At 40.0% G+C, this 72,089-nt stretch overlaps 1 protein-coding gene across 2 annotated transcripts; it reads left to right on the top strand.

Moving 5' to 3' along the window:
• Positions 1-9,774: 9,774 nt before the first annotated feature.
• serbp1a (SERPINE1 mRNA binding protein 1a) lies at positions 9,775-47,688 on the top strand. Of its 2 annotated transcripts, none has more exons than XM_039735836.1 (8): positions 9,775-10,127; positions 22,221-22,431; positions 23,335-23,475; positions 23,598-23,669; positions 33,080-33,154; positions 37,909-38,080; positions 45,558-45,731; positions 46,068-47,688. In XM_039735836.1, the coding sequence occupies exons 1-8, from the start codon at positions 9,872-9,874 to the stop codon at positions 46,125-46,127; spliced, it is 1,161 nt and encodes a 386-aa protein (XP_039591770.1). In that variant the 5' UTR covers positions 9,775-9,871; the 3' UTR covers positions 46,128-47,688. The 2 variants fall into 2 exon arrangements, with proteins under 2 accessions (XP_039591770.1, XP_039591771.1); XM_039735837.1 differs by having other exon boundaries at positions 23,601-23,669.
• The last annotated feature ends 24,401 nt before the right edge of the window (positions 47,689-72,089 follow it).

Genomic DNA, 72,089 nt, shown 5'->3' on the forward strand with positions numbered 1-72,089 from the left:
ATTTATTTGATTTGTGAAGAAATCATTACCCAAAAACAAGTCACATGAATCTCAATTATTTGATTTATGAACTGATTCATTACCTGAGAACGAGTCACATGATTCTTGTTCATTTGACTCACAAACGAATCACTCAGTTTTTGTTAAGTTGATTCATGAATGAGTCTCACAATTCTCATTCATTTGATTTGTGAAGAAAGCATTACCTGAGAATGAGTCAAATGATTCTTTTTCATTGGATTTGTGAACTAAATATTACTTGAGAACAAGTGACATGATTCTCATAGATTTGATTTGTGAACTGAATCATTTTCAAGAATTAGTCGCATGATTCTTGTTCATTTGATTTGTGAAATGAATATTATTTGAGAAAGAGTCACATGATTCTCATTAATTTGATTCATGAACTGAATCATTGCCTGAGAAAAGTTATACGGTTCTCGATCACTTGATTTGTGAACTGAATCATTACCCGAGAATGAGTTGACATGGTTCTAATTTATTTGATTTGTGAACTGAATCATTACCTGACAACATGTTGCACAATTGTCATTCACTTGTGATTCTGTAATATAATGCCTTATTTTCATTACGTATCTTAAATGTGTTGTCATGCTTTGTGCACTGAAACAGGACAATGTCATATAAATTACCATCTTGTTGCCTGCTCCACCTCCACCTACTCAAAGCTTCATGATGCTCCAACAATGATGGATGGATTAAAAGGCAGCAGTCTACGTGACCATCATCATCAAGTCCTTCCGTGAGAACCCTAAATCCAAAGAAGACTGTTTCATTTATGTTAGGTAGAATGTCCAGAGGGGACTGGGCGGTCTCATGGCCTGTAACCCCTACAGATTTCATTTTTTTCTCCAGCCGTCTGGAGTTTTTTTTTTGTTTTTTCTGTCCCCCCTGGCCATTGGACCTTACTCTTATTCGATGTTAATTAATGTTGACTTATTTTGTTTTCTTACTGTGTCTTTTATTTTTCTATTCTTTATTATGTAAAGCACTTTGAGCTACTGTTTGTATGAAAATGTGCTATATAAATAAATGTTGTTGTTGTTAAATATATAATTAATTACATATATATAAGTATACATATATAAATGAATGCAACATGATCAGATGGGACTGAATACAAAACAGGACTTCACATATTAACCAACATCTAATCCTATAAATTACAATCCTACAAAAGAATTGTTTTACTTTAATACATCTCGCCTGAAGAAGGGGCGTGAGTTGCCTCAAAAGCTTGCATATTGTAATCTTTTTAGTTAGCCAATAAAAGGTGTCATTTTGCTTGACTTTTCTCAACACAGAGTTCCAAAGAATCATGTGATGTAATATGAATCAAATGTCCATTACAAATTTGTATACCTGAAAAACAAAAACTAATAAAACTTTCAGTATAATAGCAAAAGCCATTATCATAAAATAATCAGTTTTAAATTAAACCAGTATTTAACAAATTCACTTCATGTTGTCTGGTGGAGAAGGAAGGGTTGCTTTTGTGATGTTGCGTTTATCGAAAATAACACACCATAAATCAGCTTCCATAATCACAAAAAAAAACCTTCAGTACACATAGAAAAATGAGTCTGCTAACCATCTTTAACTTTTCTGTTTTAAACACTGCAAAGGTGTGGGGATCATCAGAAACAGTTTAATACATTTCTGTAAAGGAGACGTTCCTTATACAAACATATGAAATATATGCGAATTTTGAATTCTGTCACATTGTAGCTTTACTGCAATAGAACAATTATTCATAACATAGGGACTGTGCTTCGCAAAATGGATAGATGAATGGATAGTCTTGCACATTGAAAAAGTTAATCAATACTGACAGCTAAAACACTGCTTAATTGTAATTTTTCGTGCATTTATCTGTTTAAACGTAATGGTTTACCTTAAATTATGTTCGTTTTGTTTACTATGAAAATATATAGTTTGTGTAATGTATTTAAGAGATTTTTTAACAGTATACGCCGACGATGATGCTGTATTATAACTCTGATGCGCATACCTGAAGGACACAATTTTTAACAAAACGTTTATAGTTTAAAGATACATAGCTTACCTCAAATAATCCTTATTCTAGTCATGCAGCATAAGTAACCGATTAAGTACTTTTTCTGTTAATTTCAACTATTGCTAGTGTTAACAATTAAGACCAATCTAATGTTAAAAATGGCAGAATTTAAACTGCTTGCTCAAGTATTTGTACGAATATTAACAGTTACAAAGGGTCTACACTTCTGAACTTAATTTGACGCTTAAATGATTGATAGCTCGTCCACTAGTGATTTCATCTTGACATGACAGTAAAGTTATTTACGGTGCAAGGCTGGTTCGTGTTTTGTGCCCAACACTGCCCGCTAACTAAGAAGCAAATCGATTATTATTAATATTATCATTTAATATCCTAATAGAAGTAGCTCGATGAATAACCATTTGTTATTTTATGCAATGCATACATTTTCTTCGTTACAATGATTCGATATAGCGCCTTACCGACGTCTACAGAAGCGCAAAAATTTTCTCTCGTTTCACCCCTCCGCCATTTGCTTTGCATTTGCTAGTAAAGCGCACTTTCACAATCCCAGGCGGACTCCACATGGTAACAGACCCGGTTGGCGACTTCGCGCTTGTCACAGTCGACCGCTAGCTTAGCTTCAGCATCCGGACAGTCCGGCTCATGATGACAGATGTGAATGATCTCCAAAGGAATCTCCCCATAATTAGAATTCCCGTACATCCTGCTCAAGAGTTCTGCTGCTGATGCGTTGCCTTCGTCTGTTTTCGGTGTTCGGTCACAGAAAGCCCAAATTATACCGCAAAAATAAATGAAAAACGAAGCCATGACGATACACATTAAAGAATAGGACTCGATCATCGCCTCGGTCACAGAGGACACCATTCTTAACTGTTTCAAAGGCGCTGTTACTATTCCACTTAGTGATGCTGCATCAGAGCAGGGTGCTCCAGCTGTCCCTGCTCCAGTACGCACCCACGAGTGAGTCGGCACGAGCCCGTCAACTTCTGCGCAGTAAGAAAGTTGACTTTCACGCTTTTTTTCAGTTATTTATTTATTTGTTTACCTTATGCAGACGGCAATAAAAAAATGCCACAGCCAATCCTCTTTTTTTTCTTTCACCTATAAATTTAATCAGGGCAGCAGTTGGTATTGCAAACTAAGCTGAGGTGAATCTATACTTCACAAGAATTCAGTCATTATTCTCCATGTTTAGACACAAGTATCTTTAAGTTCAAATTTGTCTTACATGCATAGTTTAGAGTGACTAGCATACAACACATCACCACTCTCAAGGACACAATGGCCGACAAGTGTGAAACTATACTGCTCCAAAAATGATGGCAACACTTAATTATCACAGTCTAACACCAAGTCAATTAAGCTTCAGGGATATCAATCTGTCTAGTTATTATGCATAAGGGATTGTCAATCAACTTCACCTGCTTTAGTGCAAATGAAAGTGACCTGGAGAGGCAACAGTACAGAAGGAGTCCAGTCTTCGTCTCAGGTCACTGGATAGCGTCCATGTCTCGCAACCACATAGCAAAAAAGGAAGCACCAGGACTCTAAAGACTTGGATCTTTGTCCGTTTGCAAAAATATCAGAAGCTCCACACACCCCTTTCTAGCAACCTCAAGACCCCCCATGCTCTCCCAATCCATTTACTGACTTCATAGGAAGAGTCACCAGAGACAAGAATGTTGATGCCAAGGTAAGTAAACCTCTCGATGAGGTTGACATTCTCTCTGCAGACAGACCCACTGCTGATGGCCGTGCCCAAGAGGTCATTAAAGGCCTGGATCTTGAGTTTTAATCCAAGATAATCGCAAGGCCTGACACTCAGACTCCTCGCTCAGTCTCTCGAGAGCCCCAATCAGAGCCTCCATTGACTACATGAAGATCACAGCATCATCAACAAAGTCAAGATCAGTGAATCCCTCTTCATCAACAGATGCCCCAGATGGGTTAAAAATGGCAAATATTTCAATTTAAAATGAAATCTTCAACAAAACAAAATGTGCAGAAAATGAAGTCTGAACACTTTCTAAATCCATTTTAGGTTATACATCGCATACTTTAAATATTTTTATCATACTCAGGCTAGGGATCTACACTGGCAACACATCCCGTAAACACCACAAGTGACTCTACTCTGTTAGGCCCTTGCGCAAGGCTCTTAACCTGCAATCGCTCCATCCCGTGTATGAGGTTAACTTGCATCCTGACTTGCAAGCAGGTCCTCCAATTTTCAGGGAAGACTTGGAGGTTGGTGGCAGGACTGGCACTCCAGCCACTGTGAAGAACCTCACACTGCTCCACTCCATTTGAACTAGAGTGGAGGTGAGGTGTCATCTATTGCACAGCTGCACTCGGGTCCTAATCTGGGACACTGAGGTGGTCCGTCATGTGCTAGATGCGGCAATGTGCTGTATCAGCACATGCTCCAGACCTCTCGTTCTTTCTTTTACAAATTGACATTGGGCCAGTGTAAGCCCAATGTGGGCAGCAAACAATGGCCCAATTGTGATTTGCAAATTGGGGCAACGTTAGCGCTAAAACACTGGCCCAAGTGTGTACAAACAGACAGGGAGCCCAAATTTATCATGAACCTGAACAAACTTCATACCTTAGAAATCCAGCCATCCATTTTCTATACCCACTTATCCGAGGTAGGGTTGTTGGGCACCTGGAGCCTATCCCAGCAAGCTGTGGGCCCAGACAGGAACAACCCCAGGACAGGGCATCAGCATACTCTCCCTCTCTCTCACTCACTCACACACACACACACCACCAGTGCATTTAACCGGCATGATTTTGGACTGCGGGATGGAACCAAAGCATACAGAGAAAACCAACGCAGACACTGGGAAAACATGAAAACTCCACACAGGGGAGGTAAACCCTGGTCTCCTTATTGTGAGGCAGCAGTGCTAAAACTGCACCACAACTTACTGGTCCTTTCCTTGAAACTTTTGTTTTAGTGTTTGGTCTTTTTAATCAATTAAATTTTGTGCAATTATTAAGATTTACAATTTGTTAATTAGTAAGAAAAGTTAAAAAAAAAAAAACACAACACTAATGTGACTTTTATTTATTTACCCTGCACTCTGAAAACCCTCAAAGGTCAAACAAAAAAAAGCTTTCCCCCTCCAGGATTAATAAAGTATATCAATATTATATATATACCTGTATATATAGTGCATCCAGAAAGTATTCACAGCACATCACTTTTTCCACATTTTGTTATGTTACAGCCTTATTCCATAATGGATTCAATTCATTTTTTTCCTCAGAATTCTACTCACAACACCCCATAATGACAACGTGAAAAAAGTTTACTTGAGATTTTTGCAAATTTATTAAAAATAAAAAAACTGAGAAATCCCATGTACATAAGTATTCACAGCCTTTGCTCAGTACTTTGTCGATGTACCTTTTGCAGCAATTCCAGCCTCAAGTCTTTTTGAATATGATGCCACAAGCTTGGCACACCTATCCTTGGCCAGTTTCACCCATTCCTCTTTGCAGCACCTCTCAAGCTCCATCAGGTTGGATGGGAAGCGTCGGTGCACAGCCATTTTAAGATCTCTCCAGAGATGTTCAATCGGATTCAAGTCTGGGCTCTGGCTGGGCCACTCAAGGACATTCACAGAGTTGTCCTGAAGCCACTCCTTTGATATCTTGGTTGTGTGCTTAGGGTCGTTGTCCTGCTGAAAGATGAACCGTCGCCCCAGTCTGAGGTCAAGAGCTCTGGAGCAGGTTTTCATCCAGGATGTCTCTGTACATTGCTGCAGTCATCTTTCCCTTTATCCAGACTAGTCTCCCAGTTCCTGCCGCTGAAAAACATCCCCACAGCATGATGCTGCCACCACCATGCTTCACTGTAGGGATGGTATTGGCCTGGTGATGAGTGGTGCCTGGTTTCCTCCAAACGTGGCGCCTGGCATTCACACCAAAGAGTTCAATCTTTGTCTCATCAGACCAGAGAATTTTGTTTCTCATGGTCTGAGAGTCCTTCAGGTGCCTTTTGGCAAACTCCAGGTGGGCTGCCATGTGCCTTTTACTAAGGAGTGGCTTCCGTCTGGCCACTCTACCATACAGGCCTGATTGGTGGATTGCTGCAGAGATGATTGTCCTTCTGGAAGGTTCTCCTCTTTTCACAGAGGACGTCTGGAGCTCTGACAGAGCGACCATCAGGTTCTTGGTCACCTCCCTGACTAAGGCCCTTCTCCCCCGATCGCTCAGTTTAGATGGCCGGCCAGCTCTAGGAAGAGTCCTGGTGGTTTCAGACTTCTTCCACTTACGGATGATGAAGGCCACTGTGCTCATTGGGACCTTCAAAGCAGCAGAAATTTTTCTGTAACCTTCCCCAGATTTGTACCTCGAGACAATCCTGTCTCGGAGGTCTACAAACAATTCCTTTGACTTCATGCTTGGTTTGTGCATGAACTGTCAACTGTGGGACCTTCTATAGACAGGTGTGTGCCTTTCCAAATCATGTCAGATCAACTGAATTGACCACAGGTGGACTCCAATGAAGCTGCAGAAACATCTCAAGGATGATCAGGGGAAACAGGATGCACCTGAGCTCAATTTTGAGATTCATGACAAAGGCTGTCAATACTTAAGTACATGTGATTTCTCAGTTTTTTTTTATTTTTAATAAATTTGCAAAAATCTCAAGTAAACATTTTTCACGTTGTCATTATGGGGTGTTGTGTGTAGAATTCTGAGGAAAAAAATGAATTTAATCCATTTTGGAATGAAGCTATAACAACAAAATGTGGAAAAAGTGATGCGCTGTGAATACTTTCCGGATACACTGTATATATATATATATATATATTTTTATGTGTATATATATATATATATATATATATATATATATATACACACACTCACCTAAAGGATTATTAGGAACACCTGTTCAATTTCTCATTAATGCAATTATCTAATCAACCAATCACATGGCAGTTGCTTCAATGCATTTAGGGGTGTGGCCCTGGTCAAGACAATCTCCTGAACTCCAAACTGAATGTCAGAATGGCAAAGAAAGATGATTTAAGCAATTTTGAGCGTGGCATGGTTGTTGGTGCCAGATGGGCCGGTCCGAGTATTTCACAATCTGCTCAGTTACTGGGATTTTCATGCACAACCATTTCTAGGGTTTACAAAGAATGGTGTGAAAAGGGAAAAACATCCAGTATGCGGCAGTCCTGTGGGTGAAAATGCCTTGTTGATGCTAGAGGTCAGAGGAGAATGGGCCGACTGATTCAAGCTGATAGAAGAGCAACTTTGACTGAAATAACCACTCGTTACAACCGAGGTATGCAGCAAAGCATTTGTGAAGCCACAACATGCACAACCTTGAGGCCGATGGGCTACAACAGCAGAAGACCCCACTGGGTACCACTCATCTCCACTACAAATAGGAAAAAGAGGCTACAATTTGCACGAGCTCACCAAAATTGGACAGTTGAAGACTGGAAAAATGTCGCCTGGTCTGATGAGTCTCGATTTCTGTTGAGACATTCAAATGGTAGTCAGAATTTGGCGTAAACAGAATGAGAACATGGATCCATCATGCCTTGTTACCACTGTGCAGGCTGGTGGTGGTGGTGGTGTAATGGTGTGGGGGATGTTTTCTTGGCACACTTTAGGCCCCCTAGTGCCAATTGGGCATCATTTAAATGCCACGGGCTACCTGAGCATTGTTTCTGACCATGTCCATCCCTTCATGACCACCATGTACCCATCCTGTTGGCTACTTCCAGCAGGATAATGCACCATGTCACAAAGCTCAAATCATTTCAAATTGGTTTCTTGGACATGACAATGAGTTCACTGTACTAAAATAGCCCCCACAGTCACCAGATCTCAACCCAATAGAGCATCTTTGGGATGTGGTGGAACGGGAGCTTCGTGCCCTGGATGTGCATCCCACAAATCTCCATCAACTGCAAGATGCTATCCTATCAATAATCTCAATAATCAAGAATTAAGGCAGTTCTGAAGGCGAAAGGGGGTCAAACACCGTATTAGTATGGTGGTCCTAATAATCCTTTAGGTGAGTGTATACAGTATATATATATATATATATATATATATATATATATATATATCACTTAAGGTTTTTTGTCTCCCACCTGCTGACTTACCTGATATACTGTTCAAAAGGACTTATTGTCAAATTATGCAGGATGTTGAACTTTTTAAGGTCCCCCTTGTTTTTGTCCCTCTAGACCCTAAAAACCCAAATCTTTAGTTAATTTCTGGACAATATTTTTTATAGGAAATGATGTACTTAATAGGTTAAACCAATAGATGTCTACATCAGAAGGACTTAAAAGTTGTGCATGCCATGTTAAATGACCCAAGAGAGATATAAGAGGTCAAAGCTACTCCTTTTTACATAAATTTGAAAAATGGGGATCGGTAATAATAATTTTTGGTGTTAGACCAGCCTTTTTTTGTTTTGCTGGTGTTAAAACCCTGAACATGGAAACATTACCAATAAAATGTTAAAAATTATGCAATTATAGCCAATATAAAAAAACAATACTTTTTTGAAGTAATTGAAATTGTTATCTACTAATTCACTGCAGTACTTACTCTGCAACAAAATCAAAAAGTGGGAAACTATGGGGTAGTGACAACATCAGTCAGCCTTGCCAAACCATCATTGGATCAAGGACGGAATTCCTGAATTTGTAGTGCCAGCAGTTTTGGGCCACTAGGGGAACTAAGCCCAACACCCCCTTTGCACGGTGCGGTACTTAATTGGGTTTACCTTTGCCTGAACGGGGCGTTTGCACTGTGTGCATGTTTGCTGGGTTCAAATCACGACCAGTCCTTTGTGATATGCATGTCTTTCCCAGCATCGAATGGGTTTATTTTAGGGTATCCCGTTTTTCTCTTACATCGCAAAGACGAAGACGTTGTTAATTTTTCAGCTCCGTATGATTAACTGTTTGCGTTTTTGTACTGAATGCCGTCCCGCCCAGTGTTTGTTCGAACCGTCAGCCCATTGCTACAATGAATAAAATATATTAGCTGTTCATACTGTTATAGCACACGAATGTCAAACAGTTAGCAACTTTAATAACATCCCACCTTCCACTGTAATAGAAAAGCATATTACTGGTGTATTTGGCTTTTGAGTTCGTAATCTGTTGCTGTAAGTGGCATTAAACGTTTACCGGATGCTCAGATGGCTGATCATTATTAAGACATTTAAGTTAAAATAAGCAATGCTCACATTCACTTCTTAGAACTACACGCTATACACACGTCTGGAGCAATCCAAAAAGATGTAAATATACTACACTTTTCACACACTTTAAAAATGCTTGAAAATACAGGATTTATTTCAAAATATACCTCAACGACACTCTGCATGACCCACTACATTATACATAAATACGCATAAATGTCCCGTTTAGTCACCTCTGTAGTAACGCATCACTTCACGTGTACTAGCAGAAATATGTTGATGTCCGGCTGTTTATTTAGGCGCTTGATGAAGTACACTAATTTAACTCTTTATTAACTTGACTACAAATCACACTAGAATACAAACAGAACCTTCCATGCAAAGAACTATGGCTGTTGTAGTTCTTTTTTAAACTCTAGTAATTCCGATCCGTATACAGCATAACCCCAGCATACACTACATTCCCCAGAATACCAGGCGCTTGAAGTCCCGGATGTCTATCCCACCGGAAGAGAAGACAGTCTCTTTCCCGGCCATCTTGTGGCAGCAATCAGCGAGCTGTTCGCTTCAAGCCTCGTAGAATCGGAGGAAAATCCCGTTAAAGGGGCGTCATCATGCCCGGACATCTGCAAGAAGGCTTCGGTTGTGTCGTAACCAATCGGTTCGACCAGTTATTTGACGACGAATCTGATCCTTTTGAGGTTTTAAAGGCGGCAGAAAACAAGAAGAAAGACAGTGCCGCTACTGGTGTCTCCAAGACTGCCGCGCAAGCCGCGAAGCAGCCTAAAAAGGAATCTCAAAAGGATAGGAAGAATCCTCTACTGGACAAAAAGGAAGAAACGCAGCCCCCCGTACCCCTTAAAAAAGAAGGTAAACTTCGCGTGCGCTCATAGCACCGTGAACTCACGGATCGGTGACAGAGATGTGCTCAACCCCCCATGAGGTCAAAACATGGTTGCTAGTAATGAACCAGAAAGAGAGCACGCGTTTCAGGTGAACTCTCTGCGAAGAGGCCTGAATGTTTTGGTGAGAATATATATAACAGAAAATATGAAAATATTTTTCCCCAGCATGTACAAGGTATGCATTTTGTGAGAGAGTTAAGACGGTTGCATCGTCCCAACAGTTAACTGCGCAATTCTCTTACGATATGGAGTGCTTCGGAAGTAAAGCCCATGGAGAAAATTGTAAACCTGATATTTGTCGGTACAAAGTAGTGCAGAGACAGCGGATGTAGTCCGACTTGTATGTGGAACCGCGTGGTTAGTTTGGAGGAGCCGGGGGCGGGTAGAAGTGGTTAACGATCTGTCAGTGTGCTGTGTGTAGAAGAAGGCCGTCCCACATCTTTATCTTGCACGTTTGAGTCGATGTCGTTTTGTCTTTTGTATTTCTTTGATTGTCCTATCCATATGCAGAATGATACACGTGCAAAGCAAGAATGTTAATGAGAAGTGGAAGTGTCGTGTCCTCTCGGGCACTTGGCTGGGCTTGCGGCCTTCGCCCGCTACCCAGACTCTCTTTGGGATCTGACGGTGGCGGTTGGTGCGTAGAGATGTGATATCAATGTTGCGAAGTAAGTTGAAACGTAGGATGAATGTGCACAAGCAAAACTGGCGTACGGTCAGCTGCATAGCACTCGGGAACGTTGACGTCCTACCCGGACAGAGCAGGCCGCTCTTCTATTGTAACTTCTTTGCGTTTTGGGTGCAGCGCCCACGTGGTTGCTGCCTTCGCTTGCGAGGGGCTTGGCTATCAAATTCTAGCGAATAAGGGCGTGTTTGGGCGGTTTTGGAGTTGGCCAAAACAAGATCTGCCCTTGAAGGATTTACGCGCCTTTAATAGTTTACCAGATCGGACGCAATCGAAGTCGTTGGAGAAGGAAACTACATTGATTAAAGGATCTAGACATCATCTCTGCCAGTCAGCGGAGAAAATGCGAGCGGAAAAAGACAGCTAACTTAATGAAAATTACACAAACGCTTTTCTTCCGTAAGAAGCGGAGAGGGGGGATGCTTTCTTTTTTGACTTCTGCTGGGTGAGGGTTCGATGACACCGTAATCGGTGTACTGGAAATTAACTTGGTAGGTAGTTTTACTTTTATTGTCAACAAGTGGAAATTACCTTTGATGAATGGATTTCAGCAACATATAAAAACACTTTTCTATATGCAATACCTGCAATAAAGTACAAATTAGTATCATGTTCAAGAATATTGTTTTATTGTATACAAGCAGTTGTATTCACAAGATATACTTCTGAATGTTTTAAAATACGGTGGTGAATATAATTCTTTTTATATTTAATGTTTCAATTTCGTGTTGTGCATTTTGTTTGTGTTTTAATACATACAGTATAATTACCAAGGACGTACCAGTACTTTCATTTTGTATGTTGTTCTCAGTTTTCCAAGTAAAACTGGATAAGGCTACTTAAAGAAAATTGTTTTAACAGTTAAGAATGATTTGAAATAAGTTTTTTTTTTTTTTGTCTACCACCTGCTGACTTACATTTCAAGACCAAGATTATACTGTTCAAAAGGTCTTAATGTCAAATTACGCAACATTGAACTTTTTAAGGTTCCCCCTTGTTTTTATCCCTCTAGACCCTAAAAACCCAAATATTTAGTTCATCTCTGGACAATATTTTTATAGGAAATTATATACTTAATAGATTAAACCAATAAGTGTCTTCATCAGAAGACTTACAAGTTCTGCATGCCATGTTAAATGAACCCAGGGACTCTCCCCACTAATGAGATATGAGAGGTCAAAGTTACTACTTTTTACAGCATTAAAAAACAGGGATTGGTAATCTAGGCTTTTGGAAACTGTATTTTATGCTATTTTGAGGTTGCTGAATTTTTTTGGTGTTTAATTCCAGTTTGGTGGTGCTACCTCTCAAAGAGCCACTCCAAGAATGTTAAAAATGACAAATTTCAAGCATAATCACGTGGTGTATCATTTTAGACATGTTTACAAGGTCAGTAAGTACTAATGTAATGCTATTGTTGATCTTTTAAAAGAAATCTAGCCGACTATCGACATTTCTATTTACAATCAAGAATATTTAGACTTGAAACATTTATTTTAAAGCACACATTTTAATATTTCAAATATTTGATGCCACTGTTCTTGTTTATGTACTTCTGTAACACCCCAAATTAGTATGGCTTAAAATTAAGACTCTCCATCTGGCAGGTGAAATGACTGGCACATGGTCACACTGTTAGAAGTTGAATGTGAACCTACAACTTCAGGGTTTGTAGTTCAAAGTCTCAACCACTATGCCTTGCCGAATAGGTGTTTAGGTGTATAAGTGTTAGTTTTAAATGACGTGTAGAGTTGACCAGAGGGGAGATTTTGGATCAAGTAATGATCTGGGTTAGAAGAGTCAGTGGTGATCTTTTTGACATGGTTTATGACACTTGATCCATACAGGTCAGCTACAGGAAGAGCACAGCCAATTTTCTCAGCTGACCTCATAATTAGGTTTAATTTATTTTTAGAGTGCACCACTGCTGAACCAAACCAGGCAACAATGGACAGTGTAGTCACACTTTGAATTATAGCTGGGAAATGTTTTGTTTCTTTAATTAGTATGAAAGGTTCACAGGTCCTCATAGCCAGTTCCCTCACAATAAATTAAAGGAAAACAAATTTTTAATAACATTTTTTAGGGAGTGGCATTGAGCTTTAGGTAACTGCTGGTGTAAAACTAATCCCGTCCAAACAGGGCTTTCAAAACATTGATTTACTTTTGTACTGAGGCTAAGTTCTACCTTTAGTTGGATGCAAAATAAATAATTCCTATTAATTTTATAGCACCTCTCCAATGCTCAAAGCAGATTACAGAAATTCAAAATGATAAACTGGGGTAAAGCAGAAAAACAATCAAATGCACAGGTTTGGATACTGAATAATATTGGCGAAATACACTACATAAAGGATAAATACAGGAAAAGTAAAAACCGGAATAAAAATACAACATACTACAAGAAAACTATTGACAAATCGCATACTATGTGACAGAAATGCAAATCATCTTTATCATTTGGAAAGAGAGGGTAAACTGAGAGAGGGTCAGATTGTCTGGTAAGTTAAATGCCTTCTCAAATAATTGAGTTTAAAGTTATGTTTTAAAACAATGGATTGAGCCACCTGATTTAATTTACCAACTTAGAAAATATGGGTGCAGTAGCAATTAAGGCTTTGTCACCTACAGAGCAGAGGTTAGTTTGGGGCAAACAAGATTGCTGAAATTGGTGGATTTTACTGGGTGAACGGGAGCATAGTGATAGAGGTGGCTACTGATTTAATCAGGTGCAAGGCCATTTAAAGTTTTTAAGACAGTAATATTTTATATTTACTTGTAAAAGACACAGGCAGCTGTTGAAGATGAAGTATGAATGTTATGTGCAAGCTGTTGTGGTTCTAGATAAGGACTCTTGCAGAGTTTTGAACCACCGGGAGCTGTGATAACAGATTCATAGGAACACCTGCCATTATAGAGTTACAGTACTTGATGTGGGATGTAATAAAAGCATGGATAAGTTTCTGTGCATCAGCAATGAGAAGAATAAGTGAACATGGGGTATTTTGCAGAGGTAGAATTAAGGAGGTTTTTTACTGTGATTTATGTGGGTAGAAAACTGAAGGGCACTTTCCTCCAGGAATAGTGTGGAAACCAGGGGACATTTGCTAGAAATTGGAAATTAAAAGATGGCTTGTTAAAGCCTTCAGGGAACTTAAGGTCCTCCTATCCCTCAGGGCTACCCTTTCAGCTCCTAGACTTGTCAAATAAAACAGCCAATTCTGTGGTCCCACAGTTTGATAGGCACTTTCTTAGTATGTGAACATTTAACTAGTGGAAAAGTTAACTGGAATATATGACATACTGACCTGTTTTTCATATAAAATTGTTGTAAGGGAGGTTATTAAATATTTTTCAAAAACATATATTGGTACATGTAATAAGATGTACGTACAGGTCAGAATAGTTGTAAACAGTATGGAGAGTAGGCAGAATTGTGGAGTGAGGGAAAACATGAATGTGACTTAATAAGAAGTGCATGTCGATAATAGATCAAGTTGGATCATGTATGGACAAAGCCAGGATTATCCACAGAAAGGACTGGACAAAAGCCCATGGCTGGACTATACATTCACCAAAGATTAAGTTTGGAGAGGTTGGGGGGGTTTGGGGGGTTTGGGGTACTGTGTATGTGAAAGAGTGGTAGTGGTGAAGCTAAGTGCATTAATTTAAAATTACCTTATCAGTTGATTCAAGACAACCATTCTGTTTTGCAGAGAATATTTAAATACCCACAAAAAGAAGCAACAAATACTTAACTCTAGAGACATAAGCACAGTAGTTGTGCTTGCACTGACAAATGTTCTTTTGAATACAGTTATGCACAAAAGTGATCCCTGATCAATTTTGTTTGCTTTTTTACTATACACAAAGTCAACAGTCTGTTTAAACTTTGTTATAATTTATCTGTTGAGTTGTAACTTGCAGTGTGGTTGGACCTGTCATCTTCACTAAGTCCCTGTAAAACCTTGAATGAGTGACGTAACCTGCTCCCAGCCATACTGTGCAAAATAGCATGCAGTCAGTGTTATGTTTTTTGAGTTGCTTTGAATAAAAGTGTCTTTAAAACAAATGTTAAGTGTACAAGACCCAACAGTTGACCTCCTTTTAAATGTTTCAAATTAAAGGGTGGCATTTGGTGTACTAAAGAATGTTATGGGAGAAGATTGAACAGGTGCACAGGCGAGCAGCTGTTAAGACCTGGTTTGGTGCTTTGCCTGAGGCAGTTTTTGGTTACCCATGGCTATTTAAAAAGCATATGCTATTTAGTCTATAAATAAATTCTATCTTATTTAAAAAAAAAAAAAAAAAGTTTCTAGTTAGGCAGGTTGTAGTTTATGCTTCAAAATTCCCTCTGGGTGAAAGTACTGTTTGCTGCTCCTAGCTTTATTGTATAGGTTTTGTTTTGCTTTTTCTTTCTGTTTGCTAATGTACTTGGTAAGAGTTCAGGCTTTATTGCTTTCTAGAAAATGTGGTGTTAGTACAAATAATGAGAGGTTGTGATACATTAGTTTTCTTAAACGGTACCAGTTCACCTACATTCAGCTACTTAATTTAATGTTAACCAGTGTTGTCATCTGGGGGTCAGTTCTTGCTTTTAAATGAGTTCTAAATTAAAGACATTTTTTCCCATTCTTGAGCATAGAGACTTGCCTGCAGTATCCAAGATACATTTCTGGGGGTAATATCAAAAGCTTTTTCATGAAAACTGTTAACTGGACAGTTCGTCCAAACCTTGCCTATTGTCTCCTTTAACAATGAACAGAATTAAGTGCAAATTCGATTGACTAAATTGGGCAACTTTTAAGGATGTTCAGAAATATTAAGAACAAAAACTGGAAATGGTATTTTAGCATATAAAACATTTAATTTTACTTATCCTACACCTGTATTTCTCACATTTAAAAAGAAAAATGGGTTTAATACTTTCAGAAACAAGAAGCCTGCTCAGATATGGTCTGTGGAGTGTCAGACTTTCTTTTGAGTAGTAGTTGGCCAACACAACAATCAGCTGCATCCAAATCTCTCTAGACTACTTTTAAACATGGCTTTTACTAATTTCTCATTCCTGCCTGCTTTATAGTTTTGCAGGAAATTGTTCAACAGAAGACAATATAAAAGGAACATTTTACAATATTAAAAGAATTATTTTAACAAGGAAATATGTAATATAAATAATATATTGAAAGCCACTCAAGTGTTTAGTTTTTTGATTTATTGCAAAAATCATGCTCACAAAGAGTAGGAAAAAATGCTTTAAAGAGTAGAGCAGACATTTGCTGTTTCAGTTGTGGCAGTTTTGTTTTAGCCAGTTTCTCACTTACAAGGCAATTTATTGTTTGTAATGTGGCAAAGTTTTTTTTGCATTAATTTTAGTTTAATTTCTAGTCAATATTTATGACACTTTTTCGCATTTATCTTTTAAACACACAGTTTATAACTTATTGACAGTGAGATATTAAATGAAGGAAATCAACAGTCCACAAGCTAGCTTCGTCCTGTTTTTCACTTGTAGAGTGTTTCTGCATTTTATTAAAATATTTGGAAGAACATGAGAGACATGACATGAGAGTCCTGAGAAACATATATTTTTGATGACCACATTTCACTGATGTTCTATAAAATGAGAAATCCTCAAAATTAGAAATATCTGACAAGGCGAAAGGGAAGTTCTAAAGATAAGTGAAGTTAAGTAATCTGTTATGTTAACTGCAAAGAATGATTTCTAATTTGAAAATTGTGTTGGGGTAAAGATCTGCAGGCACTATGGCCCTCCTGGGTTATGAATAATGATTCAGGAATTTAATGAAAGGTAGAAAAGGAATGAATGATTTGATTAGGAAATTGGTAAGGACTTGAACATAGACTCACAATTTAATCCAGGTATTCTAGTCTAGTCTTGTAGCCACTGGTTTTGTTTTCAATGATACATCTTTCTTATACATGAGGTCCTTGGTTAATTATCAAGATTGTTTTAAATTTAGAATTGATTGAAGATTTGCTTTACAATGCAATATTATCAGAAATGTGGATGTTTTCCAACTGTTTTACTCTTTCACCTGCTTTAGTTTGATACGGAGAGTGCAGATAAGCATATTTCCAAGGAAACGTGTAGATGGTGCAAATAACAGGTCAGTAGCCAATTCTAGAACCAGACATTTTCTAATAACTGGTGTGGACCACCAAGGCTGCGCACCAGGCACCCTACCCGACGACATAGACACAAGTCCAGCTCACCACATTTATTTCCGTAGGGAAGCCCTTTCCCTTTGCTCCCCACTACACAGCACAGAACAGTACTGAAGTAGCACAATACAGTCCTTTCTTCCTTTCTCTTTCTCTGCCGCCTCCACTCCTCTCTCCGCAAGTGTTGTCCACCGACTCTGGCTCCTCGAATGGAGTGAGGTGGCCACTTTTATAGGGCACCTGGAAGTGCTTCAGGTGCTCTCAGATTTTCTTCAGGCAGCACTTCCAGGTGTGGCAGAAGTACTGCAACCCGGGGTTCAGAAACTGTCCGTGTTTCCCCTGGCAGTGGCCACGGGCCCCATTATGTGAGCAGGGGGTTGCCCTCTCGTGTTCCGGAAGAGATATTGCCATGAAAATGTCCTCTCCCCCAGTCCTTCCATTAGAGTAGGGCCCCAACGTCTGCCACCCTTGGTATCTAAATATGGATATTTGAAAGTTCATCAAACATTTCTTTGTAAAAGGGAGTCATTTCCTCTGGACAATTTCAAATCGATAGAAACTTTGTGAGCTTGCCATTTAACTGGCTGTGAGCAAGGCACTGATGTGCTATTTTCTCAAAGGGACGTTATGCAGTTTTAATTGTTTTAACTTGCATTGCTATCCATTTGAACGTGGGTTTGAAATGGGGGATGAGATTGATCTCTTTTTGACTCCCAATAAGGGAGAGAGGCCTTGCTTATATCCGCTGATTGTAATGAACATGACTACAGTTGTTAGTTCAGCTGGCCATACATTTACTAACCATTGTGTCCAGTTCAAGTTCGCAGTTCCACACTTACTCACAAAGAGCTTTTCAAACATCCGATAATTTAACCTGCATGTCTTTGGCATGTGGGTGGAAATTGCGTACTGTTTAAGTAAAAATCAAGGCAAATTTCAAAGTGTGTGATATGTTCACACCAAGAGTAAAATTTACTTAGTGTTTTAAAAATTGGCACATCGGATAGATAATTGTGTGGTGAACGCATAACTCTCAAAAACACATGTAATGTGTTAACGAAGGCACATAATCACAGAGATGTGCGGTTCATAGAGAAATGGGATTGGCATATATTAAATGTATATAATTGGTCGGGGTTTTTGAAGCCAAACTAATATTCATTAGTATAATAACGTAAATATGGCAAACATAGCCAAAGCATGTGTATTTACATGTATCTGAATAACACAGAAACGGATGGAATGATGTCACCAACTATTGACAATTAGTGAAAGTAATTCACTGCAGTTAGTCTGTTTAGTCATTTTACCAGTGCTGGATTAGTACAAAGGCAGTGCAGGTACACAGTTTTTATAAGTTGTCACACCCTTTGTTTGGAATCAGTTATATCATCACAGAAGGACTTGGATAGCATACAGGCTTGGGCAGATTTGTGGGCAGGTGAAATTTAATGTCAGCAAATGTAAAGTATTACACATAGGAAGTAAAAATGTTAGGTTTGAATACTAGGGGTGCAACGGTTCACATGGATGTATTGAACCGTTTCGGTTTTGCATGTTCGGTTTGGTCCACTTGCGTACCGTTTCGGTTATATTTTATGCATTTTTTCTCATTAAATCTATTACTAGTGCGATCTAAGCACCCCAAGCGGAACTAAAGTCTTGGGTGAGTTTCCGCACGGACGCCTCTGAGTGTCGGACACTGGGTAAGGGAGAGGCGCGCCAGTAGCTCGCAGACATGACAAATGGGGTTATGGCAAATGCAAGCGAGAAGCCTGAGCTGGAAGACCCTCCCAGCTCATTACGTTCTCCTGTCTGGGAACACTTTGGCTTCCCTGTTAAAGTTACCGATGGACAACGGCAAGTGGATAAATCCAAAGTTGTTTGTCAACATAGTTCCACCACGGAGATCGGGTACGCTGCAGGAAACACGTCTAATATGTAATAAGCTGATCCTCTTCTTTGGTGGAAAGGCAATGAGGCTACATACCCACACATAGCAAAACTCGCAAAGCGTTACCTCTGTATTCCAGCTACTTCTGTTGCTAGTGAACGGGTCTTATCCACTGCTGGAGATATTGTCACTGCAACCAGATCTGTGCTTTCTGCAGAAAATGTGGATAAATTAATCTTTCTAGCCAAAAACTTTAAGCTTGAATAGTTTTATTTGTCATATTCAGGCTGTTGCGGCTACATGTTCAAAGTTTACATTTGTTACTTGTTTATTTAAATTGTTACAATAGTTTTAAAAACTCAGAGTCTAATTTATTTGAAATATCACCCAAATGGGTCGCTTTAATTTATTTATACAAATTCTATTGTTTGTATTTTTTTAAAATGAAAGCATTTAAAGTCATTTTTTTCCTGCCTTTTTTGTACCGAAAATTAACCGAACCGAATACCTCAAGAAAGTGAACCGAACCGAAATTACATTTTAGTGTACCGTTACACCCCTATCCATAAGTAGTATGGGCACTTGTGGGCACTGCTTTCTCTGTCACCTGGAGAAGGCTAGGTAAATATTGATTTGTCAGGTACCCACTTGATATAGGAAGTACTGACATACCACAGAAGTGAAAATACAAACACGTTCCAAGATATGATGAGCAAATATGGCCACGTTAGATGATGAATGAACAATCCTTCAATATAACCTAAGTCACCAGGAGTGACTTGAAGCTGAGTTGAGATTTGAATTCAGCTGTCTTGAACATTACAAAAAGTGCGGCTACCATCCGCAAATAGCTGCTTTTCTAATATGTAGTGTGATTAAAGATTGGTTTTGGTTTTTAAGGAGATTTACTTTAAACCTGTGTTATGGAATATTAATTGAATATTAGTTGTCATATACAAAGTAGAAAATATTCCCTGGAAATGTTTTCTTATTGGCTCTTTTTGGGGTTAATGCTGAAATCAGTAAAGATTGTCCAGTCCTAAAATTCCCATCACTTCATATACAAGAAACATTTGTTTGGCACTAACTGTGGTATAGCTAACAAAGAATTAAAATGGGGGACAAAATGCATGTGTCTTTAAATCTAGAAGTTAGTGAAGGGGTGTGGGTGTGTGTACGTGGTGAGGCTGGGCTGGAGGGAGTTGATTAATTTCTTACATGTGGCTGTACACAATGTTTCAGTTTCTCTATTTGAACAGGTATACAGTTTAAGAGCCAAGATTTTTTTTTTAATTTTTTTTTGTATCCATTTCAAATCATGCCAAACAAAATATACAGAGTATCTAAAATCTTACTGTGCTTTGAGCTCCCCTTCCTTTCATGTAATAGCAGACATGGCCTATGAATAGTTCTTGTCTTAAAAGGAACAATGGATGCTGATATAAAATGTCTTGTCTTTTTAGCCGATATCCTAATATCACAGGTTAGGAAGAGCTTGAAATGGAGCATAAAGTTTACCAGAAACAGTAATAACCTATAAACATCCTGAGCTAAGTTTAAAAAATAAACTGCGAGTTTGAGCTGAGTGTTAGTATTGTTAGAAATAACTCAATAATCTCAGTAGCAAGACTATTTGTACCATCACTGTTTTTTTGCCTCGTTTCCACCTAAAACATTTTCCTCCATTCTCGGCAGTCTTGAGGATCCTTTTAGATATAGAGTTTGGGATCATGCGCTGATGGCACATTGCTGCACCCACCACACAACAAACCACCCGGGTGGGAGTGCAGTGGGTGACTTGGATTTTGATATATTCTTTAGATATCACATTAGTCTTGGACCTCCCCCTAGGGCTTATTACCTATGTCTCTATTATAGTTCATCTGGTCATCTCCAAAGCTGACAGGAAGGCCCTACAACAGGTGGTGAAAACTGCAGCGGGATGCCAATGATGTGCTAGGCAAACTATCGCTGACCCACAGCATATATGGTGTCTGCAACAGACTTGTAGCATCGTCAAGGATGCCTCACACCCCAACCATGGGCTTTTTACCCACCATCTATCAGGGGCACACTACAGGAGACTTTGGTCATGTGCCAGCAATCTAAGGAACAGTTTCTTTCATAACAGCATCACCATTCTGAACTCTTAACCCATAACAACTCAGTAAGCTGACCTTTCTAAATATCAATAACTTCTTCCTGTATTGTGTGTATATGCATATATATGTTCTGTACAGAAGTATTTCATATTTTTTAGTTATTCATATTATGTATCTGTACTGACTGATCAGTATTCATATCTATATATTCTTCCCTGTATATACTACTATTACTACCTGTAAATTCAAATATTATATATGTTCTCATTTGCTGTCTTGTTGCACCTGTCTATTGCACTTTAATGTGCTATTTGCATCCACTGTCTTTTCCACCTTACTCTACTGTTTGCACTTTCTGGTTAGATGCTAAACTGCATTTCATTGTACCTGTACAATGCCAATAAAGTTGAATCTAATCTAATCGTCTGTATTTTGCTGCACGTGCCAAAACTGCCTTATTCAACATTTGTCATCTCACTCTGATTGCCACACCAGGTTTGCTTCATGTTTCACCTTCATTAGCCACGTCTTACTCCCATACATAATTCCAGTCTTAACAAATCTTTTATAGTCTTTGTTCAACATGGCCCCCTGAGTATCAGATGTTCACTACTTTCTGCCAAACCACTCCATTGCTGAAAACTAAATTTTATACTTGCTACTTCAACATCCTGCACCTCTCTTGGACATTTTCTCTAATCAAGGCACACTTCTTGCCAGCAGACTATGCTTTACATCACTACATCTTTTATAAACCCATTTCTGAAAACGTATGCATTTGATTGAGTTCATCCCACAACCTTTTCCACTCATACCACATAGCCAGATATATTTCCATTTCGTACATTTTAGCTAATAGTATTTAACATTTCACAACTTCAGTCACATAAAGGAATAAGAAGTTGCCATGTATTTAACAATTTAATTATAAAACACATTTGTGTATGTTTGTGGGGTTTGTGTTATAGTTTAATGTATTGTCATATTTTGGTATTATCTTATGGCATTTCTTCCAATTCCTGGTTTTGCATGATGGGCTCTTGCTTTTTTATGCTTTCTAATCTTTCTGTTATCTGTGGTGTGTTTGCATCTAATGTTATTGAGGTTTGAAAGATCAGAAAAGTTAAGACACAACTTTACAGATTGATTATGGCACGAGCTTCATCAGTTGGTGGTGCTTTTTGTTTACAGGCATAAGAAGAGTTGGCCGAAGGCCTGACCAACAGTCTTCACAGCAGGCACCACAGTTGTCTTCTCAGCAGCAGGGTAACCAGCAACAACAGGGGAATCAAGTAGAAGTAAAAACTGGTGAGAGGAGACCAGAAAGGCGGATGCCTCGTGAGCGCCGATTTGACAAGCCTACTGAAGAAAAGCCTGAAGGTGGAGAGTTCTCTGCGGACAAGTAAGATTGCAAAAGGAGAAGCACTGTTTCCTACCAGAAAACTGAGATGGTGGCAGATGTTAGTTTAGGCAGTGTGCACAATTATGTTTAATGCACAGTCATGGCAAGCCTGATCTTAAGTGGGTCTTGCTGCCCTTAACTGAAAGCTGTGACTGTGTTAGGCAGCTCCAAGGCCATTGACATGACATTCCCAAACATCTTTTCTGAGGGTCCTTCATTTTTTTGGGGGAGATTTTTTAAAGCTCCTTATTCTCCTCCACAGGACTGTCCTGTAGTTTGTGTGGACTGCAGTTTAAGAAGGTAATTTTTTAAAGCAAACCAATCACTGGGTGAGAGCATAAACAAAATGTTGAGGAAATAGGCAGCACCAGTTCTTAGAATTAAACTACAATCACGGTGGCAGGGTATAAGGTGTCTAGTAATTTGTAATTTTGTTATTCTAAAATTTAATTTCTAACAGCGTTTTCAAATGGTGGTTCTAATTTTAAGATTAGTTTTCAGATGCCTTTCCAGTAATATTTATAAGTGGTGGTTCAATATTGTGTGGTAAGGCACATTTTCAAAAGTACAATATCTAGTGCAATCTTGTCTGTTTAAGCATAGCCTGGGCTTCTGATTAAAGCATAATTTTTGGTTTAAAATAATAGGATAGCTCTACTATCAAAATACTGAGAAACTAATAGATTTTTGAAATCTGCTTGCATGAGATTGAGCCTATTTAAGCCTTGTGAACAGACTTTTTGCCATAAAAGTAGTTTCGTCATCCACATATATGCAATGTAATAAATACTTCAAACATTAAAATTATTGTTACAAATACAGTACATTCATCGTAGTTTCTGTTAAATTCCATCTGCAGACTTTTAATTCATCATTTGTCTCATTTTCTCTTCATATTGTAAGGTCTATTGGGGATAGGCCACTTCGTGGACGTGGTGGTGGTAGAGGCGGCCGTGGTGGACGAGGCCGTGGCATGGGCAGAAGTGATGGATTTGACTCTCGTGGCAAGCGTGAATTTGACAGACACAGTGGAAGTGACCGATCGTAAGTCATTCGTAATATTTTGAAACTTCACCAGTTTTATGCATAAATAATTTTATATACCTTACATATCTCTTTGGAAAAAGATGTTTTCAGCAGTAAATGATACTTTGATTTTGTTTCAGCAGTCTGAAAGCTGAGGAGAAACGTGGTGGAAGTGGATCTCACAACTGGGGCACTGTTAAGGATGAATTAACGTAAGTGATGCTGCTGTGTTTTACAACCAAAGTGTTTCTATAGCTGATTCTCAAGTTTGTTTCTTGTGAAGCATAATTCACTTAAATGGTCGAATTCTTGTTTACTTAGATTGTTTGTTTTTTCGATTGTTCAATTTAAAAACCAAATTTCCAAAACAGATTGTATGTACATTAAACTCCTCTGTCCCCTGAGTGCTTGGGCATGTATTATGTAAATATGTGTGTATATGTGTGTAAACTTTCATCATTTATTTGTAAGAAATACCAAATTATTTTCACAAAGTTGTTAATTCCAAGGTACTTTTCCTCAAGACCAAATACACACTGATAAATTAAATCTCTTTGCATCTCTCCATTCAGTGTCTTGTTTTGTAAATGTGTCGATCAGCGCAGGCAGCCTGCTATCCCTTCCTACCACAGCAGAAAGGGCAAAAAGCTATCCCAGCTCAAACCTTGTTTATCTGGGAGTGAGGTACTTGGAGCTGTATAGGGTAAATAATATATCATTATTTGGAACATATGCATTTAATGTGTGTTCTATGTCTACAAAGATCTATGTAAATGTAGGATGACAGGAAATACAAGAAATGTTGAACACATACCTAAAAGACACTTTTTACTTGTTTTAGTACTAACAACAAAATTTTGGTGTGAAGTGTATAATGTGTGAAGCCTGAAGTCCAAATATCAAATAAGCACTTTCACAAAAGGTACAAGTATAATAAAACAAGTGCACTTTTATTCAAGACTATAACTGAAGAAAAAGAAATCGAGTTAGTTTACTTCTTTGACAAAACCACTTTGGTAGTACAGCAGTAAGAACTACTGACTCGTAATCAGCACGTTGAGGGTTCGAATCTGGCTGCTTCCCAAAATAAACGTTTTGAGTAGTGTACTGCTCTTATTGTAACTATTATACAATAAAAACATACATTTAATTTGAGTCTGTAACAGCCAGTGGTACTTGTAAAGGTTAGAGATTTTTAATTCAGTTTTATTCTCTCAGTCACGTTCATGCTCCCCCCGATCTAACACTGCTGTTTTCAAATAAAGACGTGTTAGAACAGAGGTGAACTCAGATGAGAATGAGGGTTCTACATCGGAGAAAGAGAACAGAATCCCTCCCTGCAAGAAACGTCCACTCACATATAAGAGCAACGGAGCTGCATCAGGTGTAAAGGTGAAAGATGCAACTGTTTGGATGCAGCAACAGGTCGGGCGTCATCCTGCCAGTCAGTCTCCCCACACCTGTCCTTTAATGGAACAGCACAGCTTACAGAGCTTGCCAAGGTATCGTGCAAAATTCTGTTTGTGGTTATGTTTTGTGATGGTCTTTATATGAAAACCGTGTACATGTTACTTATATAAAATCCAGATTGAATGTTATTTACCTTGATTTATTTATTTATCGTCCTACAGTGTAAAGTTACAAATAGACTGCAGAGCTTCTTCTGTTTGATCGACATGGGCATGCTCACAAAGTACATGTGTACTGAAGTGTCTTTAGCTGCAGGTGGAAGCTCCTGTTGCCCCCTATGCAACTGTTTGATCTTATTCAAGAAAAGATCCCAGTCTCTCTATGGGAGAAAGAGTTTCTGAGACTAAGGTCATAAAGCTTATGAAATCGTTTCTGGACAAATGTAGAACCGTAACAGCAGTTGCGTGGAATCGCTTCAGTACACATGTACTTTGTGAGCATCCCTGTGTCGATCAAACAGACAAAGCTCTGCAGTCTACTTGTGACTTTATGCTGTAGGAGGATAAGTAAATAAATCAAGGTAAATAACATTCGATCCGGCTTTTATGTAAGTAAACATACTTCATATAAAGACCATCACAAAATATAATCACAAACCGAACTTTACATGATACCTTGGCAAGCTCTGTATACTGTGCTGTTTTGTTGAAGGACAGGTGTGAGGCAGACTGACTGGCAGGATGACTTCCGGCCTGTTGCAGTATCCAAACGGTGCCATCTTTTACCTTTATGTCTGGTGCAGCTGCTTTCTTATATTTGAGTGGACGTTTCTTTACACCGGCTGTTACAGACTCAAATTAAATGTATGTTTTTATTGTATAATAGTAACAATAAGAGCAGCTCACTACTCAAAACGTTTATTTTGTGAAGTGGCCAGGATCGAACTTACGACCTGTTGATATGAGTTAGTAGTTCTTAACCACTGTACTACCAAAGCAGTCGTATCAAAGAAGTACACTAACCTGATTTCCTTTTCTTCGGTTATAATCTTGAATAAAAGGCCACTTGTTTTGTCTTTCTTGTACCTTTTGTGAAAGTGCTTATTTGATATTTGGACTTCAGTCTTCACACGTTATACACTTCATGTCAAAATTTTGTCATTAGTACTAAAACGAGAAAAAAGTTTTCTCTCTTAGGTATGTGTTCAATATTTCTTGCATTTCTTGTCTTCCTACACTTACATAGATCTTTGTAGACATTTAACATATATTAAATGCATGTGTTCCAAATAACTATATATTTACCCTATACAGCTCTAGGTACCTCACTCCCAGATAAACAAGACTTGAGCTGAGAGAACTTTTTGTAGTGGTGGGTTGAGATAGCAGGCTGCTTGTGCTGATCGACACATTTACAAAGCAAAAGACGTTGGGTGGAGAGGTGTGAAGGGAATTGGATTAGGATTACAAGTTTTGTTTGTCGGCTTCAGGAATTCTTAGTGTTGAACATAGTTTGGGGCTGACTGCAGATATGTTATTCATTAACTACCTGTTGGAGGGAATGAAACATCTTGATTTGCATTGCATTCCCCGCCCCTTTTTCTGAGGTGTTTGTTGGTGGGGGGAAAAGTATCAGAATCTGTGGGGGAAAAAAGCTGTTCATTTTCTCCGGCTGTCAACCATGATTGCAGTAGATAATTGCTAATACTTATTGAGTATTAGCTATCAAATAACTTCTGAAATGCAAATTGTGAACTTTCTGTTTATCTCTGTAGTATTAGGGTGTTGTACTGTGTTAGCCATTATGGATATAATGAAGCAAAATGACACCTTTTTATTGGCTAACTAAAAAGATTACAATATGCAAGCTTTCGAGGCAACTCAGTCCGCTTGAAGAAGTGGCCTGAGTTGCCTGGAAAGCTTGCATATTGTAATCATTTTATGAAATGAAATGTCAAGTTTTATCTCTGTGATAAACACTTGCACTTGTAATTGGGTTGAGCTTGCACCTACAGCATTTTCACACTGCGCCTCTGCATCGGTTTTCATAGATGTTTGCATCTATAACCATGCATACAACAGTTTTGATAGACCTTCACTGTTTGTTGTATATTTTTAGTAATCTAATATTTCTTGTTGTATATTTGTGTATGTTGTCTCACTGCCTTGGTACTCTGAAGTGTATAGTCACTACATGTTGGTATTGCTAAACTTCATTCTGCACTTTATATGTACACTAGTGAAAAAGGATAACTCTTGAGATTCGGATAGAGAAGGATCATTTGAGTGCATTAAGACCCTGATCATACACACATGCAAATATGAGAGTCTTATTTTACTGAATATGCACATTAATACCAGATATAACCTCCCCATGCTGCAATACAGGCCTATAATGAATCATATACAGTAGTTGACAAGTGACCCCCTGTGGAATTTCTGTTCAAGTGCTTTCCATCTGGTTGCGGTTCATCTCTGGTGGCTTGGAGCAAAAGAGAGGCCATCTTATTCAGTATTCTGTCCCATGCCTGCTGTATCGAGGAGAGGTCTGGTAAGCATGCTGGACACGAGCTGAAGAACTACATCTGGAGCTGCTTGAGTTATGTGGATGGAATTAGTTACATCTCAATTTTCATTCAGGCATGGGATTGGGACTGGCCAGGTAATGTACCTGACTATCTGGTCGGTGTTCCCTCCACAGACACCAGAAGAATGAGCATTATGGGTAATTGATATTCACACCATGATGTCTGATGTGAGCCCTGTGTAATTGCAGGTATATCATATACAACAGATGTAACTGGCACATATATTACTTTCACTTATTCCTACGCTTTGTCAGTTTTCAACATGGAACGCAACAAACTGCCATTCCTTCCCCTAGTCAGCCTGCTCATGGCACCACTGTAGGCTTTTCTGGCAGTGATGTAAGTGGCCTATAAGCCAGGGGAATATACTGTAGGGCCTACTCCAAGAAGTCTATTCCATTTGGTCCAAATGAGTTCTTCTAAAGCAAAACTTGCTTTGATGTGTACCATTGCAGTTATTTGGTCTGCTAAAACTGCCTTTTTGATGCACATACTTATTCACAGAACTTCATCTCCATCTGTGGATACGCACCCCTTTCAATCATTGCCAACACTAATATGCTTTTGGCACCTCCCATTCAATTTATTCTGCTGTTTCACTTGAAGGACCATTCTATTTTGTGAAAACTCAGCATGACCCTACTCAAACCCTTGATTATTGCATAAATGATGTTAATTGAAGTCCACTGAGCATGAAGAACACTTCAGAATATTTTACAGTACATATTTGTGTTAACCCTAAGCACAATTGGGCAGTGGGGTGTCTTTCTCTGTACTCTGTATCACCAAGGGGATATCCACTGATCTTGGGAATTCAATCGCAATATCATCTGACCTATGTCTTTTAACTTGTTGTATTACAAGCCGATTTCCATCTTGGTGTTCTTTTACTTAATTATTTCACCAAATATATATGTGTTAAGAATTTTACTTAAGCTTTATACTTGGAGGGTAAAATACCACCAGATAGGCAGTAAATGCTTGCTTTCTTTGTAATTTGTAGACTTGGAAAACAAACTTAATATTAGGCCATGCCTTGTTCATCTGTACCTTAGCAAAAAGATGTAGCCCAGTGTGACTCCATGCTTGTTGATATGGTGGATTACTGCTTCTGAACTCTAAATGTTTAGAAGTTGTGTGGTTTCAACCGTTTGATGCATCTGGTACTGAGTATAATCCTAACTCCAAAATGTAGAAAATTAGCATCAGGACAAGTAATTTTTCAAGGTCACTTCTTAAAGAAAGGATGGCACTGTAAGATTCATGGCAATGGTCTCCCAGCTTAGACTGTTGAATCTTCTCTAAAGACATTTCTTCTTCTTTCGGCTGCTCCTGTTAGGGGGCTGCCACAGTGAATCATCTTCCATATCGTCCTGTCTTATACATCTTGCTCTGTTACATCCAGCATATGCATGGCCTCTCTCACCACATCCATAAATTTTCTCTTAGGCCTTCCCTTTTTTCTCTTGACTGGCAGCTCTATCGTTAACATCCTTTTCCCAATATACCCAGCATCTCTTCTCTGCACATGTCCAAACCAACGCAATCTCGCCTCTCTGACTTTGGCTCCCAACCGTCCAACCTGAGCTGAGCCTCTAATGTACTAGTTTCTAATCCTGTCCATCCTGGTCACACCTAATGCAAATCTTAGCATCTTTAACTCTGCCACCTCCTGCTCTTTCTCCTGCTTTCTGGTCCGTGCCACCATCTCCAACACATATAACATAGCTGATCTCACTACCGTCCTGTAGATGTTCCCTTTCACTCTTGTTGATACCCGTCTGTCTCACATCACTCCTGACACTCTTCTCCACCCATTCCACCCTTCCTGCACTCTTTTTTTACCTCTCCTCCACAATCCCCATTACTCTGAATTGTTTATACCAAGTATTTAAACTCATCCACCTTCACCAACTCTACTCCCTGCATCCTCACCATTCCTCCGACCTCCCTCTCATTCACACACATGTATTCTGTCTTGTTTTTACTGACCTTTATTCCTCTCCTCTCTAGAGCAAACTTCCAACTCTCCAGGGTCTCCTCAACCTGCTCCCTACTCTCGCTACAGATCAGTGTCATCAGCAAACATCATAGTCCAAGGGGACTCCTGTCTAATCTCGCCTGTCAACCTGTCCGTCACCATTGCAAATAAGAAAGGGCTCAGAGCCGATCCCTGATGTAATCCCACCTCTGTCACTCCTACCGCAGGCATCACCACTGTCACACTTCCCTCGTACATAGCCTGTACAACTTTTACATACTTCTCTACCGATCCCGACTTCCTAACACAATACCACAACTCCAGGTCCACAAAAACACAATGTATCTCCTTCTCTAAACTTCTCCATCAACATCCTCAGAGCAGAAATTGCATCTGTTGTGCTCTTTCCTGGCATGAAACCATACTGCTGTTCACTAATCATCACCTCCCTTCTTAACCTAGCTTCCACTACTCTTTCCCATAGCTTCATGCTTTGGCTCATCAGTTTTATCCCCCTTATACTTAAAAATCGGTACCAGTACACTTCTTCTCCACTCCTCAGGCATCCTGTCACTTTCCAAGATTCCATTAAACAATCTGGTTAAAAGCTCCACTTACATCTCTCCTAAACTCTTCCATCCTTCCACAGGTATGTCATCTGAACCAACAGCATTTCCATTCTTCATCCTCTTCATAGCTGTCCTTACTTCTCCTTGCTAATCCATTGCACTTTCTGATTCACTATCTCCACATCATCCAACCCTCTCTCTATATATATTTCTCTTCATTCATCAGCCTCTCAAAGTACTCTTTCCATCTGCTCAACACACTCTCCTCGCTTGTGAGTACGTTTCCATCTTTATCCTTTATCACCCTAACCTGCTTCACATCTTTCTCAGCTCAGTCCCTCTGTCTAGCCCATTAGTCCTTATCTCCATCCTTGGTGTCCAACCTCTCATACAACTCATCATAAGCCTTTTCTTTAGCCTTCGCCACCTCTTTTTTCACCTTGCGCCTTATCTTCTTGTACTCTTGTCTACTTTCTGCACCTCCACCTGACTATCCCACTTCTTCTTTGCCATTCTTGTCCTCTGTATACTTTCCTGTACTTCCCCATTCCACCACCAGCCTTCATTTTTCTTCCTCTGTCCAGATGTCCCGACAAGCACCCTTCTTGCTGTCACTCTTATTGTTTCTGCTGCAGTTGCCCAGCTGTCCGGCAACTCTTCACTGCTACCCAGTGCCTGTCTTATCTCCTTCCTAAACTCACCCTTGCAGTCTTCCTTTTTCAACTTCCACCATTTGATCCTTGGCTCTGCAGTCATTCTCCTCCTCTTCTTGATCTCCAACGTCATACTAAAGACCACCATCCTATGCTGCCTTACTACACTTTCCCTTGCCACCACTTTGCAATCTTTAATCTCCTTCAGATTGACTCTTCTGCATAGGATATAATCTACCTGTGTGCATCATCCTCCACTCTTGTTTGTCACTCTATGTTCCTCCCTCTTCTTAAAATAACTTGTTCACTACAGCCATGCCCATCCTTTCTGTAAAATCCACTCTCCTTTGACCATCTTCATTCCTTTCCTTGACACTATACCTACCCATCACTTCCTCATCTCCTCTGTTCCCTTCACCAGCATATCCATTGAAATCCGGTCCAATCACCACTTTCGTTCTCTTGGGTACACTGTCCATAACCTCATCCAGTTCACTTTAGAAATCATCTTTCTCATACATTGATCACCCAACTTGCGGGGCATATGCACTAACAATATTCATCATCACACTTTCAGTTTCCAGCTTCATAATCATTACTCTGCCTAACACTCTTCACCTCCAAAACACTCTTGACACACTGCTCCTTTAGAATAATCCCTACCCCATTTCTCTTCCCATCAACACCATGATAGAACAATTTGAATCCACCTCCGATCCACCAGGCCTTACTCCCCTTGCATTTAGTCTCGTGTACGCACAGTATATCGACCTTCCTTCTCTACATCATATTGGCTAACTCTCTCCCCTTACCAGTCATACTGCCAACATTCAAAGTTCCTACTTTTAGTTCCACTCTCTTTACTGTTCTCCTGTCCTTCTGCCTCCGGACCCGTCTCCCCCCTCTTCTCCATCTTCGGCCAATAGTAGCCCAATTTTCTCCGGCACCCTGGTGGTGGCCGTTGTCAACCTGGGCATCTACCGATCCGGTATGGAAATTTATATTGTTGTCCGCATATTGATCTGGCAAAATTTTGCACCGAATGCCCATCCTGACGTAACCCTCCCCATTTATCCGTGCTTGGGACCGGCACGAAGAAACACACAGGTTTGTGCATCCCCTCTGGCTGGGTTAAAGACATTCTATTTATTAAGCTGTAATTATCAAGTGGTCATTTTGATTTTACTTTATAAAACAAATGTTAGTCTGGAAAAATATCTTGGGATTCTGCATGCTGTTGATGATGCCGTATAGAATATAGACTTTTAAATAAAAACGTCATCTTGAATTTAGTTTTGCGTTAAGTACTATAAAGTTAGTGTGTTTTTTTATTTGTTAAATAGCGATGATACTTTTAGTTGAAAATTGTTTTAAATTATTTTCATTTTTGAGTTTATCTAGCTGGAAGGATTAGGCACAGTGCTATTTTAGTTTGTTTTCATAATACTGTTCTTTTGGGTTTTTTTTTTAGTTTTTATCAGGAGTTAAAGCGGTTTACATTTTTCTTATTTTATGATTAGAACAGCGTAATAAATAGTAAGCTTTTGTGTTTTCTTGTGACGTTGTGTCCTGGATAAAAATCAAGATCCAGGCTTTTAATGACCTCTTGGGCACAGCCATCAACATTGGGTCTGTTTGCGGAGTGAGTGTCGACGTTGTCGAGAGGTTTACTTACCTTGGCAGTGACATTCATGTCTCCGGTGACTCTCCCTATAAAGTCAGTCGACGGATTGGGAGAGCATGGGGGGTTGTGAGGTCGCTAACAAGGGGTGTGTGGTGCTCCCAATATCTATGCAAAAGGATGAAGGTCCAAGTCTTTAGAGTCCTGGTGCTTCCTGTCTTGCTATATGGTTGCAAGCCATGGACGCCATCCAGTGATCTGAGACGAAGGCTGGACTCATTGTGTCTATTCAGAAAATCCTTAGGTACTGCTGGTTTGACTTTTTGGAGTCCTGAATGAGGCACATTACATGCATTGTGAGGGAGCGTCAGTTATGGCACTATGGTTATGTGCCGCATTTCCCTTAGGGTGATCCAGCTCGTAAGATCCTTATTTTTGGGGACCCGAGTGGCTGGACCAGGCCAAGGGGTTGCCCACATAACACCTGGTTGCGGCAGATAGAGGGTCATTTCCAGAGGGTGGGACTGGCCTGCATGTCTGCCTGGGGGATTGCCAACCGGGATCTCGAGTTGTTTCGTCGTGTATTGGGTGTGACGACACACTGTACCAGTGCATGCTTCCTGACTTGACGCTGTTGTTGTTTCCTAATCCACGACCAGTAGATGGCTCTGTTTTCAGTTATGCTCTACTGCTTTAGTTTTTCATGTATACTACCTGAATTTTGTTTTCTCCAAAAACTGTTGAGGAAAAAGTAGTGTTTTTATTCCATGTTTTAAAATTGCCTTCTGATTTTGTTTTTAGTGAATTAGATCAATCCAATGTGACTGAAGAAACTCATGAAGGAGAAGAACAACCAGCGGCTGACTCTGAAAACAAGTAAGGAATTGTTTATTGAAAGATTCTTTTTGGAAGGAAGCAGAACCATTGGTTGTGAAGATAAGACAACCAGATAATTTTATTATAGTGTAGAGTCAGTCATTTTGTAGCAGTTAAACATTAGGTTGGTCTTAACTGCTTATGCATTGGCAATTTTGGCACTTTCAGGTTATCTCTTATCCAAATGAGAGAACTGAAAAACATGCTTAAAATTCACTGTTTCAAACTTGGCAATGTCCATAATAACACCAGGGCACAGTATGGTTGGCCTGGTATGGAGTGGAGTGATCACTCTAGTCAAGCGAACTAGACTTTGGGAGGGTTAAATGTGGGCAAATGTGCTCAGTAACGGGAGAAATTATTAGTTTGATTACACCCTCAAATCATTCTGCATTGGAGTAATCTTTAACAACACAACACATTTGTTTATACTGTAGTGCTTTTTAACTGTGAGCATTAATACAAGTAGATAATTTTCTTCCAAGTACCTGTTTTGATAGCATTTTAAATCTAATTCATTCTGATAAATTAAGCTTTACCTGTGAATTCTTGTTGGTATCTACAATAGTCTAATCAGGTCAATGTGTTTAATAAAGTCAGAGTATTTTACAAAGCAAATTGTAGATGTGAGTTGCATAATTTTGAGGAAGGTTTATATTGTGCTAACGGTGTGACTTGGGAAAAGAAAAAAAATTGCAGTTGTCACCTCATGATTTTTTTTTTTTTTTTTTTAACATGTGAGAAAAATGAAAGGTTTAAGGTGACCTCTGTAAAGTGATCTTAAAAAAAAACAGATTAGTTCAGAAGAGTTTAAAAACTGAGTTACTGGCAATTAAGTGAAAAACCTCATCACTGTAACTTTAATACAGATGTCCTAACATTTCTCTAAATTAAAAACTGCAAGGTGTTCTTTATTTTTTGGATATACTACAGTTCTTTTGTGTATGTGTTTTTAATTTTTGTTTCCCTCCACATTGTAAATTTTAGGTTTGATTATTCCATTCACTATGAGTTTGACATGGTTTGTTTTACAGATTTTATTGTGATGATGAGGATAGTGAGACATGTACTCTGCAGTGGCTTTAGATATATTATGTGTGCAGCATCCTAAGAAAAGTTACTGTAGTTAACAATTTTTTCAGACATTCAGCCTATTAATATGAAACTGAGGAACTCTTCTTGTCCTACTTCTTGTACGATTACCCTGTCTCTATTTTGTGTTAATTTATTTCTATTTATGGAAGCCTTTTCTTAACAGCTTTGGTCTTGTATTTGAAATTGGAGTGAGAGAGATGGCAAGTGGTATACATTTTATTCTGTTACCTGCATTGTCATTTATAATACTTTGTTGAATACATTATTGGTAGTAGGACTTGTCAATGAGAAATTTAGAATTTTGCTCAAGTAAAAATTGTTGAGATATTCTTTTTCTTCTGACTCTGATCAATATTTTGCATTTTAAAAATGTTGATCAATCATTAATGATCATAAGCTGGAACTTTAAGGTCTTATTAATCTTAGCTTAATGTTATACAGGACACCCATTTAAATAGTAAAGATCAATCTTTTTATTTAAAAATGGACTTGGCCAAGTAGTTCATTTTTAACTTCAGTAAAAGCAGGAGTTGGAAATCGCATTCAAAAAGCATCCAGTATATACTTGGTGAGAGATCAGACTCTGAAGGATGCTAGATTGTTGAGGTGGGGAAACCTTATTTGTAACCTGATTTTTTTTTTTATTAGAATGCACCTCCTACATATGTTAGAATTTTTTTTCTTTGAGACCTCAAAATTACAGATGCAGCCAGCATGGGAGCACCGTTCCACTTCTTTGTTAAAACTGGCTGGCTTACAGAATAGGAGAATGGCTTATGGTTCATGATTCGTCTCAAGTGATTTATGGATATATTTTATCCCGATATGTAATGAGAGTAAAGAAATTTCAAGAGCACCAAAACATACCAGTATGAGGGTTAAGTTCTCTTCTACCAAAAGTCATTGGTATGAATTTGAAGTTGCTGAAAGCAGAGGTACAGCTGGTTAAAGCAATAAAGGCAAAAACCGTTCCTCATAGGTGTTTGTTTTTCACTGATGTTTTGGAAGCAGTCAGTAAATTATTGTGGAATTATGTGCTGTACATGTGCAGCATATGGACAGGTGATTTAGACGAGTTGCTAGCTCAGCATCAGCAGATGTAACAAACAAGCTTCACCTGTGTCGATCACCAAAGAAGGTGCCTGCTCACTGTCCTATTTTTATTATTGGAGGTGTTCTCTCTCTCTCAGCTTCTAATCCCTGTGGGAATACAGCAGTTACCCGCACTAGGTGCTGTTATCACTGTTCCTTGAATATATTATAATGGAGATTCCTGCATATTTTATTTTGGTTTGCCTACACTGTCATTACTATTAATTGTATTCTTTTAGTGTTTGGTACCTTTTATACTACTTTTATAACGCTCCCCATGCACAGCTTCGCTGTGCACAAGCATAGCAAATGGTTATCTTCAAACCTAAGTTACATCTGTGCCAATCACCAACGCAGGTGCCTGCTCACCATGCTGGGTTCTTTTGACAACTTGTGTCCACAGCCGCTAACCCCTGTGGAAATGTGATAATCACAATCAACAGGTACTCTTTATCCCTTGACCCAATCAAACAGTTCAAAATCAATATTATAAAGCAAAATGAATAACATAGTAAAATCGATAGTAGCAAAAGTAGGAAGTATATTTGAAAAGAGACAAAGGTTAGGAAATGTATCTTGAAAGAGTCTTGTTAAAAAACACTCATGCACAAAGAAAAGGTTTCTTTGAGTTCTTTATTTTGTTATTCCATTCTCTGCTTTCCTTGCTCTTCTCTCTACTTTTTCTCTGAGCATGCACCCCAAACTTAAAAGCCTAATTTCACATTGAATTAACAGTGGTTAATAATAATAATTAGTGAATTTTATTTATAGGGCACTTTACATTAGCAGTAAATCTCAAAGTGTTACATAAAAAGTTTAAATAAAGGCAAAACAAGATAAAACAACAATAATTATAGCATTCTTGTTAATAAGCTTTCCTAAATAGAAAAGTCTTTAGCTGTTTTTTAAAACAGCCCACAGCCTGCTGTGTTCTTATGCTCTCTGGTAGGGCATTCCAGAGCCGTGGAGCAGCGACTGCAAAGGCTCGGTCCCCCATTATATGAAGTTTGGTCACAGTGGGCCGAAGGCGGGTAGGTATTTGCAAAACGGAGGTTTCATGCAGTGGTTTGTAGTTTAAGGAGTTCCTTCAGATATTGTGGGTCATTTCCATGGTTTCAAGAATAATCAGTAAATGTTTGCTGACCTTAGATGAGTTTTTTTCAGTGTGTTTAAAATGATATTAAATAGCCCAGAGTTTCAATGTTTCAGGAGACTTCAAATAAAATCAAACGTCCAGGTTTTGTAATTGCTTTCTGTGTACTCGGGCATCCTTATTAGTAGCAGGTTAAGCATGCAGTTCGCATTTTAACTGGTATTTGCAATTCAAGTTATTTTACACATTGTTTAATTCATAATTAGAATTGTGAGTTTTGAACATAAAAATCTTCCTATGGCTTATATTTATACCAATAAAAGGGCCCTCCTGCATTGTTGGCTGGAGGAAGTTATGTAGCCTTTCTGCTGCAATGTTGTGGAAATAAAATAAATTTTTTGCAATTTTGATTTTTTACTAACCTTGCCCACATAATGTTCAAGTGGGCATGGGTAGTTGCCAGTTATATAGAGTAATGCCAGCTTTGATAAGAAAATGTATTTGTCAGGGTGTGTTTTTGTGTGACCCAGTTATTACCTTCCTTTACACAGAGTTTCTATATCAGCACATACTTTGGGGCCTGGTCTGTCTCAGCTTGCACCAGATCATTGTGACACAGCCTCGGAATTTGCAAAGGCAAGCACCTTGAGCATGGGAAAGGCACTATATAAATAAAATGGTTTTTTTTTTATTAATAATAATAAAGTACAGCATTACACATCTGAATAAGTGCATACATTGTGAGCATCACATTTGGCCTCTTGCTTAGAAAAATATGTTGTCTTAAATGAAACACATCCAGTTTACAATTGTACTGGTTTTAGGTTAAAAAAAGGAACCACAGTCAATAAGTACTTGCTGTATGATAATACATTATTGTAGGGCTGTGTATTGCAGCAGTAAACCACTAGACATTTTTTTGCTGTCATGTAATGCTGAGAAACAACTTTTCTTTACATACCTTTATTTCCTTTCCTTTTAAACAAGGGCATTGTTGTCAAGCCTGGCAGGGGCAGCCCTCTGGCTTGTTTTTCCACAAAGAGAAAGAGCAAACATAGAGCTTCTTTGGTAGTGCCATCAAAACTAGTGCTTTTAGATGGAGACAGTGGCCCTCTTGTATTGTCCACTTCACAGCCACATTACGTCTAGTGTTAATAATTTTCTGCTCAAAGCATTCCTGGTAGTCTGTCCACTATGCCAGTACTTTTTGCAATTACCCTTTAACTCCTTGGTTATCCATCTTTAAGAAAACATTCTGATGTGAAAGGGATGAAATGGGAATAATTGAACAGAAAGTACCTCTCTGTGCTGGCTGTTGTCTTGTATTGGTCTGTATCCCTCACACTTACTGGTTGATCAAGTATAGGCATTTATTAATGTGCACTGCCTAACTGCATACGTTCTTTGTACCTCTTAATATTCAGCAATATTGTCCACCCTTTTATTTGATTAATTTTTGTCTTATCAATTCTAGGGAGAATGAAGTAGAGGAAGTAAAAGAGGAAGGACCAAAGGAAATGACCTTGGATGAATGGAAAGCCATGCAAGATAAAGAGCGAGCCAAGGTTGAGTTCAACATTCGAAAACCTAATGAGGGTGCCGATTGGAAGAAAGGATACATTTTGCACAAATCTAAGAGTGAAGATGTAAGTTGGGTAGTATATTTTTGTTTCATGTATCAATTTTGAAACTTGTTTTTGTTGCTAAGTCACACTTCTTAAAATCTACACTTGACACACAAAAAAAGGTTTGGGTCAGCCACCCGTATACTTACTTGAGCCTGGCTGCAAAAAGGCAGATTGTGAGCACAAATGAGAACAGTATTGAGTCTAAAACAGAACTGATCATTGGAGGGAAGATGGTAGGTATTTATGGTCTTGTCAGAGGAAATGGCATCATCAGGCCAGGGACCGTAAGTGATGTCTTCGAATTTCCTGTATGTGGTCTGCAGAGATAACGGGTTTAGTGCATGTAGCGTGGAATTACCTTCTCCTGGTTGTTTTGGCGGATTCCCATGCACACGTGTGTGACAATACGTTAAAGCCCTACTGGTACTGTTAACAATAGTAAGTTACTTAATTCCTAATATGTTGTTACATCCTATGATTTACTTAGTCTTTCTTAGTGTTGTCAACAAAAACATTTGTTATGGAAGTGCATGCTAAGTTATTAAGAATAAGGTAAAATGCATAGTGTTTTTAGGAATTTACCTTGCGTGTACACTTGCATGTATTTGCTAATTTGACTCTAATGAATTAAGCTTGTTTTGTTGAATGATCCTTCATCGTTATTTAGGAGACATGTTTATCCTTAAGAGAGCTAAAAAGGAGTTTTGATTACATAAATCTTATTAATTAGCAGAAGGTAAAATTTTGCTCACAATTTGGTCAGTTTGTAAACTTTAGTGCAGATAGTTTAATGTCTAAAGGCTGAATGGAAACTGTCAGTCTACAAAACACAACTGTTTGACCCGAGATAGTCAATACAGCTGCATATATCTGAAATAAGAATAGACAGCAGAGAGTCTGAGCAGCCCCAAGATGCAATGTAAAATGGTGTGTTTTTAAAAGGTACTTTTTCTCACTCATTAGAGCTGTGATGTTCACGTTAATTTTGAACACAGAACCTAAAGGACTTTTTAAGGGGGTTTTAATAAAACGCAAGAAAAATATCAATTGGGCTTTTTGACAGTTTTAATAATATTGTGCAAATAGTGTGGTAACAGTTCATTGCTAATGTCATACTTAAGACTGAAGCTCCCAGAATAAACATTTCACTGTATTTGAATGAATACATATTTTTAATACAACGCTTTACATCTCAGTTGTTAGTTTGTGATGGACATAAAATATGAAGAAGTTCTGGCAGGTGCTGATAAAGGGCTGCAACTAAATGTACTGACAAGCATACAGTACAGAAAACTGACTGCCTTAATAATGAGTTAACTTTTTTTTGTTGTTGTTGTTTTGGTCTCTTTTATGCCGTTCTGTAGGTTTTTCAGAATTAAATGATAATACAAAGATCGCATATTTTTTTCTTGAATATTTTCTTTTTATATTTGTCCTGTGCTGGCCGTGACAATGGTGTTGGTGCCTGTTGCTTCCGGATTTTTTTGTGTCCTGAATTTCTGTAGTAACCTGAGTAAATTAATGCAATTTGTTAAAAGATGATATTTGAACTAGGGTTGCATGGTGTGAAAAACCCAACTTTTAAAACAGCACGGTACGAGCATTTTGACAATTTCAGCACCAGAATTAAACAATGAATACTTTGGGCCTCATGTATAACGCCTTTTACAGAATTCACACTAAAACATGGCATATGGACAAAAACAGAAATGTGCACACACACGAAAAAAAAAATCAGACAAATGAAACTGTGCGTAAGCAAAGTTCTAGGCACTTCCCCTTTGTAAATCCCCATCAGTGTGAATTTTAATGCACATGCCTAGAGCCCCACTCATATGCCTCCCAGAATTTTGCATATTTGATTATGCAAATCAATACAAAGAGCCCCTGCCAGTCAGTGTTTTGTTAAACAATGGTAAAAGTAACTTTGCCCAGAGCATCATACTTCCTCCGCTGGCTTGCTTTCTTCCCATAGTGCATCCTGCTTCCTTCTCATCCACAGTTGAACAACATGCACACACCCAGCCATCCAGATGATCTAAAATAAAACATGAATTGTCAAAAAAGGCCACCCACTTCCATTGCTCCGTGGTCCAATTCTGACCTTCACATACCCATTGTAGGCGCTTTTGGCAGTGAACTGGGGTGAGCATGGACATCTAACTTGTCTGCAGCTATGTGCGCCCCCATCCTAGCAACCTGCGATATACTTTGTGTTCAGACAACTTTGTGTTACATCCAACATTAAGTTTTTCTGCAATTTGTGCTACAGTAGCTCTGACCATATGAGCTATCCTTTGCTCCCCACCACATGGCACTGAAATCAAATTGCCGGTTGCTGTTCCTTGAACCACTTTTGCTAGGTACTAACCGCTGCATGCCAGGGACATTCCTCAAGACCTGCTTTTTGGAAGATTCTCTGACCCAGCTGTCTACATATCACAATTTTGCCCTTGTTAAAGTCGCTGATATCTTTTCATGTGCCCATTTTCCTTGCTTCCTACATGACACCTTCAAGAGATGACTGTTCACTTGCTGCCTAATATATCACAACTTATGACAGGTGCTATCGTAATGAGATCATCAATGTTATTTGCTTCCCCGTCAGGGCTTTTTGCAGCTAAATCAGTATATGTTCATCATGTTCTGTTGTTACGTGACATTTTAAAAACTCTGCTTTACAGTTGAAAAAGTCTTCTAACCTCTCTTACAGGAAGGACACCATCGGTCGGTTAGTATTGGTAGCAAAATGATAAATAAAACAAATACACTGCGTCTTCAGATTAAAAGACTTTTGGGACAATAGACAGGATTTCTTGTTCTGACTAATTAACTCTTTTAGGGCAAAAATTTTTTTTTGTTATCTCCCAGGGCTGAATATTTTTCCAAAAACTAACATTTTTTTAAAAAAACACACAGCAATTGTTTAACATATCAAATCAACAAAAAATACTTAGTTTTGACAAATATTACTGTCTTGCATGTTGTATGAGCCTGCATACTCTATGATTTCACATACATATCACATAAATTTTACACAGCAAAGTCTGATCTCACTCAAAGCAGCCAATTTCAGTCATTGCCACATTGCACTGCTTACAATACGTGTTGCTTTGGTGCCTACTTTTCAATTGTCTGTTGCTGCACTTTCTCACATATATTGTTAGTGTGTACTGTAGAGAGACAAGTCACCCTTTTGCCATTGTGCCATTCCACTGCCACCAAGTTTTCTGCCCGCATGAAAACCGTATTGTCACCTCTTTTCATCTTCTGAAACTTTATGAACTTTATGCATGGCATTATAGCCTGGCTCACCCCATGGGATTTGCTTCGGTTTATTACAGAAGTGAATAAAACTTTGCAGCAACACGTACCTATCACCATGCTGCATAACCTGTCCAAAGCCACCAGGGGACAAAGCACGTTTGGACCAATGCTCCCTGAAGTTATATCATCAGTTCTGTCCCATCTCTATTTGTAATACCACAGCACGCTTCATCTTGTCTTTTGTTGTGGGTTTACACTTTGAAAAACGAGAATGCGATGCAAACGCTGCCCGCGATTCAAAAAATTTCTCTGCCTACCTGTTTATCTCGTCTGACGGTAGCTGAAAAGCAGCATCAGGAGAGAGCAGCCTGAAGTGCAGCAGCTGGTTATCTGTCGTGTCCAACAGCAAGCCATGCCGTCTTGTGAAGTCCAGCAGCCAGATCGGCTCTCAAGGGATCAATGTCTGTGTATTTATCCCACGCGAACCTTGCCATAGATGCATCGGCTGCGCGCGCTCAACTGGCAGGAGATCGCTGGCGCGGCATTGGCTGGTGTTTGATCAGCTGATGCCGGCTTCTCCCTCTCTTGCTCGATCTCCTGATCACTGTCAATAAAATCCAATTCTGAAAAATCATTGCAAAACATTGTCTGCCGAGTGTTTTCTTTTCTGCACTCACTTCGCTCCCTTGTCACATGTCGATGCCATCTTGCCATTGTTTACATTTCGCAACTCACGCACACACTAGGATTAGTTGCCGAGTCAACGAGTCTAGCATTCCTCCAAGCACAGAGGGAATGCCTGTGACGTGACAGTGAGATTTGTCGCCATTAACAGCTGATTATCGTTGACATTCGCCCTCAACCCCTCCTGTCAACATAAAAGAGTTAATAAAAGTGATGATAATTGTAGTATGACCAAACATAAAGTAGACATCTACACAGAAAAATATCTAAATAAATACGCAAATATGCTCACAGATGTTACCCCTTTGCATAACACAGTTCACATTAGTCAGGTAAAGCCCAGCACCAGCTCTTCCTGTCTGTCATGATTGGAAAGTAATTGACTATATTTAAAAAATTGATTAGGTTGATCAAATTGTATACCAGGATGGTGAGAACTGAAATAGCACTCCGAACATATACCATCTTGTTTTGATTTTGTGGGGCAAAAAGTGAAAATTGACAGTCAAGATCCACTCACTTGCGTGAAGTTATTCCTGGATGATGAAAAGGTTGACAGAATTTTTGTCAAGATGAATCATTATGCTGAACAGTGTTGGGCAAATAGCCGTACACCTAAGCAGTTTTCCATTTCAAAAAGATGTGTTCAAAAAGATAGGAACTTGTAACTCCTGATGATATCTGGGTCTTAGGCTTATTGATATTGCAAGGACTTGTACAAAAAGCTTAGCAGCGATGGTACTGGTCCAAGAACAAAATTTTGACAACACTGTTCTTTGGAGAAATTGTCTGAGTGTAGGTTTTCACTAATTATGACATATCTGCACTTTACCAGCAATGAAGACTTTTGAGAATACCCATCCAGCATCCAAACTGAACAAAATATGGGAGATATATATATCAGGCCACTTTAGCAAACTTTGAGTGTTTACATTCTGGACAGTGATGTCAGCATTGATGAAAGCTTATAAGGGCAGACTGTCATGGATACAGTACATTGCGTCAAAAAGAGCAAGATTCAACATAAAGATTTACGAGCTTTGTGAATCTAAAACGTAATACATTTGGAATTTGTTTCTGCACACAGGGAAAGAGATTATGTTTGATCAGTAATAAAATCTGTACGGCGTTGCTGCATCAAGGATGCTGACTTAGATGCTCTGATGGATCAAGTTTACTGTGTAACCATGGACAGTTTTTGACTTTCGCCAGAGTTATTTGACATCTTCCTGCAAAGAAAGACTAATGCTTATGGAACAGTGCGTCCCAACCATTGTGGCATGCCTGAAGACTTTAGTGAGGTGTGCTAGTAGCTTGGAAGAAGGATAAAGTGCTTGCTAGGAAATGGAAAGACAAGAAAGATGTTTGCCTTTTTAGCACTGTACATAATGCAGCTATAGTCACTGTACAACCAAAAAACAAGTAGGTTATGAAGACTTGTGCTTTGGTCGACTACAGTAGCACAATGGGCGAAGTAGATTGCGCAGATCAAGAATTGTCTTTCTATCCTGTTATATAGAGGCAAAAAAAAATACAAAAAGATGTATCGTCATCTGGTGGAACCGTACATTTGGAATGTATTTGTTATAAAAAAAACAATGCTGGCAAAGCTGTATCTCATGCAAACTTTACTTGCCAGCTTTTAGAACAAATCATTGCTGCACATCCACCATCCACACTACCGCTAAAGAGACGTGGTCAACCCAGCACATCGCGGATCAATTCAGTGTGTCTTATTGGTAGACATTTTATTGATATATCTCCAACAGAAAAAAAACAGAATCCAACTTGTACCTGTGCAGTATGCTGTTCAAAAACTGATACATCTGGAAAGAAAATCCAAAATTAAACATGCTGTTATTGTCCCGACTGTGATGTTGGATTGTGTCTTTCACCGTGCTTTAAGATTTACCACATGAAGGACTCATTTTGAGACTGCAGGTAGTCCCGAATTACAGACATCCGACATATGATTTACGAACGGTGGCTGGACGGAGGATGGAGGGGGCGGTTTCGCTGCTCGCACAGCGTAGTGTCCCTCGGGCGGCTCCAGTTGATGAGTGGGGTGGTGGAAGTCGCACCCTATTCATTGTCAGTGGGTGGCTGTGTGCACGGCAAGCGCTTGTGTGCAGGACGGAGGCTTGATGGGGCGGAGGGGGCAGTTCGCTGTCTGCCCACCACGCCACCGCAGCAGCTACTGCTCCTGGCTGGATGGAGCAGAGGGGTGTGTTTCACTGCCCGCAGCCTTGCAGTGTCCCTCAAATGGCTGCCCCATTCGTTCTTGGTGGGCGGCTGGCGATGCTGCAAGCGATGACCCGGTTCAGGCTGAACTGGGGCCATTAAGGGTGAATGGGGTGGCAGGGGGCAACATTGTAGTGTGCCTCATTTGGCTGCCTGTTGAATGGGGGTGGTGGTGGGTAATTCACTACCCGCCTTTGGCCACATTCTGTTAGCTATTGGTGGGCTGACACTGCAGGTAGTCTACTGTATGCAAGTGGAGGTGACTGTGAGGTGGGCTGGTGGTGAACTGCCCCTCGCTGCCCCCATTCATTCTCAATAGCATGCCTGCTTGTACTGTTATGTATATAGCCGAAAGTTGTCTCTTGTCACTACATCAGACGTGTTGACAACGGGTGCCTTCCTGCTGTGATAGCGTGTATAGCGCTGTGCAGAAGATCTCATCTTAACCTACTGTCTTCACCCTTCAACAATGTCTCTGAAACACAAATCTGATGCATTTTTACGTTTCATTGGAATATAATGCAACACTAAGGAGATTACAATATAATACAATTTTTTTTTTTGTATAGCCCAAAATCACACAAGAAGTCCCGCAATGGGCTTTAACAGGCCCTGCCTCTTGACAGCCCCCCAGCCTTGACTCTCTAAGAAGACCAGGAAAAACTCCCAAAAAAAAAAAAAAACCTTGTAGGGAATAAAATGGAAGAAACCTCAGGAAAGCGGGCTTCAAAAAGAGACCCCTTTCTAGGTACAGTAGGTTGGGCGTGCAGTGGGTGTCAAAAAGAAGGGGGGACAATACAATACACAAAACAGAACAAATCGTCAATAAAATATAAAAATATTTTTACAAGTAGGCAGCAGAATCTAACAGTAGATAATATCACACAATATTATTTGGATTTGTTTAGAGTCCTGGAGACCTCAGCCATCAAGCTGCCTCCCCCAATTTGCCATTCCACAGCTAAAACCGCGCTGGGCCAGCCAGTCCGATAAAAGGACCCTTCTGCCCCACGATTCCTGCGACTCTTCATCAGGGATGACTTTACCTTAGGCAGGCAAAACAACTTGGCATAATAATGTGGAACATGGTGTGTTTGTGTACATAATAAATTTATTTGATTCAATATTATTGTACTGTATAATCAGTTATATTGTTAAATGTTCAACTGAGTGATTTCTGGCTGCATCACTAAAGTGTAATTTATATGAAAAACTGGGCTATTCCATGCCAATTTTTGTTCCCGTGTGCTTTTGTGAGTTGCCTATTAAGTATATGATTTCTAATAGTTTTTGTTCTGTTTAGGCCCATGCCGATGAAGCTTCTGGAGAACATCATTTCCGGAAACCAGCTAATGACATTACATCCCAGCTGGAGATTAACTTTGGTGATTTGGGACGCCCTGGCCGTGGCCGAGGAGGCACGCGTGGTGGCCGTGGACGTGGAACCCGGCCAGCCCGTGGAGGAAGGTCTGATAAGGTGAGACTGGGCAGTACTTGAATTTTTCATCTCTGTTTTTCTTTTACTAGTTCTTTATAAATTTCAAGTACTATTAACATAACATTCCTATAATCTAATTTAGCAGAGTTGTGTAATAAAGCAGTGTAAACCAGCACTTGGTGAAAGTTCAGGAAACTTCATTAGACAGAGCTCACTCATGAACAGTCACACCGGGGCCAATATTTTTGTAAAATGCACATGTTAAAATAAAACATCATGTTTGGGTATATATTATTAGCTTAGACTTTAAGCAAACAAATGTGAGTTGATTGTATTTTCATATATATTTGTTTGTTTCTTTCTATCTCTGTATAGCCTGGAGGTGTGTCTGTTCCTAATGTGGATGACCCAGAGGCATTTCCAGCTCTGGCTTAAACAGAAAAGTTGTCGTCAGCCGAACCTTAAGCCCTTCGGGCCCTCCTCTACGAGGCTTGCATGCTTATGGATCCTTTTCCAACTATAAGAAAAATGAAAAGACTGTCATCCATACCATTCACACCTGAGGACTGAAATTTTATCTGTCAAAAAAGGACTTCTCTTGCTACACAGAAGCAAAAATACTGGTAGAAGGTTTTGTATTTAGAAACAAGGTAGCAGGGATGTTTTCATACAGTAATTTTTTTCAGAGATTATGCATTCTTCATGAATACTTTTTGTATTGCTGCTTGAAAATATGCATTTCCAAACTTGAAAATATAGGTGTGAAGAGTGTGTAACAGTTAGTCATTGGTGTCCTATGGCTTGTTTTATTTCAACAGATCTCAAGTGACACTCAGTTTTTAGAAAACTGCTGCTCTATTTTATTCAGCTCTGCCAAAAAAGTATATAATAAAATGGTTGTGTTTTATTGCTATATGGAAAACTAGATGTGAAGGTAGGCGGAGCTGGTGCAGCTCTGTGACACAACTAGATGACAAAAAAATTACATTTTTTTATTCGGGAAACAGAAATTTTAACAGCATTTTAATCTTACAGTGAAACCTTGAAGGTTTAACTAGGCAATCTGTTCTCATTCCTTTTATTTTCAAATAATGTGGGGTTTCTTTATTGCATTGATGGCCTCCATCCAAGTGTTCTAGGCAGCTCAGGGCCATGGAGAAAAAAGCCTCTGTGATAACCACTTAGCATACTTAGCTTACTGCTGGGAAATAATGTGTTGACATGATGAATTATTTTTGTCTGTCCATATTTTTGGTGATGTGATAACCAAATTATGGCACAGAAATAGGGAAGGGTGGGGGTGGGGTTAAATGGAATTTAATTTGGAATTCCAGAAAAATCTGGGAATATGATTGCAGCATAATGACTAGTCAAGTTTACACATTTGGAGTTGCAAATTACAGTTCCCTGGCACAAACCAGGAAATTCAATATTTTGTATATATTCTATTTAGAAATGTTTGCAGTTGATCTGCAAGAAATGAAGCTGAATTTCTACAGCTTATGGCATGTGCCAAAAAAGAGAGCATCTTCTAGGTTTGTTTTTAAGTTGAAATGTCCCAAAAAAGTAGAAACATTCGGTTTAGTGCTCTATACAGGAAAAAATTTTTCCAGCAGCATTTTTTTTTTTTTTTTTGCATAATTCTTCTGAAAGAAATGAGTGATTTATACTTATTGTTATTTGGCAACTAAGCTAAATGTCATGTGTGAATGCTAACCCTGCTAATGGGCACCAGTTTGAAAATGGTAAGTACTCAATATGTAAAATCTTGATGTAGCACATGAGTGATCAAAAAATTGTTTTTGGTAACACTACCATAAGCATAAAATAAGCTTTGTATTTAGTAATTGCAGGTCTAGCTGGCTTTGTATATAAAATAAGTTTCTCAAGTGGACTTTGCATTGTACTGTTGGGTCCAAGTGAGTTTGGGTTGTCTTGACTCAGAACCCCTTTCTGCAAACATCCCTGTTTTAATAAATTGCTTAGAGGTGTTTAATGTGTGCTGCCTAAGGCAGTGAGTAGTGTGGCATATTCTTATTTCTTCTTTTTGAGAGAGTATTTTTCAACTTTGGGATTGTATGAGGGCTACCCAAAAGATTTTGGAGCAAATTTAACATGAAATGTCAGCACTTTATTCTGTGTTTAATTTAATATACCTGCTTGCTATTGCACTACCGCACAACAATTCATATTCTGATACATGTGTAGTTGGCCCTCAGAATTGCATCCAGCAGTTAGTGCATTTTACACATATGTGTGTGTGGAGAGAATGTAGTTGATAAAAACTTTCTTTGGGCTTCTCAGATTTTTTGTTTGCTGACGTTCTTATCTCTGGCTGGCAGTCACACTTCAAAAAGGGAAGAATTCTTGTTTCGCACTATCAAAAGGCGGTAGAATGTTAATGGAGGTAATGTAGAAAGTTACAGGAACATCTAGCAGTCCTATGTATGACCAGGCCATAGCAGAATATTTTTACTAGCAAAAAAAAAAGGGGGAGCAAATCTTTCTGGGCAATCCTCATACTTTTCCATTTAGATGCACCCTTGAATCAGAGTTCAGTCTGTGTCTAGGTTTTCATCGCAGTTATAAACATGTTTCAGTTTGCAATTAGGTTTAGCTCATTTTTGGAACAACTCACAAACAAAAAGTGTCTGAATATAAATTCTCCGACAACCAACTATACTGTAAGGAACAAAGAAAAACATTGTATATTTATATGTATAAAATGCATAGTGTACTTGAAGCTTTGAAGTCCTTGGGGCCAGTTTTATACTTCATGCTCAGAACGCTTACATGCACGCATCACAGCTGACATGCGTTCCCAGCGTCGGTCTAATGGTTCCTCTTAAGCATGTCGTCAGAAATTAATGCAGCGCATGTGCGAGTTACAGTATCAGCCAAAATGTAGGTGGCTTGTGTGTTCCAAGTTTTGAACGTTGATTTTCTATTAACAGCCACATTGCAGCTCCAACAGGATAAATCTATGTGCTTCGAAGATGGTGAATCAAATCCTCAAACTTGAAATTCTGGCATGTGAAAGTTTTCATGTTGCTTTTCTTCATCCATTTTATCGCATAGGCATTACAAGGCATTCCTCATCGTAATGGCGCATGATATGTTGCTGTTGTCTTTTTTTGGGGTTGGGTTTTTAACGTCTTTCTTCCCTCAACTCGCAACACGGACATCGGATGTTTTAGTCAGCGTGATGATTTCTCCCAGTGCCACCTGATGGACTCCTCCAGATTTACATAAAATAGGTTCACAAGAATAGTCAGTGCACTACTCACATAGCAGCAGTGTCCACAATTACACGTGTATAGTGTTAAGTATATCCCCGGCCTTACACGCGCCAATTTTTTTGACAACAAATAATGTGCTGCCTGACTAAACTGGTGCAGGACTCAGAGCTCACACTCACTCTTGCAGATTTTCCTGTTTCTATTCTGTCATTATACATAAAATGTCCAACATCAGACATTTGAGCCTGTTTTCTGTTTGTGAGGCCTGAAACACCTGCATTCCTTATTTCTTGGAGTTTTATATGCATTGTACCTCTGGGTGAGCGATCATTGGTCCTCAACTCTGACTTGCATAGAGCCTACCCCTTTGACTTGAAACATATTCAGTTGTAGACTGGTTGGACTGAGTTTCTTAGGGATGTGGCACTACAGGACTGGCAATCACAGGGGCACGTTGTGTTTGCCTTGACCTCCCTAGGATTATGTAAATGAAGTCTGCAATTAAAAATTGCTGGAAAACTTGTGTATTGTGGCAAGTCCCTAAGAGGAGATGTATGTTTTGTGGTAATTAGGTTTGTACTCTGTACATGTGACATTTTAAAGGAAATGATAATAAACAGTCAAAAGAAATTTTAAACCGAAGAGTAGCTCCGCCAGTACAACTCGAAAACTCCAAAGACTGGTGCTACTACATTTTGAAAACCTGACATTGGTACTTATTACAGTAGGCTCACAAAATATCTATTATATATTTTATTTAATTTCCTTTCCTGACCCAATTCAAAACTATAAGTCGAGGCTTTCACTCTTAATGTGCATGACAGGATAAAAAGGATGCATTTCTGCTGTAAGACATTTTATACTGTTCCTGCACCAGTTCAAGCAGCCAGCCTGTAATTTTCAGATTTGGCCTACTATGACACCCTGCCGTGTTACGGTTCACAGTAGATGGTTGCACTGTTGACTTGTGGCCAAGATATTGGACTTTTACTCTGTCCACTTCATTCTGGTGGGTTTCTTGTTACTAGATTGCATGCTACAACCTCTTTTTTGCTTTATTGTGTCATTGAGCCCTGCAAGGGACCCTGTGTACTGGATGTGCTTCTTGTCTTACACTGAGTGGAATAATAACAGGGCAGGTTTTTTTTTTGTTTTGTTTTTTTGTACCTTTATAAGTGTTGCGTTAGGTTACTTGTTAAGAGTACAGACTACATATCACACGTTACTCTTAAATTGTTAACCCTGCTCTCGAGATTGTGTTGCTGAGTTTAGCACTGTACATTCAGTTCATCAACATTTGTGATTTCTGAAATAGAGACAGATTGTTTCAGCCAGGAGAACAAATGTTTGCCTCTGGAGAGATTTTATTGACGACTTCTACCTGCAGCTGCTGAAAATGTGTGTGAAGCAAATACATTCACAGGCTGATGGAGCACAATGGACATGAGCAGACTACAAAATCCTTAACATTAACTGAGTTAATAAAGGGTTTACATGGCCACATACTCTGTTTTTTGGTGGACAAATCTACCTCTATTCTCAAGGTTTCTCCGAGGCATATTACTTGTTCTTTTTCTTCTGTAATTGGAATAAGGTTTTACATAGGATTTTATAAATCGGGTTCATATGATTATTGAAGCGCTGACGTAATAGTTCCTTCATATGGAGATATATGAAAAAGATCCAAAATCTTGATGCTTTGCAAGCTTGTTTGCACTGATACAGCACCATTAGACTGATGTTGAAGCGTTGGTTATAAGACCTGTAGAGACAACGGGTTTACCTTGTATGACCAAAGGGAGCGGGGAGGAGCGTCTGTTTAGGGAAGTGTTTAGTGCCAACCCTATATCCTTGAAAATCACTGTCTGTTGAATATGTAGAATATGCATGGGTCTACTGTAGATTAACATAGAAGTTCTAACTTCAGATTTTACCAAAGGCATCTTCAAAATCAGTCCAAATTCAGCCCTACTAGCTCTCATTAACAGTTGGTTAATTTGGAATAATTTGAAATTTTCAAATTTTAGCACATTTGCATCGATTCCTGACAGTTCCTAAACAGACATTCAGTGGTATGCAGCTTTTTTTTTTTATTCAACAAAATACTGCCCCAGGTATGTGTGTATTCAGCGTTTATTCGTCCAGAATCGTTCAAGAGTGTTTAGTCGTTTGGCACGTACAGCACTGTTTGGTTTATGTGCACTGGTTAGTGTTTTGTAACCTTGCGCCTTTATGTGTATTTAACAGACTGATACTCCATTAGTCAAAGCTGTGATGCGAGATGTTTGCTGTTGGTCAGGAGGTTAACTGGGTAACTGATGAGTACTGGAAAGCTTGTAAAACTTTAGATACTAAAAAATGCATCTAGTAGTCAATATACTGTTACATACTTTTTTTTGGTCTTAACGTTTGCTAAGCATATATTAACACCCTTGGCATTAACCCCAAGACACTCATGGGCTCAAAATTTTTTGTGAAAGCATTTAACCCCAAATGTATCTTGGGATACAACTGTTATGAACCTGTAAGGTCCTGCCTTATTTAACTGTTGAGCTCCAGTAATACTCAGAGCAGTATTCTGCTGCCTTCTAGTGGAAAAAAAAATAATGCTGCCAAAAGAAACATTAATATCTCTGTAGTTATGCCACTCGGTGGTAACAACTAATGTTCATTAGTGGGACAGAGACTTCTAGCAAAATACACAATGGCATATAAATGAAGTTTTAAAGCCAGTTTTAGAATAAACTGCAAGTGACCCATCACTTCAATAAAGTAAATTGGCTATCAGACTTTGACTCCAGTAGTAAAACTAATGAATGCAGCACTGTGTGATCGCACAGCTATGGTATACGTGGTGAATTCAGTCCCCTGAAGCTTCAGCGTAGCAGAAAGGCAAAATGATTGTGATTACGTAGATGGACAAGAAAGGTGTTAGCCCCCTGAGCTCTGTTCACAGTGTAAAGACTGTGTCAGGGAAATGTGGAAGCCACTAAGCCTTGCGCTTTGTTAGCTTACAATAACACCATTAGTTCATCAGAGCAGGCACTGACAATCTACCCTCACACAAGGAATCAACAGAAAAAATAGTGCAGAAAGATGGCTTGTACGGTCCCGATTGAGGCATTGGGCTGTGTGGTGGTGACAGTTTCAACACACACCACACAAAGGACTTGTACCAAGTCTGGTTCAGTACAGCAGTGGACACTTGACATACCAAATTTATGTTCGTTTTGGTATTTACATGTTTCTGTTATACATATTCATATTTTTTCTTGTGGATAAACTGTTTTAGGCTTATTATTTTTTTTTTTTTCTTCTCTGAACTTCCCAGCAGAAGTCTGGGTTTATAAAAAAAAAAAAAAACTTGTTGTGAGACAAATATATTTATGGCAACTGCTGACCCTTTCATGTGCATCATTTCGGAGCAAATAGGAAATGACACCCTTGATCACGCAGGGAAATGCAGTCAAATCAGCTAAATGTTGCCCTGCATAAATTATTCATATCACAGAGCCACCATAGTGTGTGTTAACTTGACAAACATATACTCAGCAAAAAAAGAAACGTTCTCTGACTGTTTTTACTTTCAGTAAACTTAATGTGTAAATATTTGTATGAATACTAAAAGAGTCAACACCATAAGACATAAACTAAAAATGTTTCACAATGTGTCCCTGAATGAAGGGAGGCTCAAAATCAAAAGTACCAGTCAGTATGTGGTGTGGCCACCAGCTGCTTGAAGTACTGCAGTGCATCTCCTCCTCATGGACTGGACCAGATTTGTCAGTTCTTGCTGTGAGATGTTACCCCACTCTTCCACCAAGGCACCTGCAAGTTCCTGGACATTTCTGGGGGGAATGGCCCTAGCCCTCACCCTGCGATCCAACAGGTCCCAGACGTGCTCAATTCCTTCGACGATAAACACGAATCCGTCCATCACCCCTGGTGAGACAAAACCGTGACTCATCAGTGAAGAGCACTTTTTGCCACTCCTGTCTGGTCCAGTAAAGGTGGGTTTGTTGCTGGTGATGTCTGGTAAGGACCTGCCTTACAACAGGCCTACAAGCCCTCAGTCCAGCCTCTCTCATCCTATTGCGGACAGTCTGAGCACTGATGGAGGGATTGTGTGTTCCTGGTGTGACTCGGGCAGTTGTTGTGGCCATCCTGTACCTGTCACGCAGGTGTGATATTCGGATGTACCGATCCTGTGCAGGTGTTGTTACACGTGGCCTTCCACTGCGAGGATGATCAGCTGTCCTTCCTGTAGCGCTGTCTTAGGCGTCTCACAGTGCGGACATGGCAATTTATTGCCCTAGCCACATCAGCAGTCCTCATGCCTCCCTGCAGCATGCCTAATGCACGTTCACGCAGATGAGCAGGAACCCTGGGCATCTTTCTTTGGGTGTTTTTCACAGTCGGTAGACAAGTCTCTTTAGTGTCCTGCGCTTTTAGAACTGTGACCTTAAATGCCTACTTTCTGTAAGCTGTTAAGGTCTTAACGACCATTCCACAGGTGCATGTTAATTAATTGATTATGGTTAATTGAACATTCATGGAAAACATTGTTTAAACCCTTTACAATGAAGATCTGTAAAGTTATTTGGATTTTTAAAACATTATTGTTGAAATACACAGTCCTGAAAAAGGGACGTTTCTTTTTTTGCTGAGTATGTTAAACCTCAAAAATGATCGCTTATGAGTGGGCCAATGCTGTGTATTTACACAGAACATTTTTGTTTTATCGACCATTTACATAGACTACCTTTTGTCACTTCTCATAATTAGAATCTGAATCGCAGAAAAAAAAAAACGGGGTGTGATTCACTCCCCCTGTACAGAAAGATATAATTTGCCTTACAACCTTTTCTTAGTGTAATGGTTTGACACAATATGGCTTGTTTGGCACTACTTGAGGACTATCCGTGGTTTTGGGGACTAGCAGGGTTTTGTTTTTTTGGGGCTCCGTGATGATGATGATGACTACAAGAAAACCAAATCGGCTCATAAGCCTAACATATGTGTTTGAATTGACAGCACTTGTTTGGTAAATTTCGCACCTGGCCTTGCATGATGCTGCCTTTTCTACCTAAGCAGTGACACTCCTTTAACGCACAAGTCATCTATGATGCCAAAATAAGACAGACAAACGTTGTGGCCCGAATCAAACCATGATTCGTATTTTTTGTAGTAATGGCAGACAGTTTTCTCGAGTTGCTGCTGTACGTGGTGGCTGACTTGTTAATAAGGGAACAGGCTGAACCCTCAGTTTTTCGTATGGCCTTTACTGTTCATTGCAACAGCAGTCATCTCATTGCACATGCCAGGTGATTGTACATACGCACTTAAAAGGTGGGGCGCAGCATAGGTGCAGGTGGTTGTGTCTTGATGTGTCATGTGATAGGCTGTTCTACCAGCCAATGAACATCCGCAGTATCGTGATTGCATATGTATGAGGCTGATTTAATTAACACAGTCCACATATGTGGTTGTTTCATGGCAGCAGGAAGGTGTGGTTTATGCTAATTTACAAGATGATTTTGACCAATACCGTAATGGTAAATTGCAGGCAAATATGCGCTCATCAGATTTTATAAATTGGATTTTTTATTTTTTTTTCTGGCACACACATTTTCCTGTTATTTAGCCTTGGCATATATGAGTATTTTCATGGTAAAATCCATGCAGAGTTTAATAAATGAGATGCCAGGTCTTATGGAAAGGTGCCCTGATTGATTTTTGTAAATCATTTTAAACGTTTCTTAAGTTTATTTCTCATAAGAAATGTTCGGTTACTAGATGGTACTGTGCAACTTCTTATTTTTTCTTTGGTTTGAAAGCTGCCGATTGAATTATGAGACCAAGAATAGTGACATCTATGTAATGGGGAATAATCTCTGAGTGCAGCTGTGTGGCAGTCCTTCTGATCGTGTGACTTGAAGTTCTTCTGCCCACTGAGGGAGTTGCTTGTGATAACTGGCGCTCAGCTCTGTTATAGTTTGTAGGATGGGGTAGCACTTTGTCCCATGGAGAAGTTTAATCTATGGAGTGTTGTTAACAGTATGCAACACTGAACGACATAACCAAACAGTATCACTTGAGGCAGTATGATGTTAGTCCCAAAAAAAAAAAAAAGTGACAGATACACAAGTGGGTGACACCGGGGGATCTTGAAAGTATACCTGGCACATTTTATATAGCAAGCTCTCGCTTAGCTGCAGGCTAACAGCGACCATAGCCGTTAAGGTTCTCTCCACCTTCTCTATACATTGATGAGCTGAGACATTCTAGTCCCGCTTATAGAAAGTGAATGACGTTGACTGCGTTGTAACAGCAGCACATGTAAAGTTCTTGTAGTCCACATGTTCAATGTGGAAGGTATGGACAGGTGGTAAAGACCTGGCTGATTTTCATAAGGGCCAAATCATTAGAGACAGACAAATGGCTAAGAAGATTTCTGAAATGGTAAGGCTTGGGAGGTGCCCATGGGCAGCAGTGGTGAGAGAAGAGAAGGGGCGAAGTCTCATCGCAACAAGACGTCAATAAGGACTAACCTACAGAAGGGCCACTGTGGCACACATTCCAGAACATTCTAATAGAGTTTGTTGGGAGTAAAGCATCGTGACACACAGTGCATTGCAGTCCCAGCTGCCTATGGGTCTTTGTCATTGCAGGCCAGTCAGGGTGCCCAAGCTAGCCCTCATCTACTATTGAGATGTATACAATGGGCACATGGTCAGAACTGGACCTTGGATTGATGGATGAAGGTCTCCTGGTCTGAAGAAGTTTGCCAGGATGCATTGGGTGAAGAACACAAATCATTGGAGGGAATGTGATCCTCTGCAGGGATAGGCAGGTGGCTCATTGTATTTCAGAAGAATGTTAACAATAGTGGACGGAGAACAATTAAAAAAATAACTAAAATGCTGCCCTCTCAGCTCTTCTGGAAGACATAACACAGCGTTACTGCCACCTCACCCTTCATGAGGCACGTTTACACCCTGTCAAGTGTGCCCACACGTATTCTACTTCGACGTTGTTCACAAACAGGCCAACAGCAGCCGAAATCTTGTTCCATGCCAACCTAAAAACTTGTAGACTGCTGTGACAAAGCTGCCAGCGTTCATTTTACCGAGTGTGGCATTGTGAAAAGATGTTTGCCAGCCAGACGATCAATCAGTCTGGTGCCTCAACCAGTATTGGACACTCCTGTCTGTGGTAGCATTGCCAGTCAGTGTGTTTATATGGACTTTAATATCTCGGGTTATTCATGGAACCCTGGTTTATAAAATGCCATGTAAAACCTTATTCCAGTTAGCGAAGCCAGGTTAACAGATGAAGGTCTCTCTGCGAGTAAGCCGGTTATGTAGCCATGTAAACCCTTAGCAGGGTCACGTTTAACGATATCGTACTTTGAGCAGATCTCCTACGTGCTGGTCGTCTCCTTAGCTTCATACACACTTTTCAGATGTCACGGGTACAAATGTCCACAACGGGGGACGTCACTAGCTTTAGCACTTGAAAGGTGCTTTAGTCCCGCCGTTAAAACTTTTATGTTTTCTGACTGTCGACCAGCATTGTTGGGCTGGACTCTCCAAGATTAGGGGGCTAGTAGCCTAACTTCATTGGACTGGTAGGTGGAAGGGATCTGATTTGAACCCGGTTATTTTGCCAGGTAAACCCTTAACTGGGATGCCGTATAGGATTGACTTCTCCGCGCATGGCCGTTGCATTGTGTTCACCTGTGCATGCGTTACGTTGGCGTGTGCTTTCAGCAGCCGGTGGAAGCGTCCACAAGATAAATTTCCTGAGGCAAATACTCTGGTGATCACAATATTACTTCTACTAGCTGAGATAATCGGACTTAAATTTAGCGATTTCTGGGTGGCACAGGGAAATTTTCAATTGACATTGAATGCATGAATAAACACGTTACAAAAGACATTTAACGGTGAAATGTACAGGATATGCAATTACTGATGGTAATCGATATTCATTTTATGCTTTGAACAAAACATCACGAAGGTGTCGTCCATTTCTCTGTACGCATTCTGACAGCCAGTTGTGGAAATTCTGCATTGCTTGATGTAACAAATCAAGAGGAGTGCCAGCAGTTTCTTCTTCAATCCTCCATTTTAGATCAGCAATGGTTGTAGGTCCAGTGCAGTACACTTGGCTTTTAAGATGTCCTCACTGGAAAAAAAAAAATCACAAACGGTGAGATCTTGGAGGCCATGGAACGTCATTGTTGCATGAAAATGATGGGCCTTCAAAACAATTGTCGAATAGCTGCCATCGATTGTTAGGCGATATGTGAGGGGGCTGCACCTGAGAACTCCTTTTTTTTTTTTTTAAGGCTGAACCCTTTTCTTCGAAATTCCACACCCACGTCGTAATTGCATGAGCAGATGGGACACGATCGTGACGTCCTAACTGGTAATGATGCCGAAATTCCCTTTACGCAGCAGTCACACTATCGCCATTCTTATAAAAGGCTTTCACAGCAAACGCTCCATTACAGCTAAAGGCAACGGGGGTCTGAACAACTGCCGATGCCCCAGGGTCGCCAACACCTACTGAGCCACCCTGTATTATGTTGATGAGCACAAGTTATGGTGCTAAGCTCAGCAGCACAATCTCGAGAGAAGTTAGAAAACGCGTTAAAAGTTAACACAAGTTACGTAGTCTGAAAAGTAGCAACCTTTAATAATCAGTACAACGGCCACCCAAATGAGGAGTTTGAAAAAGAAATGTTAATTTGGTTAGTGGGTAGCGCTGCTGCCTTGCAGTTAGGAGACCCGGGTTCACTTCCCAAGTCCTCCCTGTGTGGAGTTTGCATGTTCTCCCCGTGTCTGCGTGGGTTTCCTCCCACAGTCCAAAGTAATGCAGGTTAGGTTCATTGGCGATTCTAAATTGTCCCTAGTTTGTGCTTGGAGTGTATGTGTGTTTGTGTGTGCCCTGCGGTGGGCTGGCGCCCTGCCCAGGGTATGTTTCCTGCCTTGCGCCCTGTGTTGGCTGGGATTGGCTCCAGCAGACCCCGTGACCCTGTAGTTAGGATATAGCGGGTTGGATGATGGATAATAAATTAACCAACACCAGTAATGAATCCAATGATTTGGCAAGGCTCGTACTTTATTTACCTAACCTTTCTCCGTTGTAGATTTCGGTCACCGGCCTTTTGACTTCTATCAAGGCAACACTCATTTTAAGAAAGAGAATAATACAATCTATACGAATAAAAGGCAAAGCCCTCACTGACTCACTCACTCACTCACTCATCACTAATTCTCCAACTTCCAGTGTAGGTAGAAGGCTGAAATTTGGCAGGTTCATTCCTTACCGCTTACTTACAAAAGTTGGGCAGGTTTCATTTCGAAATTCTACACGTAATGGTCATAACTGGAAGCTATTTTTCTCCATTTACTGTAATGGAGTTGAGCTCGAAAGCCATGGGGGGCGGAGTTTCGTGTGACATCATCACGCCTCTCACATAATCGCGCATTACGTAGAAAACCAGGAAGAGCTACAAAACGCGCTGAAGAAAACATGCATTATATAATTAAGAAGGCAGCGAAACAATTAGAAGCGAGCGAGTGACATATAAAACCATATTCAGCTGCTCACGTGAACTGACGCAGTGCGCAGACAAAAAGCAACAGTTCCAAAGACTGCTGAACAAAAACCGAATAACACTGCCACGCTCAAATAGACAAACCACACGCCGTGGCGCAATAGTAGAGGCTTCGCCTGTAGCGCCGACGTCCAAAGTTCGATTCCCGAGAGGGGATGCACCAAGTATGTACGCGCGCTTCTCGATTCATTTTAGCCTCGCATCCCCTTGGTTTGAGACGTATGAAAACACCTGCGGTTTACGCAGAAAGACAGATCACCAATTGAAGCTTTATGAATAATGGATACTTTATTTGCGATCAATGATTGTTTTGGTAAAGCCATACTCAGTGTATTCATTAGATGAACGGTAAAAAAGTAAGAGCGAGGGGACGGTAACTTACTGAGGCACACAAGCAAAACCACAATAGCATGCGGGCTCGATGTACTGTAGTGCGAGTCAACTCGATCTGAATTGCGCGATCACATTCCAAAAAATATTTCTTTTCAAGTTCTATTTAGTCCATATGTGTCAAACTCGAGGCCCACGGGCCACATCCGGCCCGGCGTGTAATTATATCCGGCCCGCAAGATCATTTTATATACTGTATTATTGTTATTAATGGCCTGGGAATATGACGCGCTGGTAACACAATAAACTACAGATCCCATAATTCAGCGCTTCAGCTGCCTTGCCGAACACTTACCGCGTTAATCAAGTCTCGCTTATGATGCTGCTGCAAGTTATTGCGAAGCTAGCCCACATGATGCCAAAGAGAAAAGGTGATTCTGAACATAGAGCCTTTAAAAACCAATGGGAGGCTGAGTATATGTTTACTGACATTGCCGGTAAACCCGTGTGTCTCATTTGTGGAACGTGTGTACAAAAACTGGGGTCTCCTACCCAGCAAAACTCGAGCAGCCAGCGCGCGTGCATAGCTGTGCCGGCCTTTGAGACGCTGACTGCGCTTCTGCCTTAAGTCAAAGTGAGCACTTTTAATTTTTTTCATCCTCCCCCTGCGCTATAGCCCAGACAAGTGCAAACACGGGACCCCTTTTCTACACCACGGCAAAATAATATTAAGGCGATTCACACTTTCTTTTGCACGTATACGATTATGAGGTCCTCAGCTCGGATTATGAAGACACGCACACGAGTGGAGGACTGACAGTGCCATCACAGCCGATTAATGGCGGGACGCCTCACCAGTCTACCCAAGACCCACCGCGACTGTCCCCAAAAGGCGATCATAACGTCAGTGAACACATCTCTCTATACTATATAAAAGAAAAAGGCAACTTTCCTTTCTTTACACCTTTTTCCTTTTATCCCAAACCAAAGCCTTTCTCTCTTAACACTGCAGAGGACACAAAATAAATTTTCTTTAATTTCTGGTAATACCGATAAGGCACATTACCAGAGGCAGAAATTTGAACGTTCACATAGAAAATGTAATTTCTATACCACAGCCGTCATGTAGCGCCTTTCAAAATGGATCTACTACCGAGAGATGATCCATATACATTTTAGCTGCTGTTAGTTACTTACCTGTTGTGTTACACCGTCTTTAAAATGTAGTTTACCCGCAACCACTCCAGTAGTGCTCAATGTACCTGTACTTCTTGAAACGTTAATGTTTTACTGTTTAATAACTTATAGACTATATTTTGTTATTTTTCCCTTGTACTCGGTGACCAAAGCTATACACACACATATAGACACATACACACAGGTATTATATATATGTGTATATATATGTATGTTTGTATCTATGTGTATGTGTATATATATGTATGTTTGTATCTATGTGTATGTGTATATATATATATATATATATATATATATATACACACACACACACACACACACACACACACATATATATATAATTTGTGTGTATGTATGTATGTATGTGTATATATGATGTAGATAGATATGTATATATGTGTATATGTAGATATCTACTGTATATACATATGTATATATGTATATATATATGAAGATGTGTATGTGTATGTATATATATATATATATATATATATATATATAGACTCAAACCGATTATGACAGCAGCAATCCAAGCTGTGAGAAAACACTAAAAAGGATGCGTGTCAGACGTCGTGGTACATTTTCTGATGCAGCTACCAAAAATAACTTTGTGACGCTGCCGCCAAATACACAAAACAATTACTTTCACACTCATGTTACATTATTTTTCAAATGTTTCCTTTTCTTTTTCATAACTTCTTTAACACACGACATTGCTGAAGCACAGGTATTCTGCTAGTATATATATATATATATATATATATATATATATATATCTATATATATATATCTATATATATATATATATATATATCTATATATATATATATATATATATCTATATATATCTATATATATATATATCTATATATATATATCTATATATATCTATCTATCTATATCTATATATATATCTATCTATATATATCTATATATATATATATCTATATATATCTATCTATATATATCTATATATATATATATATCTATATATATCTATATATATATATCTATATATATCTATATATATATATCTATATATATATATATATATATATATATCACAGCGACACTCATAACAGTGACAAAACAGTTACATTGACAATCATGTTACGTTATTTTCAAAATGTTTCCTTTTGTTTCTCTTTCATTCTTTAACACACTACTTCTCCGCTGCCAAGCGCGGGTATTTTGCTAATATATATATATATATACATAGATATATAGATATAGATATAGATATATAGATAGATAGATATATATATAGATATGGGAACAACACTCATATCAATGACAAAACAATTACATTAACAATCATGTTACGTTATTTTTTACATTTTTCCTTTTCTTTTTCATACCTTCTTTAACACTACTTCTCCGCTGCGAAGCGCGGGTATTCTGCTAGTTATTAATAAACAGGATTACAGAAATATGATAACCGTATAAGTATACAGTGTTACCTTGAGATACGAGTGCCCCAACGTACGAGTTTTTTGAGATACGAGCCGTCACTTGGTCGATTTTTTTGCCTTGAGTTACAAGCCAAAATTCGAAATACGAGCCATCAAAGAGCTTGTCGCCGTAGGTTCTGCAGGAGATCGGTATCGCGGAGGAGGTTATCTCTTAAAGTGAGATGAAGGAAGTGTTTGCAAGGTGGGAAAAAGTTTCGAACTCTAAAGAAAAGAAACACCGTGAAAAAGTTACAACTGATCGTTCAGCGGCGCTATTTAATGACACTCGCCTAACTCGTTTCAGAAACATTCTAAAGGGGAGGACTAAACAAAGGTCCTTGGACAGGTTTCTGTTGAAACGCCCTGCGAATGAAAGTGCCGAAAGCGTGGCAAAAAAGAAAAAAAAACTAGTGTCGAAGAAAATTAAGTTAAAAGTGAAGTGAAAGAAAAAAACATTACAATACGCTAATCGGCTTTGCCAAAATCTGTTTATTTCTTTAGATTCTCTTTTATGTATTAGGTTTTATTTTGTTTGTATACAATATTTGTTCATTATAAATACTTTTTCTTATGTTGAAAACATTTAACAAAAAATTGGGGTGGTTTTTTGGAGGCTGGCACGAATTAATCTCATTTCAATTAATTTGAATGGGGAAAATTGATTTGAGATACGAGCATTTTGACTTACGAGCTCGGTCACAGAACGAATTAAACTCGCATCCCAAGGTATCAGTGTATTGGCATTTAAGATTTGATGCAGACAGACTAGCACATACTGTAACGTAGGCTGGCTGCTTGCTGGTATTTAAAGTTCTGCTTTATCTTGGCTCAGATGAATAGTTTTATGGTATGAAGTCTTTATGGATGAAGTTCGGTCATGTGGAGTTGCTGCTCCGGGTTCAAGTGGACGATTCTTTACACACTTTAGTCATGTCAGTGCTGTGCTGCTGCTGCTGCTTCCTCAGTTTGCCTTCTGCTGTCTTTTGCTGCTTCATAAGGAATTAGGAGTTACCCATTCTGGCCTAAGAGTTTAGATGCTGAAGTCACCACCTTGACGTCATGGCTTTTATACTTCACGCTTGGAACGCGTATGCATTGCACTCACATCATGGCTGTCGCACGTTCCCAACATTCATTTGACGCGTCCTCTGAGCAGGTCCTCAGAAATTAACAAGACGCTGTTGGCGCAGTGTGATCGAGTCGCAACGTGACGTGAGAGTATCTGTTTACTATCTACATGTGTCAGAAAGCCGCTTTGCATTTCCTCGGTGTGTGCGCACTTCGAAGTTTGATGAATGGTTCGATGTGGTGGAGCAAAATGGCGACATACAAATACATTGCTGGTGCTTCGCATATTCCCCATCGTAATGACGCGATACGTTTTAAAGGTCTCGCATACCGTCTTCTTTTTTTTTTTTTTTTTTGCACCTTCACAACATCATCAGAACGTATGGCTGCGTATTTGAGCTACGGAGAAAAAATTAAGGACACGGTGAAAAGATGTATTTTGTGATTAAAGTGGAAATTTTTGGCTTTAATCTCGAAGGGTCCACTTTAACCACATAGTTTATTTTATAATAGAAGTAGACCGTCGTAAACGCCATCCCAGTTGTTAATCGCTACATACTTTTGGGGCTTCCTCCTGAACCGACAGCAGCAATCAGCACACAGGCTCATTATATTTATAACTTGCCAACGCCCGCCGTAGCATACGCCGCTGTAAGAATAGGAATTCAGAAATCAAGAAGAAAGAAATACTTCTAGAAAGACGCATTTGTGAATAGGTGTTTTGCTGGAGACGGCACTTTTCTCGATTCCTATTCCTCCTCCGGACTACCGCGTTCCCTGCTCCTCCCTCTTGACCCCATTGGTGTCACGTCACCGCCGAAGTTAAAGGTCATGCGGTCAGGCTAGATATAGTAACTAGGGAATGCATTCCCAGGAATCCCGCATGTCATTTCCCCCTGGGGTTAATAAAGTATCTTATCTATCTATCTCACATGAGGAGATCGTTCCTCCCCCACACTATGCGACTCTTCAATTCCACCCGGGGGAGTAAATGCAAACATTAATTTTATTTAAATTTTTTTTCATTTTTATTACTATTTAATTTAATATTGTTTCTTTGTATCAGTATACTGCTGCTGGATTATGTGAATTTCCCCTTGGGATTAATAAAGTATCTATCTATCTATCTATCTATCTATCACATGTGAACGGTTTTAGAACGACCAACACTTAATTTTAATAAAATTACTGCAATATGTTGACACCAAAAAAAGACTAACCTTATCTAGATAGATAGATACTTTATTAATCCCAAGGGGAAATTCACATACTTCAGCAGCAGCATACTGATAAAAAAAAAATATTAAATTAAATAGCAATAAAAATGCATGTAAAAACAGACAATAACTTTGTAATGTTAACATTTACTCCCCGGGTGGAATTGAAGAGTCGCATAGTGTGTGGGATGAGCGATCTCCTCAGTCTGTCAGAGGAGCAGGACGGTGACAGCAGTCTGTCTGTCGCTGAAGCTGCTCCTCTGTCTGGAGATGATCCTGTTAAGTGGATGAAGTGGATTCTCCATGATTGGCAGGAGTCTGCTCAGCGCCCGTCGCTGTGCCACGGATGTCAAACTGTCCAGCTCCGTGACTACAATAGAGCCTGCCTTCTTAAGTCCATGCTGTCATATACTGTAAGTACACATATCTAGTTCAGGGGTGCCCACACTTATTCGGCTTGCGAGCTACTTTTAAAATGACCAGGTTGAAATGATCTACCTACATTAAAAATGCTATACAGTGGTGTGAAAAACTATTTGCCCCCTTCCTGATTTCTTATTCTTTTGCATGTTTGTCACACAAATTGTTTCTGATCATCAAACACATTTAACCATTAGTCAAATATAACACAAGTAAACACAAAATGCAGTTTTTAAATGATGGTTTTTAGTATTTAGGGAGAAAAAAAAAATCCAAACCTACATGGCCCTGTGTGAAAAAGTAATTGCCCCCTGAACCTAATAACTGGTTGGGCCACCCTTAGCAGCAATAACTGCAATCAAGCGTTTGATAACTTGCAATGAGTCTTTACAGCTCTGGAGGAATTTTGGCCCACTCATCTTTGCAGAATTGTTGTAATTCAGCTTTATTTGAGGGTTTTCTAGCATGAACCGCCTTTTTAAGGTCATGCCATAGCATCTCAATTGGATTCAGGTCAGGACTTTGATTAGGCCACTCCAAAGTCTTCATTTTGTTTTTCTTCAGCCATTCAGAGGTGGATTTGCTGGTGTGTTTTGGGTCATTGTCCTGTTGCAGAACCCAAGATCGCTCCAGCTTGAGTTGACGAACAGATGGCCGGACATTCTCCTTTAGGATTTTTTGGTAGACAGTAGAATTCATGGTTCCATCTATCACAGCAAGCCTTCCAGGTCCTGAAGCAGCAAAACAACCCCAGACCATCACACTACCACCACCATATTTTACTGTTGGTATGATGTTCTTTTCTGAAATGCTTGTTCCTTTTACGCCAGATGTAACGGGACATTTGCCTTCCAGAAAGTTCAACTTTTGTCTCATCAGTCCACAAGGTATTTTCCCAAAAGTCTTGGCAATCATTGAGATGTTTCTTAGCAAAATTGAGACGAGCCCTAATGTTCTTTTGCTTAACAGTGGTTTGCGTCTTGGAAATCTGCCATGCAGGCCGTTTTTGCCCAGTCTCTTTCTTATGGTGGAGTCGTGAACACTGACCTTAATTGAGGCAAGTGAGGCCTGCACTTCTTTAGACGTTGTCCTGGGGTCTTTTGTGACCTCTCGGATGAGTCGTCTCTGCGCTCTTGGGGTAATTTTGGTCGGCCGGCCACTCCTGGGAAGGTTCACCACTGTCCCATGTTTTTGCCATTTGTGGATAATGGCTCTCACTGTGGTTCGCTGGAGTCCCAAAGCTTTAGAAATGGCTTTATAACCTTTACCAGACTGATAGATCTCAATTACTTCTGTTCTCATTTGTTCCTGAATTTCTTTGGATCTTGGCATGATGTCTAGCTTTTGAGGTGCTTTTGGTCTACTTCTCTGTGTCAGGCAGCTCCTATTGAAGTGATTTCTTGATTGAAACAGGTGTGGCAGTAATCAGGCCTGGGGGTGGCTACGGAAATTAAACTCAGGTGTGATACACCACAGTTAGGTGATTTTTGAACAAGGGGGCAATTACTTTTTCACACAGGGCCATGTAGGTTTGGATTTTTTTTTTCTCCCTAAATAATAAAAACCATCATTTAAAAACTGCATTTTGTGTTTACTTGTGTTATTTGACTAATGGTTAAATGTGTTTGATGATCAGAAACATTTTGTGTGACAAACATGCAAAAGAATAAGAAATCAGGAAGGGGGCAAATAGTTTTTCACACCACTGTATATATAGTATGGTAGATAGGGGGCGCTCTCGCTCCCTTGAACCCCTGTCCATGACTCCAGACACCAAGTAAAAGTCCTCAAATTGACTTTATTCAATCGCCACAGTGCACAAAGCACCCTCTCCTCCACAATACTCATAAACAAACACAATAATCACTAATAATAACCAATCCTCCACTCCCAGACGCGTTGCCCTCCTTCCACCCAGCTCAGCTCACCGTCTGGGAGCTCCCACAGTCCTTTTATATCTCCTGACCCGGAAGTGTTCTCCATCCCCAGTCCATGTGACTCTCAATCACTTCCGGGTCAGGTACAAGTTCTTTTCTCTTTTTCCTCTTGTCCACGTGTGCTTCCGGGGCGTAGGGAAAATATCCATTACTCCTCCCTACAGTGGCCCCCATGGCATCCAGCAGGGCTGTGCATAAAAACTCCATTGTCCATGATGCCCTGTTGGTCTTCTGGGGACCTCTATGCTGTAAGGAGGGCTCCACCTGGTGGCTTGGGGGTATTGGCCGGGATAAATGGCCGGCCATCCTCCACAATAGATATTGCATAGTTTTACTGTCAAATAATGCGAAGAGTATGCGGCACGTGTTTTACCTTTTACGTTGCGCCATGGTGTGTGATTCGTTTATTTGACAGCATGTAGATCGGAGTAATTACATTCATGGCATTTGTAGTCTGAATCACAATCTGATTGTATGGGTGGTTACCTACCAGGTAATGCTTGTGTCGGCAAACATCTGCCACGCTGCCCTCTTCAGTTGCGAGAAGCACATCACAGAATGTTGCAAAGTTTTACTGTCAAATAATGCAAAGAGTACGCGACACGTGTTTCGCCCTAATTCTGGGCTCAGCGGGCGTACACACTCACTGCACGTCAGCATCAGAGGCGAAGCCACTGCGTGTGGTTCGTTTATTTGACAGCATGTAGATCGGCGTAATTACATTCATGGCATTCGTAGTCCGAATCACAATCTGATTGTATGGGTGCGTGTGGGATGACCAGTGTGTTAGAAGAGAAGAGATCTCAGACTGGCCGCCCTGTATGTCAATCAAGTGGCAAATGCCATAGGGAGGATATATGATAGGCTAACGTTTAAAAAAAAATTTTTTTTGAATGCAACGCGATCCACCTGATCAGATACTGATACACTTGTTCTAAAAAAGCAGTGGCTTTCTCCTTGCAACCCTGCCGTGCACACCATTGTTTTTCAGTGATCTCCTGATGGTGGACTCATGAACATGAACATTAGCCAATGTGAGAGAGACCTTCAGTTGTTTAGAAGTTACCCTGGGGTCCTTTGTGACCTCGCCGACTATTAGATAGATAGATAGATAGATAGATACTTTATTAATCCCAAGGGGAAATTCACATAATCCAGCAGCAGTATACTGATACAAAGAAACAATATTAAATTAAATAGAAATAAAAATGAAAAGAATTAAAATAAAATTAATGTTCGCATTTACTCCCCCGGGTGGAATTGAAGAGTCGCATAGTGTGGGGGAGGAACGATCTCCTCAGTCTGTCAGTGGAGCAGGACGGTGACAAAAGTCTGTCACTGAAGCTACTCCTCTGCCTGGAGATGACACTGTTAAGTGGATGCAGTGGATTCTTCATGATTGACAGGAGTTTGCTTAGTGCCCGTCGCTCTGCCACAGATGTTAAACTGTCCAACTTTAATCCTACAATGGAGCCTGCCTTCTTAACAAGTTTGTCCAGGCGTGAGGCGTCTTTCATCTTTATGCTGCCACCCCAGCACACCACCGCGTAGAAGAGGGCACTCGCCACAGCCGTCTGGTAGAACATCTGCAGCATCTTACTGCAGATGTTGAAGGATGCCAACCTTCTCAGAAAGTATAGTCTGCTTTGACCTTTCTTACATAGAGCATCAGTATTGGCAGTCCAGTCCAATTTGTCATCCAGCTGCACTCCCAGATATTTAAAGGTCTGCACCCTCTGCACTCAGTCACCTCTGATGATCACAGGGTCCATGAGGGGCCTAGGCCTCCTAAAATCCACCACCAGCTCCTTGGTCTTGCTGGTGTTAAGGTGTAAGTGGTTTGAGTCACACCATTTAACGTGTGCCTTGCTCTTGGAGTGATCTTTGTTGGTCAACCACTCCTGAGGAGGGTAACGATGGTCTTGAATTTCCTCCATTTGTACACAATCTGTCTGACTGTGGATTGGTGGAGTCCAAACTCTTTAGAGATGGTTTTGTTACTTTTTCCAGCCTGATGAGCATCAACGACTCTTTTTGTGAGGTCCTCAGTAATCTCCTTTATTCGTGCCATGATACACGTCCACAAACGTGTGTTGTGAAGAGCAGACTTTGATAGATCCTGTTCTTTAAATAACACAGGGTGGCCACTCGCACCTGATTATCATCCCATCGACTCGAATTTCACCTTCAAGCTAACTGATCATCCTAGAGGTTCACATACTTTTGCCACTCACAAATATGTAATATTCAATCATTTTCCTCAATAAATAAATGACCAAGTATAATATTTTTGTCTCATTTGTTTAACTGGTTTCTCTTTATCTACTTTTAGAACTTGAGTGAAAATCTGATGATGTTTTGGGTCATATTTATGCAGAAATATAGAAAATTCTAAAGGGTTCACAAACTTTCAAGCGCAACTGTACGTGCTTGACGTCATCGCTGTTGCCCGCTGCAGTTAGACTCTGGTGGATGTTACACTCTCCTGCCGCATTTTGAGCCCTGAATGATGTTATCGATGATCGATTTTTTACGAGTGCACACTGTCATAAGACAAAAGAGGGGTAGAGTCCTCAAGAAAAGTTAGAGGGACCAAAGTACAAATAAAAGAGCTGAAATTAACGCTCGGTGGCACAACAACGGAAGACAGGCACATGAACTGCCTGCTAGCCTTGTCTGTTTTAAGGACTTTATTGAGATGGTCAACATCAGGGATGTCTCACACCGTTCCTTCCGGGGATGTCCGTACTTACAGTTCTTGACCGTGTAGCAGTGCTACCATTAGTTAGAACTGCATCTCCCAGCAGTCCTTGCAGGGGCTGTTGGGGTCAAAGGTGGCCAGAGGGGTTTAAGAGGAGGGCAGGGGTCGAAGAGAAAAAAAAAAGTTTGTTTTGTTTGTTTGGTGCTTGTATTTATCTGTTGAACTGCCTGCCGTTTTTCTGCTTTACATCTTCGTGTCCTGGATTGTATTGTTTGTTAGGGTCTGGAATCATTCGTCTACGTGTCTACTGTTACTGAGGACGGTGTCTGGATTCATTGGCTTTCACGGAAGAAGGAGCGCACCTGAACCATTCATTGGTCATCATACTTCAGCAATTACCGGTAGGACTGTGTTTTTCCATTTCCCTCGCTTCATACAAATCGCTGGACATAACTTCACCGCTGATCATTTCATACATGGACTTTACTGCGCGTTTGTCATGTTTATCTGTTAAATGTAATATCGTCGAAGGGATCAGGGGTGGTATTATTGTTTCCATTTAGTTAATTTAATTTCATTATACTTTTTTATTGTTTAAGTTCCCAGCGTGTTTTCTTTGTTGTCTCTGTAGTGTGTGTGTGTGTCGTGCCAAGGCTGGGGTTGTCCCTGGTAATCCTCGTGTAAAGTAAAAATCACCGTCGCACACGATGGTGTGAATCTTAGCGGCTTCTGACCGCTACAACCGGAAGAGGCAGGATTTGCGAGAGGGTCCCAGGCACTGCAAGTGATAAAGTTACCGACAGCAACCCCCTCTCACCCAGAGGTGGCATTGCAAGTGTCAGCAGAGTCCAGTGGGTGAACCTCAGACACCCCATGCGCATCAACGCGTCATCAGGAATTGCCTCGAGATCGTGAGAAATGGTTGACGTTCGTGGAACTGATTGAGCCTCAATTCAAGTTAGACTTGTCTGGCTAAGTCTCCATTTAATAAGCACAATTTGTGGAATAACCTCAAGGGGATGAGCATAACCGAGACAAACGGTGTGAATGCAGACGTCGGGATCTGCTGGCCGATTTCAGATCCTTGGTGTGCTTAGATCATCAGTGATTGTATACGAGGGAGGAGGTCCAGCAGGAGTAGGTGGATTGTAGTGACAACACTAAAACACCTCCCAGCTGATGCCACCACACAAGACATGTGGCCATGCAGGTGGTGCCAGCCACACTTGTATTGCTGTGATCATCATAACACCAGGTTGAGCACAGTTTGTGCCCCCAAATGGACGTGGACCTGAAGACCACCTGATGTTTCTTTAACTGTTGTCCATTACCACTAGGCCTGTCGAGTCTCATTTGTGTGCGTATTGCGTTGTTCTTACTCTCTGCATTTCCATCTTATTTGGTCCATTTTATCCTCTGAGTGGTGACCTGCTGGTCACACATTTGCTCATTTCTGCTGCAACCGTCCCAAAGCCTCCAGGGTGACAAGTTCAACTCTGGGCTTTGGTTTCTTCTCCCATGCCAAACTATAGGGTGGTCCAGATCTAATTGTGCAATTTTCGTTACGCTATAACAAAGTGCAACGCAGGATATTGGAGGAATTTGGACCGCCTGCAGTGCACAGGAACACAAATCTCCCAAATCAACAAAATGTATTGTATTGTAACAATTGTATTGTTTTCCTGCATTGCATTAAGAATTTCATAATTAGATCTGGACCACCCTGTACTTGCAGTTGAAATGAGTGGGCCGTGTAAAGATCTGGCATCAACCCGGGGTTGCACCCTTCCCTACTTTCCTGTAACATTGAGCCAAGAGCAGCACAGCACACTCCATGCCCTCTTCCGCGGTTTAGGCACTAGGCGAGCCATCTCCGACGTCAAGTTCACGATGGTGTTAACACTCGGGCCAGGCTGGGCCGTCAACAGAAACTTCATGTCTCTGAGTGGTGGAGGAGACCAAATTAGCTGGGAGAAAACCCAGGAGGCACTCGCTCCACGTAAGGTCTGCCAATGGAAACGCTAGCAGTTGTGCCACTGTTGCTGCCCCCTTTTCAAAAGCCTGACCCATGTAAACCCCGCCAGGCGTCATCAGTCAGTATGGACTACTTTATTTGAGATTCAGAAAGCTTGGGCACCAGATATGAATAATGTTAGTTAAATGCGGTGCCTCCATTCACAGGACAGCACTGTGTGTCAGCGCTCACTATTAGACAGATACAGTAACTAGATATTTAAAGTCGCTCTATAGAGATAATGGGTGCAGAGAAGTTTTGCCTCGCATGGAGCTTCACAAAACTGACACAGAAAAAAAAATAAATCCTTTTTCAGATGATTTCAGAATTGTGAAACGCAAAATTGACTACAATGGGTTTATAGGGTGTTGTGGTGAGGACGACATTCAGGGATATTACTTCCTAAAGCCTCTTTTACACTTCCATGCTCAATATTCCCTCTAAGTTTATTTACTGATGGGCGGATGTGGAAAACCTGAAATATGAGCTGGCACTGACCCTATAGCAGCCTTGGGGGGGATTCACTCGTGGAACACCAACACACAAATGACAACCGGCAGTTGGGGTATTGAGTGTTGTGAGTCACCGACGGATGAATGACGTATGGCAATCTTGGGGTCTTCATGGAGTGTCAAGCTGCTGTCTTTAATTAGATGGCCTTTTTTCTTGTTTTATTTTCAATTTAGAAAAATTCTCTTTCCGCCATGTCACTGTCTTGCTCAGTTTGCCTTTGCAGTTCACAATAAGAAAGACCCAAATCCCAGTAACAATTTTGCGGATGTTGCCGCTAACTACGTTTTTTGCCTTACCAACATGTCTACCATCATGTGGTTTTGATGAACGCCAGGATCAAAGGTCTAGCCCCAGTGGTTCGTGAGTACCAACAGGTCGCTGCACTGCATGTGCTTGACACTTTGCAAATGCCAGAGCGGTGATTTGTCTTCTTCCTATCATGTAATCGACTTCTGAAATTAGCTTGACATTCAGCAGATGTCATTGCTTTTCTTATTCTCTCTGCCATGTCACCTTGTTGAAAAGTTTTCCATAAGAAGGATGCAAAACAGTTTGCTAGTAGCTACGTTTTTCTTCGTCATCGCATCATAAGCTTTCATTTAACACCTATATTATTTATATATATATATATATATGTATACACTCACCTAAAGGATTATTAGGACCACCATACTAATCCGGT

This window comes from Polypterus senegalus, chromosome 14 (assembly GCF_016835505.1).
Source record: "Polypterus senegalus isolate Bchr_013 chromosome 14, ASM1683550v1, whole genome shotgun sequence".
NCBI lineage: Eukaryota > Metazoa > Chordata > Cladistia > Polypteriformes > Polypteridae > Polypterus > Polypterus senegalus.

Excerpts from the sequence above, each read along its gene's own strand:
- serbp1a (XM_039735836.1), top strand. The coding sequence starts at position 9,872 with ATGCCCGGACATCTGCAAGAAGGCTTCGGTTGTGTCGTAACCAATCGG. Across the intron at positions 22,432-23,334 it reads GGAGAGTTCTCTGCGGACAA|GTCTATTGGGGATAGGCCAC; the intron begins GTAAGATTGCAA and ends TCATATTGTAAG. Across the intron at positions 23,476-23,597 it reads CACAGTGGAAGTGACCGATC|CAGTCTGAAAGCTGAGGAGA; the intron begins GTAAGTCATTCG and ends ATTTTGTTTCAG.